Source organism: Rhododendron vialii, chromosome 6a (genome assembly GCF_030253575.1).
Source record: "Rhododendron vialii isolate Sample 1 chromosome 6a, ASM3025357v1".
Lineage (NCBI taxonomy): Eukaryota > Viridiplantae > Streptophyta > Magnoliopsida > Ericales > Ericaceae > Rhododendron > Rhododendron vialii.
Genome location: NC_080562.1, coordinates 8385310 through 8447262, shown reverse-complemented (window position 1 = coordinate 8447262; position 61953 = coordinate 8385310). Strand labels below are relative to the sequence as shown.

At 37.7% G+C, this 61953-nt stretch overlaps 4 protein-coding genes across 9 annotated transcripts; 1 reads left to right on the top strand and 3 right to left on the bottom strand.

Moving 5' to 3' along the window:
• Positions 1-9248: 9248 nt before the first annotated feature.
• LOC131330143 (AP2-like ethylene-responsive transcription factor ANT) lies at positions 9249-13927 on the bottom strand. Of its 2 annotated transcripts, XM_058363636.1 has the most exons (10): positions 13706-13927; positions 13214-13567; positions 12256-12850; positions 11597-11679; positions 11433-11441; positions 11249-11337; positions 11079-11152; positions 10941-10991; positions 10737-10813; positions 9249-10060 (listed from the first exon to the last, which is right to left on the bottom strand). In XM_058363636.1, the coding sequence occupies exons 2-10, from the start codon at positions 13500-13502 to the stop codon at positions 9507-9509; spliced, it is 1821 nt and encodes a 606-aa protein (XP_058219619.1). In that variant the 5' UTR covers positions 13503-13567; positions 13706-13927; the 3' UTR covers positions 9249-9506. The 2 variants fall into 2 exon arrangements, with proteins under 2 accessions (XP_058219619.1, XP_058219618.1); XM_058363635.1 differs by having other exon boundaries at positions 13214-13927.
• An 18828-nt stretch (positions 13928-32755) lies between these two features.
• On the bottom strand, positions 32756-38532 carry LOC131329418 (uncharacterized). Its single transcript, XM_058362518.1, has 5 exons — positions 37951-38532; positions 37146-37273; positions 36232-36344; positions 33133-33321; positions 32756-32973 (listed from the first exon to the last, which is right to left on the bottom strand). The coding sequence occupies exons 1-5, from the start codon at positions 38328-38330 to the stop codon at positions 32944-32946; spliced, it is 840 nt and encodes a 279-aa protein (XP_058218501.1). The 5' UTR covers positions 38331-38532; the 3' UTR covers positions 32756-32943.
• A 7622-nt stretch (positions 38533-46154) lies between these two features.
• Positions 46155-47462, top strand: LOC131328353 (protein FAR1-RELATED SEQUENCE 4-like). The gene is made up of 3 exons (XM_058361302.1): positions 46155-46966; positions 47062-47248; positions 47394-47462. Exons 1-3 carry the CDS (start codon positions 46155-46157, stop codon positions 47460-47462), a joined length of 1068 nt encoding a protein of 355 aa, XP_058217285.1.
• A 6931-nt stretch (positions 47463-54393) lies between these two features.
• LOC131329545 (RNA-binding protein 1-like) lies at positions 54394-59131 on the bottom strand. 5 transcript variants are annotated; one of them, XM_058362718.1, is made up of 3 exons: positions 58547-59125; positions 56543-57525; positions 54394-55114 (listed from the first exon to the last, which is right to left on the bottom strand). In XM_058362718.1, exons 1-2 carry the CDS (start codon positions 58769-58771, stop codon positions 56575-56577), a joined length of 1176 nt encoding a protein of 391 aa, XP_058218701.1. In that variant the 5' UTR covers positions 58772-59125; the 3' UTR covers positions 54394-55114; positions 56543-56574. The 5 variants fall into 5 exon arrangements, with proteins under 5 accessions (XP_058218701.1, XP_058218700.1, XP_058218699.1 ...); XM_058362717.1 differs by lacking the exon at positions 54394-55114 and adding an exon at positions 56040-56318 and having other exon boundaries at positions 58547-59056; XM_058362716.1 differs by lacking the exon at positions 54394-55114 and having other exon boundaries at positions 56356-57525; positions 58547-58793; positions 59076-59131.
• Positions 59132-61953: the final 2822 nt, after the last annotated feature.

Sequence of the window (61953 nt, the reverse complement as noted above, 5' to 3'; positions counted from 1 at the left end):
GAGCTTGTTTGGTTGGGGATTTTGATTTTGGATTTTTTTCTCTGCGCACGGTCTTCAATAATTTTTTTCTCTATTATTACTCTAATTTCTCTCTCTATCTTTCTCCACGGCTCCGTTTCACTTTCTCAAATAAGTACTTAAAAAATAATGATCAATTTTCAAACTTAAAAATAATAAACTTATGATTTTTATATTATTTTTTTACAGAATTTGATAGATCTCATCTATCAAGCAAAATCTTTATTGCAATGAATGGACGGCGAGGTTCAGTTTTCCTGTGAACACACTATGATTGTATGGAGTATATATCTGCAAGGAACTGACTACAATAATCATCTCCACAGGAACTGCAATGAATGGATTCTGATTAATTAGCTGGTGAGGTTGGGTAGGCCAGGATACTACTACTCCTATATAACTCAAAAACTATTGGTCCCATGGGAACTGGATGGGAGCAGAGACGAGAAGGATGTGAGAGGACGGAAACAAGGTTGGGACCCCCGGTACCGCAGGAGAGAGAGAGAGAGAGAGAGAGAGAGAGAGAGAGGAGGGGGGGAGGGGTTATAGTGGCGTTCAAATTAGTGATTAATTTATGCAACATAATTTTTTGATTTTGTTTTTATTCAAAAAAAAATTTTTGTATTTGTTAGTTTTATGCCATTTTTTTTTTGATTTTGTCCTTATTCAAAATTATTCTGTATAAGTTAATCACTAGCATAAACACCTCACACTGATACCATAAATGTCACAAACAATCAAATTCTCAAACGCTCACATAAATGCATGGGCATCACATACACTGATACCATAAATGTCAAAAACAGTCACATAAATATATGGCACCACACACAATGATACCATAGATGTGTGGCACTGGGACGCGGGGGCTCTGCTGCCCAGGGTGGGCAGCAGCCCCTGCCCACACTCACACACACTCACACACGGCACCGTTTCACACTCACACACGGCACCGTTTCGTTAAAGAAAAAAAAAAAACTCTTCCGCTTGCAATCCTAAGAAGCAGAAACGTGATTATGAGAGCCTTAGAGTTAAAATTTAATTATGTCTCTTTAGAATAATATAATCAGAATAATAAGATCTTCACGTCAATTCAAACGGATTGAAAATTGGAGCACTTAATTTTTTAATCATATTTTTTAATATATAAACGGTCTAAAAAATTAAGTGTGCCACTTTTTAATTCGTTTTTAATTCGTTTGAACAAGTACGAATATCTTATTATTCTAATCATATTATTTTAAAGAGATATAATTAACTTTTGTTTATAGGACTCTCATAATCACGTTTCTGATCTACAGGATTCTAAATAAAGAGCAGATACTTAATTATGAGAGTCCTAGAGACAAAAATTAATTATATCTCTTTAAAATAATATGATTAGAATAATAAGATATTCGTACTTGTTCAAACGAATTAAAAAGTGGCACACTTAATTTTTTAGACAGTTTATATATTAAAAAATATGATTAAAAAATTAAGTGCTCCAATTTTCAATCCGTTTGAATTGACGTGAAGATCTTATTATTCTGATCATATTATTCTAAAGAGACATAATTAAATTTTAACTCTAAGGCTCTCATAATCACGTTTCTGCTCCTTAGGATTGCAAGCGGAAGAGTTTTTTTTTTTGCTTTAACGAAACGGTGCCGTGTGTGAGTGTGTGTGAGTGAGGGCAGGGGCTGCTGCCCACCCCTGGGCAGCAGAGCCCCCGCGTCCGTGGCACTGATACCATCAATGTGTGTGGTAACAAGTAGTAGTAGGAGTCATCAAATATGTACGTAGTGAGTGTTCGTTTAGGTTTTGAGAAAGGTTTTAAAGTGTAATAAGTACATAAAAATAGATAAAAAAAATTTATTGAAAATCGTGCGCAAAGATTTTAAGAACCCTAAACGAACAAGTCATAGGAACTCAATTTTGGGAGTTGATCGGACTGGAGGGAGGATGGATCGGATATCTCCATCTTTAGAATAACACTAGGAGTAGGATTTAGTACTACCATTTAGCCCTAGCTGTCTCATCTTTATCGAAAACTATATTGGTACATTATGTACTTCCTCCGTCCCATAATATTTATCCGGTCCGCAAAACGGAAACGTAAAAATAATATTATTTTTGTAAGAAAAATTGAAAAAAAATTCAACAATTTACTAGATCTCAACGAGTTATTTTAACTTATGAAAAAATTTTAAATTTTTTCTCGAAAGAAATGCATTATTTGTAGTCCTCGTTTTGCGGACCGGCCAAATATTATGAGACGGAGGGAGTATAAGTTCGTTTAATAAATTACAATGAAAAATGCTAACCTCTATCCATTATGCAGTATGATAATGGGTAAAAAGCATATCGATATTTTGAAAAATTGTACTAATATTCGTAAGATATATATTAATATTCAAACTTATTTATCAATATATACTATTATCTTTTACCTAATAGGCGGAAGTTAACATACAAGACAGAATTGCAAATAATGTTTGTGAGAAGCCAAAAAAAGCACGCCTGTTTGGGGAGGATAGCCAATTGTCACCTTCAGTACTGCTACTGTGTCGAGTAGGACGCTTACGCTTTATGCATGCAAAAAACCCAGAGAGAGAGAGAGAGAGAGAGGGAGCCCAGATTCGGAAGATATATATTATATAGATTTGGTTCCTATAGATTTACCAAGGGAAATGTTTGACAGTACGTAGGCTAGAAGCAGTGTATCTTTTGACTCTTGCGCTCCTCGCGATCTCTCTCGCACGCCGTACAGACTGTAGACTGTGTGTAATGAGACAACCTATTTGTCAGCTGCTCCAAATTAGTAGTCGTCGTCCTCCTAGATGGAGAACTTTTGGGTGTAAATAGGGTTCACCTGACGTGATACCCATCCGTGTAGCACATTTGGACCGTTCAAAAATACAACCGACGGCTCAGGTTAAAAGGTATACCAAACGAATTTAAAAAGAATGAAAAAGAAAAAGAAAAGAGTATTTCGATCCAAGCCGTCAATTGCATTATTTGGACAGCCTAGATGTGTTGCACGGAAATGAGACCAGGACTCCTTTAAACGCGCAGGTATCAAGAAAATGTTTTCAACAAGAACATTTCCAGGTAATTTGTTTACCTCGGACAGATTTACAGAAAATTGATTGAAGAACTAAACAAAGCCTTACGGATATCTTATTGAACTGATTATTTAAATGGTATTATTTTGAAAAAAAATTTAAATAAAATAAGCAGGTTCGATCATTTGTATGAGATATGAGGTGAGTTCCACATCACACGGTGTGCATTCAGTGCACAACATTCGGTGTACACTAAATCGTACCCATAGTTTTATTGTTTTGAGAAATAATTACGTATGCTAAACATCCTAGTTCTAATTCAAGTTGTACTATAGGGGGAAAAAAAAAAACTGGAGTATGAACAAGATCAAAATTTCTTAAATTCCGTTTCCGAAACCTAAGTCATACGACGTGTGAGCTTGAGCCGAAATGAGAATGTGAAAATGTTTTTACGAAATATCTCTCTCAAAAGAATGTTGAAGTGGAGACAGTCTTACTTTCGATACAGATTTAAGGTTTTCAATTTAAGAACGTTGAATTAAGATTTCGCCATGATTCCTTTCATCAAAAAACTAAAAATACACTTCAAACTTACGTAATCCAACCATTTTTGCTTTTGAAATCAAAACGAGGGGATCGGAAGGTCATTTGAGAGAGAGACCACTGTTTACCCAATTTGAATATTAGGGGAGGTTTTGTGAAACAGGCTTCCTCTGCAGGGAACAACGCATTCTTTGTTCTCTCTCGTAAACGACAATGATGAAGCCATTATGAATTTTATGAAATGAGGACCCTCCTGCAACTGCAACTGCAACTGCAACTGAGACTGACTTTGACATGGAAGGCACCCCAAGTATAGGCATGCACTTGTCGGGAGCCCTTTGGACCAACGGTAGATCTTTTTACGAACAGTTGCAGGTTAAGACTTTTGATAGTCACGTAGAGAGAATGTGAGTGAAATGCATGGCAGCATGATTTTGAGTCTAAATGAGAGATTGTTAGAAATTATATTTAAAGTCATGGTTTTATGTGATGGATTGATATTTAATTACTAATTAGATTCATTCTTTTTTTATGAGAATCTTTTATGGACAATATTTATATGATATTGTTGTATATTGTGCATGTATATCTTTTATTTTATATAATAGATGATCCAGTGTGTAGAGTATGGCTTACACACAAAAGATTGAATTATCAGTTCTTATAAAATATAAGTTATGGTTCATAGTCTTAGATGAAATTTAACACACCATCGGTAGGACTGTAGCACAATGTTTAGTAGATCTATCTTGATTACAGGGAATGGTACTAGTTTCAACTCATTGTGTTAGTAAACTTTGTGTGTATTGAAAAATGAGACTGTTTTGAGGTAATTATCTTTGTACTGACTTCATAAGACGATTAAGACTTCATGGTTATTATGAATATTTATGTTCTTAATCTAAAGATAATTATTAGAGATATAGATTTAATATTGTTGACTTTGATTCATTAAAGGGTGAGATCTTTCAAACGGTTAATAGTCTCGGTGAGTTGGATCGCAATATTATGTATATGACAGCTATTAATTATTGATGAAATCCACGTCCCAGTAGGAATTGATGACAATCCTTGAGTAAACTTATAAGTTTCGATTATGTCAAACCTTGCAGGTAGATATTTGTATATGACATATCGAATAAGTTAAACAAATAGTCGTCTTTATAAGATGTTGATTAAGTGAGAGATTGTCAGTAATTTATTTTAATTAACAGGTATCTGTAATCTTAACGTAGGGAGATTAATAAGTATTTAATAACATGAAGCTCGAAATATAATTGAGATAAAGATGTGAGTGTAATTATAATTCTGTAGTGAGATGAATTATAATTAGTGAAATAAGAAAAAGAATCCCGGTGGAATTAAATTTTCTTATTTGCACTGAGAGTCCGAACTTATTACTCCTTAGGTCCCCAACGTAGCCCTGTATATATGTCATTACGTTCTCTAGTTTCGAACAGAATTTCAATATATACGAAATTAAGCTGTGAGAAAGAGAACACAGAGGTTGCGTTTAGAGTCCACGGTCAGTAACGCAATCGAGACGTAGGGGAGTAAACTAGAAGATCGTAAGGTATGATTGAGCAGAATTCATGGTATATAGCAATGTATGCTGTAACAAGTTCAACCAGCGTTCGTGTCGCGAGAGTTGAGGTAAAATCCTAGTTTCACCTTGTAAGATTTTGCAGGTTTTTTTTGTTGTCTAATCTATACGCGTTATTATTGGGTTCTGAAAATCGTTTCCCAATAGGTACAACTCCTACCGTCTCCCCATTAAATTACGGTACAATCCCTTTTTCGGATTTTTTTCCCGCTTTATACAAGACCTGTCCCCACAACAAATTTTCATGATGTGTATTGACTAAAATCAAAAAGTATGGTAAAAGATTTCAAATTACATGAGATATTTACAACTTTATGTTCTAAATCAGCAAGTAAATAATTCAGGCCTTCTTCCACTAAGCTTTTTGAGGCTTTTTCTTATTTTGTTCTTATTGACTTTTTTTTCATTTGTTAGTTTTCCTCCTAACTTTTGTGGATTATTGATTCGATGAAAAGAGGAATCGGAATAGTAAAAAAAATTCTTTAACCCATATATTTTTTAAAATATGGCTTTTTGGGCCTTTTCTTTGATATTTCCAAAAATATCTTGGTAAAAGTGATTTTTTTTCCTTTTCCGATTCCTCTCTTCGATGAATCAATAATCCATAAAAATTATTAGCAAAACTATGAAACGCGAAAAAAATTTAAATAAAGAGAAAACAAGAAAAAGCCCAAAGAAAAAACTTGGTGGAAGAAGACCTCAATTTGATTTGCAATATTTACCGCAAGAGTTGTAAATTTTTTGACCGCCACACTCTTCAGTCTGTACTGTGGCTGGTAGTCAAATTCCCCTTTTCCCTTTGTTCATCCATCTTTATTCCTCATAATCTTAGATAGTAAAAGTTTCATTAAAAAATAGTACTGTTTTCTATAGTGTAAAGATTTTCAAAAACTTGATATTCATTTTTTATAACGCAAAATAGCTATGGTGGTAGGCTACTAAATGTGTCTATTCACTAAGAAACATCGACTTCAACACCATATATGTTTCTATGTGGAACGAACGTACGTTCCATATATAGTACATATGTCGGGTCTGAGGCATCCTTGTGTCTGACGTGTCACCACGTCCTCTTAACTCCAAAGGGTAAAAAAGTAGGTTTAACCGTATCAAGCCGGCTACGGGAGATTTGAACTGCATTGGACAAAAGAATCTAAGGCTACTATTCACTTCATCCAATTAACCTTATATCCTCCCCTCTGTATTCCAATTGTCTCTGTGTTTTCAATAGTATATACTTCAGCAGGTGAATAAAGATGCATAGAAACAAGAGGAAGACAGTGTATTGAATTGTCTATTCTGCTATGAAATGGCAATTTTTGAATCAGCTTTTGACTAGTCCCTCAAAGGACATCACAATGTTTGCCTTTTTTGACTTCTTTTTTTTTTCAGTTTTTTTTTTTTTTTTTGGGTGTATATGTGAGTGAGTTTTTTTTTTTATTGACTAGTGAATCCAGTGATTAAGACCCTTGTTTTCTGCAATTATTCCAGCCACTTACTGAACTTTTTGAAATAAAATGGAACCATTATATGTGTTCAATAGAAGATTGTTAATGTTTTCCAGTTGCATGTCAATGAGATCACATATAATAACCTCCATCTTGGGTTGGGTTGGGCCACATTTGTAATTGTAGCAGGCTACCAGCTCTGCATTTCAATCACCATTGCCTAATCTGATACTTACAGTCAACTATGCTACTTTTTGACAGTTAATTAAGGAGAAATTTTTCATTGCATCCGGTCCGTCCAAAATTGTGTTGGACGGCCCAGGTTAAAACCATCTCTCTCCTCTCTGCCAATCACTTTCTCTCTCCTTTTTTTCTCTCTCCAAATCCGAGCCGTTCAAAACCGGAATGGACGGCTAGGATGCACTACTCAGGCACCACGTGGTGCCCGTTCCGCACTGAAAAATTTCTCGTTAGTTAAGACTCAATGGGTGATTCCTACTATCATATATAAACATTAATTTCTATTAATTCTAGTGTATTAGGTACAGTTCCTCCTGCTTTTACGGCATTTTTAGTTGTTCTTGTCTCCCAATTTGCAAATGTTAAATGGACAAGCCTGAAATTCCTCTAGATAGGGATGTAGGAATCCGTAGTTGCCTCCATCGTGACATCTTATAAGACTCTTCGCATGTCACCTGTACATATGGCATAACGACATGCAAAGTTGTTTCCCGAAAAAACAAGAATTCACGGCCATGTACTATTTCCAAAACTCTTAACCACCACACAATAAATGAGGTGCTTGATATGTGATCGTGTCCTAGTAGCTCTGGATTATTGCTATAGGGCATTGGGAGATTTCTGCATGGTTGGATGCCCACATCTATGTTAAGAGAAAAACTTTTTTACGGAAAAAAGTTTTACAGAGGTGAATCGTGCGCGTCCGATCCATATTTTAAAATAATTTTTTCGTGGAAGAAAGTTTTTTTTTTAAATTTGGACAGTTTGATTGCCGAAAAGGACGGGTGAAATTTGCCGCCTCCGTGAATAAGTATCTCTCCTATGTTAATATTCAAGATTACTTGCAAGCAGTACTTAAGTGTGCAAGATTTCTAACAAGTCTGCCTGCCATTATGCAATTGCTAGTAGGAGTAATTTCAAGATTGCAATTGAGTTTACACGTGTGAAAAGAGTACACAATTAAGTGAGAGTTCTCACAATCATCAATAGCAATTGATTAATTTCTACCCTTTTCAAATGTGCACACCAGGACATAGAAGTGCTTTTAGGTGTGAAATATTTTGCTTGTGGAGCTTGAAAAAGATAAAGCCGAGGAAGATTTTAACCTGAAAGACTTTATAAACAGACAAAGTCTTAACTTTAGTAATTATGAGCCATTTAAATCCTAAAATAATTAAGCACCTAAAGTGAACTCATGTGAGAATCTCCCTCACCCACTTTTTTGAATAATGAGAGGGAATGTCTGTTGCCTTTGGGGAAAGCTCAAAAAAGAGGGGATTTGGCAATGATGGTGTTTAGGCAGATTGTGGAGCAGATTGAGGGGTGAAAATGATATTATTAGTGCTGGTCAAACAAAGAACCCCTTTTTTGCATTATTGGGACTCAATGGGAGACACTTTGAGCTGTTTTTTTTGTAGTTCTTATCAGCAGTTAAAAGGAGTACGAAAAGCACATCCAAATATACCAGAAGCAATGAGCCACCTCAGTTACTCCCATGTTCAAGCATCAAGAGTTCCGGTTAAAATATCGAACTAAAAATCAATTGACAATGAGTGAAAAAGTCATCCAAGCTCGTACTAACCCAACTATTGAAGGAATTGGCAAACTGTGATGAGTAAGAAGACGCGATGGTCGCTGCAAAACCTTAGGTCTGGGTTGAGCTGTCATGGGGGCAGATCTTGGTGGCAGTTGAAAATATTAAAATAAGAACTTTGAAGGCCAAAGAGGGAAAAAGTCCCGGACAAGTAGGACATGATACCAATTCTTGTTAGAGTTTGTGCAGTAAGGTGTTGGGGCATAACATCGCCAAAATTTGAATCAAGTGGCTGGGAGGTAAGATACTACGGTGCATCTCAAATCCTAATCCTGGCTTGGGTGTGCTCATATTGGTGCAGAATGCGGGCCGAGTAATAGAAACCACTTTATGGATGCCGATCATTGCCGCTCTGCATGTGCGACTTCTGATTCGTATATGAAAGCGATAAATGAATCAGAAACCAAGGCACACTTAAGGCGCCAATAAAGGATAATCACTTACGCTTTCGTTCCTAACGAGCAGAGAAAAGTTCGTCTACTAGTTTGAGAGAGAGTAAATAATCGCTATGAAACAAACTCTCACGCTTTCGCTCTCAATCCGCTGTTTTAAGAATGAAATGATTAAAAAAAAACTCTCGGAATAATTACCTGACATACATGCATGAAATATAAAGACTACAAGTACTATCAGAGAATTACTAGTAGAAACAAAGCCATAAAATCCCAGTCAAACAAAATAAAGGAACCAAATATGCAGATATGATGACATTCCACTGAACACCATCATTAACCCATCTAAAGCATTTCCCTCCATTTTGCAAAAACTTGATTCCAATATGATCCAAAAGGGTCCAGAAAAAAGTTTCCAACACTTGGGTTACAGACAGATAACTGGGTCCCCAAACCTGTCTTCCATTAGTTCCAACCCCCACTTTCTTTAAATAAACTTAGGTAAAAATCCTACTTCTAACTTTTTCACCCCTCCAAACACCAATTTTCTTTTCTTTTCCTTTCTTGTTCATGCAAAAACTTTATGTGACAAACACATAGGATAGAGAGCCTTTAGGGAATTCATTCATTCCAAGCAGCAAAAACAGGAAACTGAGCCATGGAGTTGATTGGAGCAGCCCTAATCAGAGGTGCTGATGGAAATGGAATCCAAGAACTGACAGTGGGAGAGCTAGTACTAGTACTTGGGCTTATGAACTTTGTCTTGTTCTCTGGACTAGCTTCTCTTGAGCTACTCAGGCTAGTGACCAAGGAAGATGGATTGTCGTTGACCGAGTCGATCCCAATCAGATCTTGCAACGCCATTGCGTACGAGTTGGGGGTCCGGTAATTCCCAATACCCACGCGGGCATTTTGTTGTTGTTGCTGGTGTGGGGATTCGCACATCACCATTTTCCAATCCGAACCGATGTTTGCTGCTTGGACAAGCTCCAAGTTGTTGTGGCTTCTCGGTTCCCTGTCTTTGCTTCGCTTGGCGAGGTCTCCAGCAAGTAGAGTGTCGCTTGCCATGATCTTTTCCACGTCGTACCGTGATATGTCGAAGTTTGTGACTGCGTTTGCACCGCGGAACTTGATGGCTGCCACATCGTATGCTTCGGCTGCTTCCTCTTGAGTGCCTGAAATTTGAGTTCAATGAGGAGGAGGAGTACATGGATTATATAAAGTTGACACTACTTTAGCCTTTCTATCAAGCATTTTAAGTTTGGAAAAATCCTTCCTTTTCTCCCTGCGGTATGACTAGGAAAAAAACAGCCTTAAAAAAGTCACAGCACAGTACTAAAGAGAAACAGCAGCTGTGCATTTACAACAGCACGAAAAAGAGAAAAAAACGGGCGCAAAGAGATTCTGGGATGTTGTTGTGTGGAGGTGCCCTACAACGGTGTAGTGTGGCAAAACCATTACTTTTACACCTATTCAAAGGGGTTTAAAGCTGATTTCGGTTTTCAAAAGCAAAGGCTTCAAAAGTTTTTGGAGGATGCAAGGGCCTAATGGAGACAGATATATCAGTATTGAATTTGATCTGTAGAAAAGGTAATGGTGTAATAGCAGAAATGTAGCAATGCATGCACTCCTATACAAAATGATAGCATCTTATAGTATCGTTCGATTTCGAGCTAAAAAACACATATCAATGTGGCTCATAATTTTCAAAAAAGTAATTATTGTCACAGCACTCTCTAGTCTCTAGCTAGTAGGTAATTTTGTTCTAAAGTTTTGTTTGTAAATAATTTTCCTGGAAAAATGATGATGAGAAACTGCATCCAAAATTAATGTCTGGTTCACAGAACTTACTGAATGTTCCAAGATAAAGATCCTTGTTTCCTGCGACTCTACCGATCCGAGCTTGCCATCTTCCATGTTGATGATGCCTGCAGAAAAGTACATCATGAGTTCAAATTGAATTAACGACAAACGACTAGATTAAGCTAGCACTTCTTTCCGAACAACACGGTGGAAAAACAGATTTGAACAATTCAAATGCACTGTGAATCGAACCTCGTCACTCCTCTGTACATCGAAGCCCCCCTCGAGAATCCACTGCTTTTCCTGCAATTATTTTCTAATTATCAGAAACCAAACTTGAAACCTAAGAACCACAGACATAGTTTTAGAATGGTCAAATTAAAATTTAACCTTCTTAAGTGAGCTACGAATTCTTGGCGGGTCATGTTCTTCATGTCCTCAAGTTCTTGATGGTAATTCTCCACCTGCCAAAAGGGTTCAGCATTTTCATTTCGAGGAACGAAAAATGGCATCAACTGAATGACATGAATATCGACAACAAGAATATGATTAAATCGTACCGGGAAATTGATATGAGTTGAGGATCCCCAGTATTTCAGCGCGGCAAGATCATAAGCCCTGGCAGCTTTCTCTTCCATATCATAACCCCCTAAAGTCCCATTAATTCAAAAAATTTAATGAAAATGAAGAAGAAACCTTTCTTTGAGCTTAGTATCTCATTTTTGAGAGAACAAATATGCTTACCCAGATAGACTGGAAAAGAATCCCCAAGAGGCATGAAAATGACAATCCAGAACAAATTAACAACAGTCAGATCAAAGAATCCAAAGGGGCCAAGAAAAAAACTGCAGTCAAAAGTAATACTTCCAAGAACTAGGAGTGCAAAGAAATGATTTTATGGGACTAACCTTGCCTCCCTTTCCTGGTCTGTCCTTCCTTCTTGCAGCTATTGTCCCATAAATGGGCTTCATATCTACCTGTCCACCTGTGCCTGTAAATTTGGCACAAGGGTTTTACCACTTCATGTCATGACACAACACAGCTATGTAAATACCAAAAACCAGAATGGAAAATTAAAACAATCCTATGAGAACTAAAATATTTTACGCGTTCCGGCTTACTGTCTTTTTCTTGGATCAATTTAAGCCTTAAAGTCTACTTGGAAAGATAAAAAATAACAGTGGGGAAAAGCCAAGAACATGGTTAACTCTCATATCAAAAACCATAATGGAAAATAGAAACGGTTGTAAAAGAGCACAAATATTTTTACTTGGTTCGGCTTACAGTCTTTTTCTTGGATCGTTTTCTTTGGCTTAAACTCAATATTTTGATAACATACTCTTTGCTCTCGCTCTCACCGATTTTAGTCGTTTAAAATATCTTGAAATATTTCCAAAAAAATGCACCGGTCCTGCTTTCGCTCGCACACGCATTGTCACTTAGCTCGAAACTACCCACAACAAAAACAAACATGAAAATAGAAAACCAAGAAACTTCACTCTTCTAAAAAGAGAAAGAAAGAAAAGGGAAAAAAAAAACAATCACAGAGATGGGCAATGTAACTGACCTTGTGACACCCCTATACTGAGAAGTCCTCTGCCCAAATGTATCAATAGACTTCCTATGGACAGGTTGCTTTTGAGCAGCTGCCACAATACCACCACACCCTCTCTTCTTTGTTTCCAAACCCACACATTCATTTCCACCACTGGGTGAAATCTGTCTACAAGCTGTAACGCAACTTGACTGAGAACCCGGACTCATAGACAGGCTCAAAGACTGTAAATCCCCACAACCCACTACGCCGCCGCCGCCGCCGCCAGACCCAGAACCCCCGCCGCCGTCCGCCGTGCCATGGTGGTCGGAATACTGGCCGGAAAACCAGTTGGGGATCTGGGCATCACAGTTTTCAAGGTGGGACCCCTTGGTTTGTTCTATTAATGGAGTATTGTACATTCCATTGAACGTCAGTCCATTGTAATAGGGGTTGTTGGGTTGAACTTGAGCTTCAATTTCTTGGCCTGCATTTTGGTGGTAAGAGTCGTACATGCTGTCTAGTGTGAGAGCCATTGCTTCTCTCTCCTGGGTGTTGTACTGGTGTGCTGCCATTGTTGCATTACCTAAGAAATCTTCAAGCTTTGGGGAGGAATTTGGCAGTATCCCTGCAAACCAAAAAAGATTAGTACCAAAAGGATTTCATTTTTTTTGTAATACAGAGTGTCCCGGGCCAGCTCACGTGCGTTTCGGACTAATTCCTACGGTTCCTCCCACAGCTATTTCACATGCCTAAGTGTAGGTGAGGTGGCTCAAAAAGTTATTGACAGTAAAAATTGAACACAAAAACTTAGGATGGAGCAAACACCTAACTCCCGGTCAAGATTACCAGGCCAATCCTTTGGCCGAACTTCGTGTTTGGACAACTTTCAAATCCACAAGTCAGTGTGCGATTAAAAAGAAAGATTTCATTTTTCAAAACAGAAAGCAGAAACAGTGGGAGATAGTAGTGACAGAAAACAGAGCAAAACCTTGTTGGTGGGATCTACGGAGAGCTTCCATTAAACAGAGAGAACCATCTGACTTGAGCGGCATGACAGACAAGGGCGTGTTGAAAGTACTGTTTTGTCCAACACCATAGCAGATTTGGGAAGGATTTAGGTGTGGAGGGGTTGAAAGGTAGAAGGAGGTTGGATTGTTGGCAGAAGCAGGGGAAGTGGTAGCTTCCATTTTCATGTGGGGTGAGAGTGAGAAACCCAACCAGTTGTGGTTATTGTTGCTGTTGCTTCCACTGTTGTTGTTTTCGTTCATAGACTTCATCTTCTCTCTCTCTCTCTCTCTCTCTCTCTCTCTCTCTTGCTTTATTTTTTTCTTTCAGGAGTTCCCTGTATTTCAAGGCAAGTCAATGATTGGGGAGAAATTAAAAATGGAGTAGTAATCATTTCGAAAATTAGGAGTAGTTTGGTTTTTTTTTTTTTTTTTTTTAAGTGTAGCAGTAGAGCAGTGATGGAAGAAATACATACCCACAAGCCAAGAGCTCTTCAATCTATGCGCATCCCCCACAAAATCTCTCTCTCTCTCTCTCTCTCTCTCTCCTAGTTGTAATGAGAGAAGAAAACTGGACCCTTTAAACTACTACTGGTAAAACAAAAAGAACGAATTTGAGGATGCGATGCTGGGGAGCACCCCTGCACTCCATAGGGATCTGTGTGTGGTTTTTTAGTTCTAATAAGAGCATTTCGAATGAGAAAATCAATAATTCCAGTACAGTATATAAATACATATGCGTATGCAGTATTTTTTCACTGTAAACAGTTAAAAAAAAAAATCAACAAAAAAATGACAATAAAAATCATTTTTTCCCGAATGTATCTAACTACAAGGAAAATTCATGCTAATGTAATAGATATGACAAATACTTTAGCAAAATGGAGAAACTTTAACAACAATTCAGTAGGCCGTAGACCAAATGCATTGACGCTGGCCTAGTAGTCTAGGTCTAAGACTTAGCGGTTTCCTTTCTCCTGAGATCTTAGGTTTGATTTCCCTTGTCAACAAATATGTGAGTTGTGTCACGCCCATGTGCAAACATGTGAAAAAATTGTGGGAGGGACTATAGGTATTGGTCCGAGGTGTGTGTAATTTGACCCATGACATCCTACATTTAGAAAAAAGAATTAAGTTGCAAGATTTTTTAACAGCTAAGGAAGTAGGAGTATTTCATTAGTGAATTAGCATAGCTGCAAGTTTACTGATTTTTTAAGCTAATAGTAGTACTCTTTTCGTCCTATTTTCATTGTCCATTATTCTGTTTGTATCTTTTATCTCCTTTACCTATATCTTTTAGTGTGGATTTCGAAAAATATGCAATATAAATCTTGTTTGATAGATTTCGATTAATTTTATAATACAAAGTTTTCAAAATTATGAAAAACATTATAGATTGAAAGATATAAACAATTAAAAAATGACACGTAATCCAAAAACGGACAATGAAAATGGGACTGATGGAGTAATATTTTACGTATTATTTCCACTAATATATAACCTAATATATAACCGTTGGTTAAACTCGACTGGAATAACAGGTTTGTTACTTGCATAGATACCCCGTTCTGCTAAGAGAATTCAAATAAGTACTTATTTTTTTGAATTAAAAATGATATATTGTGAAAGAATGACTTGTTTCGTAAAGTGAAAAATAAGAGCCTTAGCGAAATAGGGTACATATTTTTTGAATTAAATATAATGCATTATGAAAGAATGACTTGTTTCGTAAAACGAAAAATAAACACTTAAAAAGTAAGAACCTTAGCGAAAGTGATTGACGCATCGTCATACAAAGCCTACCCAAGGCAGTTAGGCATAGAGGAAATTAGGAAAATGCAACTAAACTTTGTTGTTCCATAACTAAACTAGCTGGTAAAATCAGCGCAAACATTAGGAGAGTTTTTCACTCGACTCCCGAGCCTCAATAGCATTGACCTGCAGTCACAGATTATGTTGGTGAGCTCATCAATAATCCCAAGATTTTGGAGTATCATTTAATACTTTCTCCGTTCCAATTTAATTGTCCCTCGTTCTATTCTAACCGGCTAAAAAAGTAGTTATATCTTTAAATCCGTAATGAATTTCATATCAAACATAAATATTGTTTAATAGATCTCGATTAGTTCTATAATACAATATTTTCGAAATCATATAAAACATTATAAATCACAAGATATAATCAATTGAAAAGTGGCACAAATTTCCAAAAAGAACAATTAAATTGGAACGGAAGAAGTAATTGATGAGTGACAGGCAAAGAATCGGATTCCAGGATAATTTTTTCCCGTCAGATTTCTGTCCAATGCTAATTTTAGCCCTTCACGGAGGAATCGAAAGCGCCGTCTGCATTGAGTTCACACGGAGTGCAAGTGTTACTTGTGTAATCGTCTGTAGTTCACACGGAGTGCAAGTTAACCCCTTGTTCATGGTTGAGCTAGAATTAAAGTAGTCTATATTTTTTAACATGTGAAAAATAATGCTTAAGCCTTTAGGTCCCGTTACGCTAACTTTGTCCTTGGGTAAGGTGGCAACTTTGTTGAGATGCTATTTTTGCGTTTGTGATATTTTTTTCTCGTCCTTTTTCTTGTACTTTTTTTTCTTTATCTATTAATAAAATATTTTTCACAATTCAAAAAAAAAAAAAAGGTCCTGTTTCACTGAGGAAAGTATTTATTTTTTGAATTAAATATAATATATTATGAAAGAATAACCTATCTCACAAAGCGAAAAATAAGTACTTAAAAAAAAAAAAGCTTAGTGGGATGGGACTTTAGTCCTGAGGCTTATGTGACTTGAATATGGGGTGTTAGAGCATCTCCAGGCTAACCAAAATCTCCCTTCGGACAAAATGGCCGGAAAAAGAAGACCCAGCAGCCCCAATAGGATCCTCGCCAGTTTATCCGCCGCCAAAATGCCTCACCTGGTGTGGCGAGGTTTCCAGCCTCGCTTGCGTCGTCTCTCTCTCTCTCTCCCCCCTTGCCTTTCATTGGACCAGTGCCGGAAAACAAAATCGAAATCGTAAAGCCTCGTTCTTTTCCATTTTCAAAAAGAATTTTTCAAAAAGAATTTTTCAAAAAATACCCCATAGATTCTCCTTACTTTCAATATTTCTCTCTCCACTTATTATCTCTATTATTTTTCAAAAAAAATTTCAAAATACAAACCAAACAAAGCAAATTAGTGTTTGATTTGTTTCTCGTCCCGATGTCGTCCTCATTGCCTGCAGATCTGGTGTGAGAGAGATAGGTATTGCTGGTGAGAGAGAGAGAGAGATGTCTATAGTTGTTCGTATTGCTGGTGGTGAAGTCGTGGATGATGGGTATTACTTTCTGATCAAGAATACTTTTTTTTAATCAAAATGCGTTTTGGGATTTGAATTGGCATTTGCCTAGGCTGTTGGGTAGTAAAATTATTTGGTGACTACACAAAATAAAATTTGCACATTTTGTAGCCATTTTGCATAGGATCTATTGAGGTTGTTGGAGATGCTCTTAGAGGCCATTAGAGCACCGCGTCCTTCCTACATAATGACTCATTACCTGAAAAACCCAGCAATTATAGGAAGTAGTTAAACTCTGTTGATTAGCAAGGATGGAACCAGGATTTTACCCTAGCAGTGGCGAAATATATACTAAAAAAATTTAGTGGTGGCGAAACTATATAAGTTGGACATAATTTTTTTTTTTACATATAATAATTGCATTTTTTAAAATTTTTGTCGTGGCAGTTGCCGCTACTAGACCCCCCGATCCCATCCTTGTTGATTAGATTCATTCATTTTCAATGCTTCAATCTAGTAGGTGCGAATGACCAATAGGGAGAGAGGGTGCATGGCCAGAGATAAATACTACTGTACTCCAGTAGGAGTACTCTCACAAACAAAGCTTGCTTTAACTTTTGAGGTCAGAGGAGCCTTTGGATTTTGAAGGGTATTCCAGGACATCTCTACTGCACCATTTTGTCACTTCATTTCATTAGTAGTACATGCTGTGTTAAGCTTTCTGCATCTCCCCCAGTCTGCATCCGTCAAATACTATTGGGTACTGTACACCATTTACATATAACTTGGACTCCAACGTAAATAATCTGACAACTTTGCTATGCCCACCGACCGGTACTCATGAGTCCACCGACGGGGTCACGCGGGGTACAATAGTTTTAAAAAAAATCCTGAAATCTAAATGAAAAATGAGAAGATTGAATCGAACACTCACACATATTGAATTAAGCTGATTTTTCACAACCTCACTCGGTTATTTTTTTCAAAAGAATTATTGAACGGCTCGAATTTTCCGTGCAGGATCCAGAGTGGGCCTCGCCTGGCCGTGGGTGGACCGTCGGTACCGTTTGGGTTTTTTGTTTTTTGCTGTAGGTTTTTCGATAATCTGACACATGCAATTTTAAACCTTTTTTGATCAGCTTATCCGGATACCAATAAAGGCTTATCAATTATATCCCTAAATTCGCAAAGACAAAAATTGTATGAATTGTTTAAACCCTTTTCGATCTCCAAATGGGTTTATTTTTTGCAAATTAATACTCTTACAATAAAAAAATTAAACGACTCCAAAGTTATGATTACCGCCTTGGCTAGAGTATCGATTTTTTACTAGTACAGTACATACCAGTATTGGAGAAATACCAGATACCATTTCAGATTTGGCGATATTAGTGTTATTTACCCACATGTATAGTATATTTATTTATTAAAAATAAATTTAAAATATTCCAGTACCGTCTGGTATTAACCGGTACAATTCGGTATTTTACCGGTATCGTCCGGTAGTGGAAGAAAAATAAATAAATTTAGACATAGTCCGGTAATGTCGGAAATTGACTGGAACCGATATTGATCGGTACGGATGGTACCAATTGGTATTTGAGCCGGAACAAAATTCAAGGCATAGGGTATCGAATTTAGTCAATAACGATACTTACTGGCCGATACGGTACAAGATTCAAAATCTTGGAAGGATCCAGAAATAAATCTCACTCAATTTGATGTACCTTTGGTGTATACCAAATGATGTACCCTTTGGACTTGAAACAGTACTCCCACTACTTTCCTCCATCTTGGCTCCACTTCCCATTCAAATCCCACTTGGATATACTTGATTTTCACAATCTTTTTGTTTATATTTAGTTTTTGTGATTTTGTTATGTTATTCAAAAAATAACACAATAAATTCAGAGTAAGAATAAGAAAAAGCAAGTGTGAATGTATAAAAGAAGAAAAGCGTAAAAATCAATATGGCACATAAAGTAATCTATGTGACCAAAGATTGTGATTGTTACAGCCTAGAAGTATTTTTTGACCCAACAGTATCAAGGGATCGAGCACTTACGTGCGAAGAGAAAGGAGGTTTAAGAATTCAATTCACTTAATAATTAATGAGTATAAAAAGAGTACCTTTGTGAAGGCAAGAGCATGAAAGTTAGGTTTCATGCGAACACACATATCACATGGCAGTCTTATCTTAATTTTCTTGTTAGTTCGATTGAATCAGCATTAATCTCAAACTCATGAATGAGCTAAATATAATTAGTGCATTTGACTATTTTTTTGTTTATCGGCAGTGCATTTGACTAATTAAGGGCTTTATAATTAATCTGTTAGAGCATCCATAGTGGAATAATCAAAACCATAAAGTTGCTAAAGTTAGCAATGTTTTCTCAAAAAAGTGCTCACAGTGGCATAACTAAACTTAACAACCTCTTAGAGCATCCACATTGTAATAAGCAAATTGATATGGATAAGCAAACTTAACAATAATGCTAAAAAAACACCTCACATTGTAATAATCAAAGTTACAAATCTTTTAGCAAATAACCAAATTTCACTCATTCCATAACCAAACTTAACAACTTTTACCAATAACCAAAACTCAATAATCAAACCCAATAACCAAATTCAAAACTAAAAAAATAAAAAACACCCCACATTAGAATCGTCTCGTCGAGAAGAATAATTTAGAGTGGTCGGGTGCGTGATTAGAACTCGTTTGTAATTGGACATAGGTGCATTGCGTATTATGGGGGTTTTTTTTCTAGGGATGCAAAAATAACCAATGTGGAGGTAAAGTTTGTTAAGTTTGATTATGCATTAAATGGATAATCAAATACTGACGTGACACATTTTGGTTATTGATTTTGATTATTCCCATTGCGGATGCTCTTAGCTCATCAAATTTTAGCCCTTCAATAATCAAAACTAACAACCTTTTGCGAATAACCAAAACCTTCTCTCTCTCTCTCTCTCTCTCTCTCTCTCTCAACAATGTTTCTAAGAAAAACATTTTTAAAAGAAGTCTTTTTTTTTTTTTTGCAAAAACAATTAAACTGTTTTTCAAAAACTGTTATTTAAAAAAAAACTGTCTATTTTGAAAAACTGTTTTTTTTAACTTTTACGGAAAAGTATTTTTTCAAAATAAAAGTTTTCAAAAAATTATTTTCTATTTCTAATAACCTGTTTTTATTAATTTGAAAACTATTTTTAAAAAACTATTTTATATGGTAACAATTTTTAGATTTTCACAGGTTGAAAATATGATGTGACAAATTTTGATTATTCAATATTGATTATGCCACTGTGGACATCTACATTGCTTATTTTAACACCCTTTAAATAGATAATCAAAAGGTAATGTGATAACTTTTGATTAGTCTACTCTAGATGCTCTTATAGCATAGCATCAGCTAATGACTTTCCTTAAAATAATGAAAAATGTAGAAACAAACAAATTAACAACATCCGGGAATCTAGAGATGCAAAAATCTTTGTCCCACTCAATGGGTGAGTTACACGCGCCACCCCTCCATTAGGGGATGAAGCGGTGGAATCTCGGGATTGGCTGGACAAAGCCTATGTTCCAATTCTCAAATTTCTCATAGCCTTTTATTAAGGCTAAACATACCGCAAACAACACTCAGACGTGGCAGGACCTTAGTTTCAATGCCAACATAGGTGCATCCCCTATAAATGATGGTGTGGTGTGAGAGACATTATTCCCTAACAGAAGTGACAAAAGATACCATACATGCACTTCCATAGTTTCACAATTTTTGCAATTCACATGAATTATTTAGCTCTAGAAATTGGACTCAAATACTTTTTGTACAGCTTCTTCCTCCTGTATATGGGTAAAACAACTTTAAAATCTCTGGAAAAAATCAGTTTTGAGACATTTTGAAAATGTTTGGTGACTCTTCTCTCTCTCTCTCTCTCTCTCTCTCTCTCAGGGTTATTGGATGTTTATATGGTCATCAAATTCGGAATTCTCAAATTAATACATAAAGCTAGCCCGAATATCTAATTATCATAAAAGAAACTTTGACGAGAAAAGACAAAACCGATTTCGGCGGAACACGCGCTTCTAAAAGTTTGAGAAAATTTTGAAAAGCAAAAAAAAAAAGTAAACTAAAATGACAAAATTCTTTCTATTCTTCCCAAAAAGAAGTTTGCAGTCAACACCTGCTTCCAGACAAAAAGTGCTTGGTGGGGTATGTGATATTGCATGAAATATTCCAGGAATGATGAGTAAAGGTCCCCCAAAAAAAAAGGCTTTCTCTTAAAAAATTGTTCACTTTTATTTCCCATCCCATAACGACCTTTGGAATGCTAATAAACAGGTTATGCATATACAACAATGTCCCTCTCTATAAACATCATGTTTGGCCACATGGTTTTTGCAAGAGAATGTCTTAGGGCTTGTTTAGTAATATATTTATTTGGAAGGTATTCTAAAGAATAAAGATTAGTTTCGTACCTCTCTATCTTACACCGCTGCTAAACTGACCGTTAGATTAGGAGTGACATATGATTGTCGTTTGGTCGTCGGATGCTGACCATTTTGGACTTACTTCCATTCGTTGTGACTTGCTCCTTTACATCTTGATCTTTGTATCTTCTTCAAAGAGTAATAAAAGCATCTTTTTTCGCCGTTCAAAAAATAATGTTTACATTTATCTCAAGATATATGTATTAATGAACTGACACCAATCTTGTGCTATCTGTAATGGTATTTTGGCACCCATATGAGTCATCTGAAGTACCATGGAACTAAATTGACAACAAAGTTGGCCTTTTTGCTCGATAAATATTTTCGACAACATGACTCATAAGCTCTCCCTATGAATGAAATTTCTGGATTCGTCACCACACCCATGCCATGTTTTTACTAGTGCAGTTTGCAGTTTTTTTAAAAAGTAATACTCTTTATCATCAATATAATCTCACTTCAACACAGGATTATTTGGAGTTATGAAACCCATTTAGACATCTCACCAACATTACAGCAATCCTAATCAATACTGCTGATAATGGGATATTTATGTAGGTAATCTATGTCCACGTTGTTCAGTTCTTTGATTTAGTGTGCCTTTCGTAGTGATGGTCGTTGGGTTGTGTAATCAAAGGTCAGGCTCATTGGAATTTTCCCCCCACTATATACATGGGAGGATGATTTTTCTCTTTCGTTGGAGTTCTAGGTTCCTGTCTCTGTCCTATGTTTAATGTCCTAGCTAGGGTTTTTTTAGTTCTTTTGTTTCTTGCGATTCCTGCTCCGTGATCCTTTGTGGGTGTTTGCGGGTTTTGTTAGGTTTTGGTGGGGTTGTTTTTTGGCCCTTCATTTTTTCTTTCTTTCTGGATTTTCTATATTAGGTTTGGTTTTGGTTTGCAGCTGTGGGCTTTGTGTTTGTGTTTGGGTTTGAGATTACATTCTGGTCAAATACAATCTTTTACATCATATTTTTTTCGAAAGCCTACAAGCTGAACAGTTCGAATTATTACTGTGGGTCGACCGAAATGAGAGAAAAAAAATCAAGAGTTTATTTGGAGTAGCTTGGAGGATTAAGCATGGAGGGGAGGTAACCCATGTATGTTTATATTTATATAATCATATATTGGAGTATCTGTTTCTTTACAACATAATAGAGTAGTTCGTACAGAATTTTGCTATGGCTTTAATTGGGATCCCTACAAATTGGCGGCGTGATTGATCCTCCAAAATTTGTCAAGATGAACGTAAACTAGCCCGGACATTTGAGTTATAAATAAAACTCGTTTGTTTCTTTAATTTGGCCTGTGAGTGTGTTTGCATGGGTGGAGATATGCATGAAAGGCCTTCTTCATGGAGACAGATTTTCAAATGCAAATGATTTGGTCTGAATCATGAGAGGACTTCCAGTTTGGGAGGGAAAGCAAAAGCACTACAACTATGGCTATTGAGTACTTGAGTGTGCATGTGGGAGTGGTGGGAGCTTGTTTTTGATTATATGGTAATGATGAGTGAATCCACCAGCCCGAGAGAGAGAGAGAGAGCGCGCACTGTGAGGGGTTTTTTTGGCACCAAAGACTGCATGATATGCATGGCTCTTGGTCAAGGAATTTCCGGACAAACTCTTATCTCACTTTCACTCTTTTATTTCACGGAAAAGATATCTGCACCGACGGTTTCCGTAGGGAAACCGTACCGACGGCCACGCGTGGCTGTCTCCGGCCACCGGACGGCCGATCCGAGCCGTCCAAAAATTTAAAAAAAAAAAACGAGGGGGCCAACACGGGAATCAACGGCATTCGAGTTGTGTAAGGTGCTTGATCCGAGCACCATTTTTTCGTGTATATATTGTATATTCACGGGAAATATACATATATACACGAAAAAATGGTGCTCGGATCAAGCACCTTACACAACTCGGATGCCGTTGATTCCCGCGTGCGCCTCCTCGTTTTTTTTTTTTTAAATTTTTGGACGGCTCAGATCGGCCGTCTGGTGGCCGTCGGTACGGTTTCCCTACGGAAACCGTCGGTGCAAATAGTAGTACTCTTTATTTCACCAGCCTTTTGGTGGGAAAGAAATGGTGTGTGAGAATTAAATGGATGAAAGTGAAACTTTATTTCACGATATGGCCAAAAATTAGGATTTAGGTTCCGTTTGTTTGGGCGTAAAATGTTTTTCCTATTTTTCAGTGTTTGGTAATATTTTACATGTAAAATATTTTTCATCAATTGAATGAAAATGACTTACTTTTAAATTTTCTGTAAGTTATTTTTCGAAATGAACCCGATGCCTTCTAATGCAATTCTCACTCCTCAGTTTTCTCAATCGTCAGTCATAACTCACATTCAATTCCAATATTTTCATATCTCTCCATCGTTTAGGCCCCCCCCCCCCCCCCCACACTGTTTTGTTGATTTCTGAAAATATTTTTAAGTGCCAACTAAACATCGAAAAATAAAAGTACAAAGTTTATTTTCTAAAAAAATATTTTACATGGAAAATATTTTACATTGAAATAAACGGAGCCTTAGTCTCTGTCTTTTTCTAGAGTTCTGTCTTTTTCTAGAGTTGATATTTATATATCCATGTAGGAGCTAATAGATACTATCGTGCGGCCGAAATTTGTTTCAAGATCAGAAAGGTAGAATGTACAAGAAACTTAGTTTACAAGAACGTTGTGCCTCTGTAGGATTTAAAAGAGCACTTTTCATGAAGGAAATTGAAATTTTGCTTTGCTTCATATTAGATACCTCAAAAGGCCTTCACACTATAGTTTCATGCATTTGGAATATTTAGAAAGATCATTTTTTTAAGATTTTATTTGTGTTTTTAATGCCATTTCTTTTAGGTTATGATAAAAAGAATTACTTAAAATTTTCTTTTGGGTTCCACGGATGTGGTAATTTTCTCGCAACTTATCGTCCTCTGAATCCCTATAGTTTATTATTTTGTTATTAATCTTTGAAGAAGATAACAAAGATTAGCCGGAATCCCTATAATTTCTAACTACCGAGTGTTGAGACTTGAGAAAGCTTTAAAGCTTTCTTTTTTTCTTTTTCCCGGTTTGAATCTAATTTGTTTGTGGGAGAAACTGTAAGAGAATCTCCATAATAAGCCCTCCAACGATAATCTACCATATCCAATCAGCAATTGTTGTCACCTCAACATTTGCTATGGCAAACACAAAATAGAATTAAGAACAAACAATCAAAGCAAACCACACCAAAACACAAAGATTTACGTGGCTTCGCTTAAACACAAAGCAAGAACGTATTCCACGGACGAGAGATTCACTGTAAATGAAAGAGATTACAAATAACCAACAATATCTGTAACCAACTCGGATCCGGAGGTGCTGTAGTGCATCCGCGTGTAGTGCAGCATGTAGGGGGTAGGGCACCATCCTAATTAACCGTCCAAAAGTGTTCTTAATGGATCCGAAATTAAAATAAACTCTTCTATGGAAGAGTAGCGCGCATTGATTGATAAGATCGACAGTTGCTGTAGTGCACTACAGCCGCACAACACGGGGATGCAAGACATGCAGCATCCCCGGATCCAACTCCTGAGGGTGGCCATAACATCCAAGAATGGCCAAAAGAATGAAACCCTAAAATCCCCTATGTTTCTTATTTATTGGGAAACACAAAATAAGGTTTTAATTCTGAAAATACTTGCATAAACTGCCTTTCTCTCCTTGTCTGAACGTTCGGACGAAAACAATCGCCGACCAGACTTTGTAATCAGCAATTCCCGTCCGGACGGAAAGTACAAAATTGAAGGCGCACACACACACAAAAAAAAAAACTATTGCAAGTAATCAAATGGCTATGACGAGGAAAGGTAAAAATGACTTTGGCACCATTGAATCAACTGTAGATTTTTTACCAAAAAGACTACTACAAAAAGATTTTTTACCAAAAAGACTACTCCTACAAAAAGATTAAAAAATGACTTTGTCATTTTTGTTTTTTTACCGCCAACTTTTTCTCAGTAATTACAAAAAAAAAAAAAAAAAAAACAATAAAGATACTGTAACAAAATTAAAATGTCCTTTGCAATTAATGTACGTTCTGGCCTGGTAGCGAAGCCTTAAATCCGTACTGTCTGGTCCAGTTTGGCTTATGCTGTCCAACCTGGTCAGGCCCAGTCCACAGACAGATAATTAAAGAGGAGAACAAATGTAATGAACAGACCAAAACACAAGTTAAAAATCTAATCTAAAGAGAAAGAACCCTTCAACGAGAGAAGAGAAAAAAATAAGTTCGATAAAGAATCCGACTTCTCAGCAGTTGTACAGTAGCAAAATCTCTGCAGTTAAAATCTCGATCATCTATCCTGATAATTAATAGTTCAGATTAAAAAGATTTTTCCCGGTCCCAGCTAAAAAAAGAATTTCCTTTAACGAATTTAAACCATTGAAAATAATTTTCAACTGCCAAAATAAAATGGACTGTTGCCTGTTGTTCAATTTAAAATCGTACATAAGCATGATTCATCAGGATTCGACTTTTGGGGCTAGCTTGTAAGTAAACAATTGCTTGTAAATCTCCAAGTCGCGGTGTGAATGTAATCGAAGTGCATGTAAGCTGATCTAGACACGTTAACCTTCAGAGGGGGAAAAAGGACGAGTAATGGAGGGTTCACGTGAGAGAGAGAGAGAGAGAGAGGGAGAGAGAGAGACAAGAAGAAAATCCAAAACAAAATCTAAGGGAGATCACTGCAAATAGGGGGCAATAAAGGATGGGGGGCCAAAAGCAAAAAGACAGTGGATTAGTATGTGATATCACCATGCATGTAGAGTAGAGACGTTTCTCTGATGAGAGAGAGAGAGAGAGAGAGAGAGAGAGAGACAACAGCTGTTAAAGGGCTAGCTGTGTCCACTTCTACCCCCAACACATCCCCTTTTTTGTTTCATGTTTCCCTTTCCATAAAGCTTCTCACGCCTCTCTGCTTGCCTTCTTTTTTTTGAAAATAAAAAAAAGGGAGAAATTTGATTTTTTTTTTTTTTTCTTGATGGAGGAAATTACTTCTTCCGTCCATACTTTTTGATGGAGAAAGTATGGGTGGAAGAAATTTTTTAAAGGGTCGAGCAGGCATAGGTAGCAAACGATTGTATAATGTTTGGTTAAGGTAGCTAGGTGGTGTCGGTTCCTGTAGCAAAGCGTGTGTATGGTGGAGGTATAAACAGGAGAGAGCACGTATGTTTGGTAGTAGCGGTAGAGGGTAGTTTGCGGGATAGGTTGTCCCATATGGCTTTGAAGAGAAAACAGTCAAATGAGTAATATTTGCATGAGTTAGAAGACAAAAAGCAGAGTGTGTTTATTTATATATATATATATATATATATATACAGTCAGGTTCCGGTGAGGAATTCCTTATTTTTTTTAAATGCGGGACTTTCCTTCCCGATTGAATTTCGATGATCCGAGCCGCTCAAAGTGATCAGAACGTGATTTTAAGGGTCCTCGCGAGAAATCAGCAAAAAAAATGACCGGGAAGGGCTTCATCCGAGCAGTTTTCATTGAACGGTTCAAAAAAAACTGCTCGGATGAAGCCCTTCCCGGTCATTTTTTTTGCTGATTTCTCGCGGGGACCCTTAAAATCACGTTCTGCACACATTGAACGGTTCGGATTTTCAAAATTTGATCGGGAAATGAAAGTCCCGCATTTTAAAAAAGTGAGGGATCCCTTACTTGATAATTTGTGTATATATATATATATATATATATATATATATATATATATATATATATATATATATATATATATATATATCAGTCCAGATCTCTTAAGGGATCCCGCACGGCCTTACCGTGCGGGACTCTCCTTTTTCCGATCGAATTGCGACGATCCGAGCCGCTCAAAGTGATCAGAACGTGATTTTAAGGGTAATCGCGAGAAATCAGCAAAAAAAATGATCGGGAAGGGCTTGATCCGAATAGTTTTTTATTGAACGGTTCAGTAAAAAACTACTCGGATCAAGCCCTTCCCGATAATTTTTTTTGCTGATTTCTCGCGGATACCTTTAAAATCACGTTCTGCACACTTTGAGCGGCTCGGACCGTTGCAATTTGATCGGAAAAAGGGAGTCCCGCACGGTAAGACCGTGCGGGATCCCTCATTAGATCCTAAGTGTGTGTATATATATATAAAGAGCGGTGTGAAAATATATATATATAAAGAGCGGTGTGAAAATCATTGTCCTATATATTGTAGGAGGGGTACCCTAATGGCAAGAAGCTAGCCTAATTATGTGGTCGCAATCACCTTAGATTCTCTCTTCCACGAGGTGTGTTGCAACTTCTCAAAGTCAACTTTCGTTTAGGGTTTTCGTTGGAAATAGGGTCAATAGATGCAAGTATCTGTGGTGCATTTTTTATTGGAAAATTTTAAAATCAGTTTAATGGGCAAACAATAATGAATATGTAAATGTGTATTTAAAGAATATAAAAAGTACAAAAAATACGTATTTTTTTTTGTATTCTAGTGTGCTTATCGTCAGCCCAATAGACTGGCTATTAGCAAGACCGTTTTTTGTTTGCACCAAATCTATGTATCATAGATTCACAGTCACCTGGCAATCATTTGCTCTTAATTTTGGTTTTACAACTTCGGCTTTTGGGTCGAATTAACTTTATCCGATTTTTCTTTATCAGAATTAAGCGGCAACAAAGTTCGTTTTTATCCTCAGTCCTAGATACAAGATGGCCGGGGCAGGTGGAAACCAATGGTGATTTTGGTTCGGTTCGGTTCGGTTCAGTTCAGTTCGAGATGAAATTTTCGAAGACCGATTCCGACCAGAGTTGAGTTTAGTTCGGTTCGGGGCGGGGTGGGGTCCGGTCGGGGATTTCGGTTCGCCCAAAATATAAAATTTCCATTTAATTTAAAGTATATATATGTAAAATATATAAATATATATATAATATATAGTCATTCGGTCCAGCAAAAATTCAGGGAAATTGAGACCGATCCGATTTCAATTTGGTTCGGTCCGGAAAAATTCCGCCGTCACCCCGATCGAAAACCGAACCACAGTCGATTTTTTCGAATTTTTTCGATCCGTCAATTTTTGTAACACCCCTAGAAACCACAACCTTAACCTTCCCAAGTTTGACCAATTAGTGAACTACTCTTAATAAATTTTGGTGTATATTTGGAGAAATAGTATTTCGGTTCATGTAGAGTTTTAAAAATATTACCATGGCATTTACCCCCTAAATAAGTAATAATCTCACCTTAAGCATTTGACTTTCAAACAAATCTTGACAAATTCATGAAAGCCCTGAGTTCACCACTACCTCGGGAGAACATTCAACAAGACAAAACCCAAGGGCTCCCCCAAGAGGTCGCAAGGTTTGAACCAGGAAAGTAATACGTTCCAAACATCTTGGGATCTCTGGAGGTTTGTTCGATCGTCAATTTTAGAATTCCAAATTTTTTAATTTTTTTTGGTAACAGGGAAATAGTCATACAACCAGGTCATTAAATAGACCCAATTGTGCAACTCAAACCTCCGAGGAACTAGTGCAGCCACATCAGTCACAGACTCCCACTTACTTCAGGGTACTCATCCTGTGGAGAATCGAACTCCAAATCTCTTCAGGAATACTCCCAAAGCCTAAGCATTCGCCCGAACCACTGGGGCAACCCTTGGGTGTGTAGGACCCCAAAATTAGTCGAAATGCGCGCAAGCCGGCCCAGACATCCGGATATTAAATAAAAACACTCAGCACAGTGAGAGATTTTCAAAAAGCATCTGGATGTGGTTGGAAGAATTCAAAGAAAGTGGAGTAGTTGGGTAATGGATTTGCTCTCCAGAAATGTTGCTGGTACAGCAGAAGTGACACAGGCAGTGCGTACAGCGTGCATTTGGGCCCATTTCGGGTCCAATAAAAATAATCGAAACCGCTCATTTTGTTCAATATATTTTGCTTAAGGTCTCCGTAAAAAATCAGCCCCATCCGACATAGATAAGGGCGTTTACGAACCGTCAAAAATCGCTTTAGAAATTTTCATAAGCAATTTTGGATGCTTCGTAAACGCTTTTATCGATATCGGACAGAGCTGATTTTTTACGGAGACCTTAAGCAAAATATATTGAACAAAATGAGCGGCTCCAATTATTTTTGTTAGACGGGCCCAAACACGCGTTGTACGTACTGTCTGTGCCCACTTCTGCTGTACCAGTAGCATTGCTCTTTGCTCCCCCACACCACATGTATACAAGACTCATGCCTTCAATGTCTAATGGTCCTGGTCCGGTGGCCTGAACCTTGCAATTTAATTCCTTTGCTCTTTTCCTTCAACAACTGAAAATAGATACTATAAGAGCCAGTGAGACCACTTTTCCTATACGTGCAAGCCTGCAAGGGGGAATGGGATTCTTCAGAGCAAACATGTCTTCACTTGGCTGGCACTGGCAGGGATATGGTGAAAAAGAAACCCAGCCAAACTTCTTCAAATAGAAAATTTGGGGTTCTGTGCTTAAAAAGAGTGTTATTAGTCCTGAACTGGGTTTTCACCATGTTTGCTCTTCTTTGGGAGAACATTTCACCAAATCTACTCATCAAAAAAAAAAAAGAAGAAACATTTCACCAAATGAAATTACTTTTGGATCTAATAGGTGAAACAATTTTCGCAACCCACTTTTTACAAATGCACTTTTTAAAATTGTGTCTTCCACAGAAGAATATTACCACCAGCAGTGCCTTAATTAATGCACCACAAAAACTAATACTACTACTAAAGAAGAGTTCAAGCTATTGACTAAACTGTATTTTCGATATTTAGTCAAAAAAAAAAAAAACCTACTCACCATTTAAGATAACTCATTTCATTTAAATTGATGGACTAAATGATTTTTTTTGGTACGTTAATAAAAACAAGTGGTATTTTGACAAAAATATATCATGAACTCATCTTAAATCGATAATCTGTCGTGATGAATTAGTTATTTCTAAAATATTGAACCAACGCGAAGAACAAATTGAAAGACACAAATCAACGATCAATGATACTCGATCAGATACACTATCATCGGATCAAGCACCATAAAAGTCAAACTTGGATTTGATCCCATCAGAAATTAATCAAGGTTTATGATTTCCCAACTGGAAGGACCACAAGTGGGACCCACATCTCAATTTGTCTCTTACACAATTAAATTATGGAAAGTAATTTTGGCACTCCACGTTTAACTATTGACCCTCCACTTTTTATCTTTATCCTATATTAAATTACCATATTACCCTTTATTTTGTTAGTGTTCATCCACTTTCTCACACATAGAAGGTAGCATATTGAAATTTCAAATAAGAAAAAGACAAAAATTAAAGTACCAATGGCTAAAAGTGGGATGCCAAAATCAATTTTCTAAAAGGGTTGGCGCACTGTTGGTACGGATGTTATTGTAACGGATGTCATTGTCAAACAATTAACATCGTCTGAAAGACCCGATCAGTAGACAAAACTAACTATTCTCTAAAAACGCGAGACATATGTCCCACAAGCAAGATGATAAGTCATTGACATGAAGGGACAGGAGAAAGCCAAAACAAATACTACTAAAACATAAAAGAGGTTTAGAATTTCCCCTCCCACGGCCTTATGAGGGGATGAAACCCTAGGAGGAGAGGGGAAGGGAGAAGAAAAACACTTGTAACAGGTAGGGTTTCGAGAGAGATAGGACGGCTGGCAATAGGAAAAGGAAAATGCCACCCACAGTTATAGGTTGCTAGTGATTAATGTGAAAAAAAAATAGTATCAATAACGGTGAAAGATGCATAGATATTTTGCTAAAACTGCATTCAAATTGTACTCTTCCGTGGGCGACAGAGAAATCAAACCAGTCCCATTATTTTTTTTGAACAGAACCAGTCCCATTATTGACTCATTATATATTATTCTCAAGTTCCATAATTGACACGTTTCCCTTCACAAAAGAACAATAATTGTTGGCAACTTGGATCATTTAAGGAATCTGTAGCCTCAACCTAAAAGATTTCATTACCCCGCCTTATAGAGATCCAATCCTTCCCAACTATGCAACCTAAAAGATTTCATTACCCCGCCTTATAGAGATCCAATCCTTCTCAACTATGCAACGAAACCTACAAAGGCCAAACATTCCAAACCTAAGTGCCACTGGAATGTTTGCTCAGTCGTTAACTTCAGGACCCAGGAATTAGTCGAGGTGCACGCAAACAGACCCGAACATTTGGTTATAAAAAAAGTATGCAACGAAGCTTAACGCATGAAATGGATAAATCCAAAACCAAACAATCACCCTGTAAAAATGCAATTCAAACACCCCATATACTCCAGAATTTGTATGCTTTTTGAGCAAGTGAATTTGCCTGATAGTGGAACGAAAACCGGTCGACTCCAAAGGGGTAGCTCAAGTGCTAGAGAAAACGGAGACCAGAAAATATTTGTTGTTTTAGAAAGTACTTCCAGATAACATATGAGTGGATGATCACGTAAAAATAGAGGAAAAAAGCAGTATTGCAAACGTTTACAGCAACCCAATCTTTAACAATGCAAACAAAAGCCTAATCGGGGCAGACATAAGTAACTAAACATATCCGACACTCAACAAGGATCTCGGATGAGAAGTTCTGACAAATGGTCCGCAACTTAGAACCAAGACAAATTCCATCACTACTTGCATTCAGAAATACTACGCAAATAAAGGAATGAGTTTATATATATCACGGCACAAAATTTCACATTGAACCTCAACCACTCCACATCCGCGCATCGAACAAATTTATTAATGCACTGCAAGTGCTGCCTACAAGATATTCTCAACAGTTACAGTAATCGGACAAACAAGTGCCTAATGCAACTTTCAACATGCTTTCTCTTCTGTCATGGTCAGCCTAGAACCACAACCTGATCTGCCCCCAGTATCAAGGTTAACCATAATCAAATGATTTACCCTTTACCGCTTGTATACTATTTTTTTTTTGCCAAAGTTGTATACATCAGCGGGGGTTAGCGGGGGAAGTTGGTGAGTTAGTCCATAGAGGGTTCAGAGGCTACCCATAGCCCTAAGCCCACAAACCGCCCACAACGGGGCTCGAACCCTGGTCTCCCACAAGGGAGAGCCAAGAGTTACCAATTGGGCTACAAGCCCATTGGTACTTGTATACTAATTTGACTATTGCAAAATTTTTAGTCGTCTAGAAAATGTTCAATAATATAAATTGCAGATGACATATTAAGAAAAGGAATGTCATTGTAAAAGATTAATGGAGCAAAGTATGTGAACATGGCATGCTCAGTGAAAAGTTGGCAGAGACTAAGTTAATTCGAAAACTGTTCTGCGGCTTCTGCCTCTTAGGATGTATATTCTACCTTTGGCAAAATTTTCTTTTGCAATGCCTAGTGAAGACAGTCATCCGCATCCATCCAAATGCTGAGGATTTAGATTAAGTTTCACCATCACAAACATCACCCTTCTCAATCACAAAGGGTAACGGCTGGGAACTTTCTTTAACCTAATTACCTAACTCAATGACTGCACTAAATATCCATACAAAGTAAATATTCCACCATCTTATCACATGAAATAGGATTTTTTTTTTCTAATAAATTAAGCTTAATAGCAAGAAGAATTCAGAAAATTGGGTGCAAATAAGTTGGGCATAAAAAGGAATGCACCTAATTGAAAAAACATTTTGAGTTGTTCCTCTTCCATTAGCATATCAGTGCTAATATAGGATTTAATGAGTGAAAGAATTTCCAGCAACACAAAATTTTCATTCTTCCAAGGAAATGACGAATACGTCAAAGATTCTCCTCACCTGTTCGGGTGTTACATTTGTTGCTGGTAGACACAACGAGTAGTCGGGTATAGATTCTAGTAGCTTGGAAAGGAAGTGTGCAAAAAATAACATCACTGTAGAACAGGAAGGAACTGATTATCATCACCACCTTCGTACTAACGATGTGAGCAGCTGCACAAATATTAAATTACTAGAACATATTAGGTGCCATTATCAAGACATGATTGCAGATTTGCTAATGCTAAGCCCTAATCCACAGTCCATAACCATGAAAAGACATCAATCTGCTTCGAGTTTCAAAATGCAGGTCAAGCAGGAATATGATCATACCTCAAAGAGTTCAAATGGGCTTCCACGCCTGTACATATCACTCTTTTTGCTCTTATCATCATTAGGGATAAGGCTGAATAATAGTGCTCTCCACCCAATGAGTAACAAAGCAGTACTTCCCATGGTAACTAGGATAAAATTGGGTGGAGGAATATGACCTACCGACACTGCCCTTATGGCTATTCCGGCCTGCCAAAATACAGAAAATATGAGAAAGTGGCATTTAATTTTAATTAAACAGCGATACTATTTGAGGTATCAAAGGTCTAGGAGGAATACTGTGCATGTGTCTACACATATGGAAAGTGGAAGCTGATGTGCTTTCACAGGTAGATTTCACAAAACTTTATGAACTCCATTAGTGATTTTCGATCCTTGTATTACAACAATGTCCTTGAGACATAAAACGGAACAATGAGGAGTGCCTGTAGTGGGGTGGATCGAACACCTCTTGGGCCCGCCGGAATGGGCAGCCCAGACTGCACAAGGCTTGTTGGGCCAAACATTAGTGGGCTGACGACCTGCCCTTCCACATAAGCCCAACATGTAGGCCCAGAGTTTGAACCTGTTGGAGTCTTGCCGGGCCGAAGGACACCCAACCCATGGAACAACCCGATGTCAGTTGGGGTATATTCACTGCCGCACACGTGGGTCCAGCCATGTGTCTGCCGGGCGTCATTACATCACTAACCGAAACGGTTACGCGTGACGTCAAGTACTTGTGCTGGGCACGAGATACACGGAGAGCAAGGACCAACCATCTATAAAACCCCAGGGATAAAACCTAGGGGGGTAAGCTATTTCTAGGTCTCAAATCTGCTGTACTCTCTCCTCTTCTCCTCCAAGTAAAAAACTTAGGCATCAGAGTGTCTTCAGCTGGCTTCAGTCGGGTGGCACCAACAGTTGTTCCTCTTGTAGGTTTGCTTGGGAGGAGGTGAGGACCATTCGGATCTATCCATCTTGCTATCCAAAACCACCACACCACAGTGCCAATGCTCCAAACAATCAAAACATGCCCTACATGGAACCTTTGAAACAAAATGACCTAGAAAGATCTCATTACACTGGGAGATAAATAGCTTTGTGATTCCATTGTTAAGGGGAAAAAAACACCACTGAAATGTTTGATGTGGATTTCTTGAAAGAGAAATCTAGTTTATTTAGTGTGGAATTGGAGCCTTTGGTATAAATATGCTTTGATATCATTGGGACCACCAATTTTAAGCTATGTTCCATGGATCTTTCATTTTGGCTCAAGTACCCATGTCGATGTGTCCGACACCCATATCCTTTTGGACGCTCGGATCCTCTAATTGTTAAGATACTTCCAGAAAAAGAATACCAAATTAGCTAGAAAAGTGATATTCTGAGTATTTCACATAGACAGGAAATAGCAAAAACATAATTTTCTTAACCCTTTATTGTTTAAATCCATTTGTAAACATAGTTTACGGTACATAATCTGAGAAAATTATGCAATATATAATACAAACAAAAGTTCAAGGCGTGTCCCCATACCCGTACCCAAGTTGGGGACACATCCACGTATCCTAAAATTAAGTTTAGGAAGGTCCGACGCTTGGACTCGCACCTGCACCCAATACTCGCACCCAAGTCCATGTAACATAGATTTTAAGACGAAAATAAGTTTTTGACAACTCCAGTGGAGTTCTGATGAGGTGATTGTGCACCATCATTGTAAATCTATGACTCAGATTTGAATCCGACCAATAAAAGTTGCCAGAGGTTCATAAGAACTTCTAGAGACCCCGACATTTAGAACAGAAGATGCAAATGCCAGGATCGATGAAGTACTGGATGATGCTCCCAAATTCATTCCCATTGCTTGATATGCCTGGCCATACTACTCTTGTCAGATGCTGTGTCTATGTGCCGCTGTGAATACTCTTCAATGGTTCTATTAATTTTCAGATTCCAGTGAACAAGCACCTTTTGACATTGATTCCTTTATATACCAATTTTCAAAAAGATTGCCTCACTATAAAGTGTAAACTAAGTGACTTCTATCCTCCTTGTCAACCATTTCTTTCCACTCCCTTTCTCAGCAAGTTAGTAGTGCTATTTTACTTATCAAAAAAAAAAAAAAAAGTTGGTAGTGCTATTTTCTTTTGCAATTCCACTGATTGACTCAGATGTAAATGGTCGGTAGCACAATTACCATTGTCAAATTAGCACGCCAGAGGGCATATCAGATGCCAACTTTGAAGCCTGGTTTTCCTAGGTTTGGGATATCATTAAAAGAACGGGGACATCAATCTGGTATCCTTCTTTTGTAACCCCATAAACATTCAGAAACTGTACTAGATTAAGTCTCAAAGGAACAGGGTCCTCAAAGTAAAGCAAATCTCTTTAACTCAGTGACACAAAATCCGCGACAGATACACTTTGGAACCACTAGATATCATCCTATCAAGCAAAAAACAGAAAAAGAAAAAAAAACAGAAAAAGAAAAAAAAAAAAAAAAAAAAAAAAAAAAAAAAAAAAAAACAACTACATACAAGCACGTGTTCAGAAGGCCTTCACTCGAAATACATACATACATTCAGAGAGAGAGAGAGAGATGGTCTCGTCATGCGACACGTGCAACCAAGGCCAAGAAAAATGGATAGTGTTTGTAAAGAAACTTAAGTACTGAAGAATCTGCAAGCCAAGAACAAAACTTGTGCTAATGAACCATTCAAGAGCAAGGATGCAAGGAGGGGTGGCCACCAGATTACAAAAAGGCCCTAGATTATGCTAGTATTTCAATTGAACATGCAACGTCCCTCCAAAGATTAGACTCAAACAAATTGTACCAATGATGAACTAAATAATTAGCTTGACTCAACTAGGCACAATTAGTTAATCCCAACAAAAAGTGGTATTCTACAATCTACACGGATCTATTTCATTCAGTTGTGTCAATTCACAGAATCTTGGTCAATTCATCAAATATAATTTTACACATGCATCATGCGAAATGATAACATTGTATTTAACACGTCTTGCATCATTTGATTCCACTACAAACATATTAAGAGAAGGACTACATAAAATTGAAGAAAAAAAGGAATACCGAGTTAAAGATTATGAACATACTGGGATACCCAAAGACCATGACTTGGCCGCAGCAATTACAGCCTTAGACTGACCATTCACTCCTCGTCCATCCTCCCCATAACCCCCAAGAAAGTAAGCGCACAAAAACCATCCTGCAGAGACTCAAAAATTCTACAACAATTAGAATTATACATCTAAAGCTATCTCAAATTTACCTCCCTTAGTCCTTTATCTGTAAAAAGATTTCAAAAGCACGATTTGATAGGGTGTGTTCCAATTCTCTCTTTCACCCTTATCTTTTCAAATAAAATCCCAACAACATCGCCCAACCTCTTTTAGCTATTTTTACGAAAGAAAGCTCACTCCAATCCTTGCTATTATAAAATTTCAACACTTTTGAGTAAAAATTATGGCCAGGTCAATTTGATGAAGATGTTCAAAGATGAATGATTCCGTTCTCCCTTAGTTTCATACAAGTTCAATGGAATGATGGGAGCTCACTTTCAGCCCTTTTTCATCAAAATTAAGTTTGGTGAAGGATTGAAGATGTGCATCTCCAAGCCACTCTTAAAACTTTTTAACCAAAAATAAAGCTTTTGGTGACCTACATGGCATTTTGAGGACTCATATTTGTAGCTTTTGAAATTGTGACTCCAACCCACACTTCAAACTTGATTAATTTAGTATTACTAAATGAAGGAAACCACCATTTAAAGAGTGATGTTCAAATTTAAATAAGTAATTAGTTTTTTAATGTTTGTAGAGTCACTATATCTGATGAGAGGGAAAGATTCATCAATTTTGACATACCATTTCGATATGTGGGTTGGAGGAGTTTTTTTCAACATTACTCCTCCAAAGATTTGAAAATTAGTATTTGAACATCAAATAAACAAAACTGAATTCAACTCACACACATTTACACAAAGAAAGATGAAGTTAAAACCATATACCAGCAATAAAAGGATCAGCTGTGCGTAATGTTTCTGTGTCGAAAACAGAGAACCCATGGCTGAATCTTCCAATCGCAGCAAATATAAGTAACGCCAACACATCCCCCCCAGCAAGCAAAGCCACACGACTGCAAATTCAAAATAAAAAAACACAACAGTTACAAAGAAAATAAAAACAACCTTCCACATTGCAGAAACAAACATTTATGCAAACAAGTGTTGCATCATTTGACTTCCACGTTTAGATCATAGCAGAATTACCAAACAAAAACACTTTTTATAAAGCATATACAAACATTTATGCATAAAACACAGCAAAAGACAACAAAGAAGATACACATGCACAGCAGAAATTACCAAATAAAATTACTTTTTTGTGGTGCATGCACGCTGCATAGGGGTGCAAACTAGCTGATCTTCATATTGTTGGGGCTTGGCTCGATTACTAAATGAGCCTAAAACTTGAGCTCGATTGCTAAACGAGCCGAGCCCTTAACAAGCCGAGCTTGGTTAATCTACTAACGAGCCTCTTTAAAAGAGGCAAGCCTATAAAAACGAGCTGAACTTTTGAGTGTCGACCTCAGCTCGATCACTAAACGGCGAGCCACGAGCTGCTCGATTCGTTTGCAGCAAATACACGAATATATATACTGGGACTAAATGAAACATTAACACATATTGCACCATTAAACTTCCACATAAAAAGATACTACTACATCAAATCACAATTACCAAAAAAAATAACTTTTATACTGCATATTGATGAAGCCTTAATGAGTACAAACAACAGGGAATGAAGTAATACCCCCACTTGGTGATAAGAGAAGAAGAATCAGGTTTGTCCAACTGAATGACTCCCTCAAGGGGAACGCCCTCCTCACCGACGAAAGACACAGACGCGTCGTCGGTGCTCGTGGAAGGGGGCGGGGGAGACAAATTAGAGGCCGGACCTCCTCCGCTGGTCGTGGCTTCGGCGTTGGCGGCGGTGAGTGGGTTGCGGAGTTTGTTACCGGATTTGTTAGGGTTGGTTTTCGAGGGAAATCTGGTGGCGCGGTGGGAGAAAAGGGAGGAGCGGTGGAGGTGAGTTAAACGCGGCGGGGAGGGGAGGGAACAGCGGCAGGTGGCGGAGGGAATGGGCGCTCCGGTGATTGGAGTTCGGGTCGGTATCATCCTCATCGTCGTCATCTGGCCGTTGGGTTTTCTTCTGTGAAGTTTTGAGGGGACGCAACTAGTGGCTGTGGCCGTGGCTGTGGCTGTTCTTCGCCTTGATAATATCAATCGCTCGTATCTAGATTCAAAAGATGAGGAGATTTCCCAGGAGTAGATGCCACGCGCGGAGCGTGTTCATTGGTTGCGTGGCGAGTAGTATTATTTCCAAAACAGAAATGCTAGATTAGCAAAGAACGGTGCAAGGAAGACAACAAAAACCTACGTGGAAAGTTGGTGGGTCCCACTTGCCCCTTCTCCCAGCTTCACAAACGCAGGCTCGCGGTATAAAAAGAAAAAGGGGAAATCAACTTCAAAATTCAAAAATTGGAAATTTTGAAATTTGAGGGCCCAAACCATCCAGAAATTTCACTCTCTTCCCTCTCTCTCTCACACTCAAATATTTCTCTCTCCCGCAGAATCTTCTGTTTCTCATCTTCATCACCACCACCGACACCCACCACCATTGAACGCACACCCCCACATTACCGAAGCAATCATTGCCGCCGTATACCGGAGTCCTCAACGACGCTGCCCCACCACCACCATCAACAACCACTTTATGAGTTTCACTGTTAGGTCCGTGTCTGCTCTGTTCTCTCTCTCTCTCTCTCTCTCTCTCTGTCTTCTAAGGCTCCGTTCTAGAACACTTTCTTAAAAAATAAGTACTTATTTTATATTTTTAAATTCAAAAATAATTTTTTAATTTTTTTTACACCGTATAAAAGATCTCAATGAGATCTATCAAACAAGATTCATATTGATAGAAAAATTATTTATGTAAGCACATGATTTTTGAGCTTGAAATTGCCTTCTTAAAAAATAAGTACTTATTTCCATTTCCGGAACGGAGCCTAAATTTCGAACTTACAAGTTTTCTATTTACCCAAAACCACTTTGGTTCGATTTATTCTTCGTGATTTGTTGATCTAATCTCGTCAAATAATGAAAAACCAAATTCAAAATTTTGGCAAAACGGGCGCACGATTCAAAAATTTTAGTTTTAAACCACATCTCTCTGTCTCTCTCGCTAACATTTGACCCCAGAGTCCCAGACCACTGATAAGCATCCGATAATGCAATGTAGGGTGCGCTAGTTAGCTAATTTTAATTAATTTAATCGTTAATTTAATAGCTTTCAATTGCTTTTACTCGTAATATAGTTTAATTTTGCTTTGCAGAGAAATCGTCTAAAAATAGGAATTTCAAAGCTCAAAGCTTGTCACGGATATTCAAAGTTCAAAATTGACCAAGAACAAAGTAATCGGAATCCAAGCCAAAGAATTCAAGGACCCGAAGGTGACCCGTCGACTCGAGGAGGGCAAGTCAAGGATCAAGAAGCAAGGGGCTGGACTTAAAGATCTCGACATCGGTAGACAAGAATTTATTCAATCGGTACCGAGCAAATCAACAGAAATCCTTGAAGCAAGCTCAGCATCGATAGAACCCAAATTGTCCAATCGGTACTGAGCCCTTATCACAGCAACGTAAGGCCTTCACAATCGATACCGAGGGCTTCAAAGGGCATCTTTTGAGCATCTTGGAGAATATTCTGTGCGCTTACCTTAGAGAATATAAAAGGGGTGATGTCACTTTGTACAAACATAGATTGTATTGCATAATTTAAATCTAGCCTAGATTTGTTTGATTTTTGAATTGTTCTTGATTGTTCTTCATTTTCAACACTTTAATTTTAATTTCCTGCTTTAGTTAATTAGTTTTTGCTACTTTTGTCTTCATTAAAGTTGTAGCCGCTACTCCGATCTATCGTTTAATTTAATTTTTTTAAGTGTTGTTATTTCATTATGCTTAGTAGATTTTTGCTTGCTCTTATCTTTATAGATATGTGTGAATAGTTTTTTAGAGTTGAGTCGTAAGGTGATTAGCATCTCATGGCTCGAGTAAAAATTGTATTTTTCATCAATAAAATTTAAATATTTGGTTCAAAAATCGATGTGTAGTTCGGGTTTGTTTGTCAAATTGCCAATGTGTTAACCTCTTTTATCATGTGTAGGTAAGAGCATCGCATACTTACCACACATGATACTTGGAGCTTTGTCGCTCGAGGTGTTTGCTAAATAAATTCTAGAGCTCGCTTGATAATTGAACCATCTTATCTTCCGGTTTAGAAACCTTAATTGAGTATCTTAAACCGCGTAATTGGGTAAAAATGTGATATAACTCGAGTGGGTGTTAGGATCTCCTAGACCTAACCTGCCTTTTATCCTAGTTTATTCGCCTTTTAATTTAGCCTTTTTACTTTCCACCGCAAACGTAAAACAAAATTGGCTGACTAAAAACCGAAAACCTGTGCTTACTTCTACAAATCCAACCAAGCCGTACTAATTATTCCCCTGGGTACAATCCTGGTCTTCCGGATTATTATGCTTCAATTGGACGCTTATACCCTACCCTTGGGGTGATCTTATTTAATATATCGATGAACAAAGCAACCACTTCATTGCCCGTAATGTGTTTCCTTCTCTCTCTGTGCAATTATCCATGGACTAGCCGAGTAACAAGAAACGAATTCGAGATGACTCCACGAGTCCAAGTTGGACTCGCCCGATGTGGACAGACTCAAGGACAACCTCATCGGTAACCTTGACGATTCAAATCTGTGCACGACTTTCTAGAAGCCTTCGACGACGCCACGACGGTCTCCCAGCGAGGTAACGGAGTTAATCCGTGTTTCAGCTGACGGGTTTGGTGAACTCAGTGAGTTGGAGGGTTGATGATCAAATCCTGAGTTACGACTCGTTCAAGTTTGAAATTGGTGTCGACGAAGTTAGCTTCAACGGCGAGTATGTGGCTCTAGACGGGCTGTTCGACTGCTTAGATCTGGGTTTCCGGTCAAACGATACGGCAGTGCCTTTGTGGCCGCCCGAAACGACGTCGGTGGAGTAGTTATGACGATGAACTTGTGTTATTTAATTGTGTTACTTGTGTCAAGGAGCATATTATAAAGATCTTTGTTTCTTTTCTTTTCTTTTCTTTTTTATTAGAACCAAAATCTCTAGATATATGTAGGAGTGGAAGATCAGGAGCCAAGGAATTACCGAGATATTTGTCCATTTTCCTCTTAATTGGTATATAGGATGATTTTGTTTGGTCCCATGTTAAAATGGGTTGTCTGATCTAGAGGTTCTTGATCCCAAAACTTGAGTCACCGTTGAAAGTGCCTAGACTTGGTGGAAGTTTACCAAAAGGCAGCAAAAGTTGCATTCAATGGCCTGTAATGAATTTTATTAGAGCATCTCCAACAATCACACCAAATTTTTAGCCATTTAAGCAAGAAAAAGTACAATTTCTCTCAATTGGCTAGTTATTCAATACATGTGTACCCAGTAGCCTAAGCAAAACCATTAACCATTTGTACCAAATCAATCCTCTCCCCTCTCTCGCCCTTTCCCTCTCTCTGAAACTTGCAACAGTAGCAACAGAAACCAGCAACACAACACCACGGCTATTTCCAATTACAAACCCAGAACCTATGTTTCAGTTGACAACCTCAAACCCACAAATACAAAATCAATCCTCAAAAAAGTTACAAATCAAACCTCAAGATCAAACCACAAATTAATTCTAGTCAAAAAAACATAAATTGAAACCCACAAATTCAAATCCAGCCGACATACACACATATATACGCCTCTATATATACACACAGTATTAAAAATTCCAAAAACCTACCGAAAAACTCGCCGGAGAGTGGAAGCAAAGCGACAGAGGAGTCGGAATCCGATCCACGGGCAACGGCAGACGATGACGGATGACGGCGGGCAAGGCATAGTAGCGTGAGTTTTGATTCTGAAATCCGCCGTCATCGATTTACCAGATCCACGTCTGGGTTTGCTTCGAAGGCGAGAGAGAGAGAGGCAAGCGAGGGTTTAAAACCTCGCCACAGCAGGCGAGTGGTTTTGGCGACGGGTTAACTGGCGAGGCCGGAGCGAGGCTGTTGTGTCTGGGTTTGGGAGCTTTTCGTCGCCAATTAACCGGAAATCTCCAGCAGCCGAGGCTGCTGGAGATGCTCTTAGTAACATTTACATCGCTACAAATATGCTATCTAATCGTATGCTTTTCAAGCTCTCGTACAAGGTTTCTAATCTGTTGGGCACATATTTTTTGTACCATTGATCAATTTCATCCAATAATTGTCAATTTGAATGCTTCTAATGTACCAATAATCTGCCCTAATTGAGTCTGATAAACTAAGCTCTGTTTGGAACTTAGGAAAAATAAAGGAAAATTAAAAACCCTCCTATTGTTTGATTGAAAGAGAAAGAGTGAAAAAAATAAAGATTTCAAGTTCAGTAAATAGTAAATTTTACCTCTTATTTTCCTCTCATTTGCAGCACAATTAAAACCAATTACTCCATCATAACCTAACGTTCATAGTCATCAGTTGACTTGGGTGCAAAATTCATATTGTAAATGCACAAAAACCAACTTTCATTCACTCTGTCAATGGAACAAATAGAATAGCTAAAGTTACAAAAAGAAAGAGAGAGAGAATGGAGTTCCGCTCCATGACAACAACTCCTCCACCAAATAAAGACATCGTCTATCTAGTCTGCTTAATAAATGAACTTCAGAAGCAACAAAATGGAATCATCATATCCTTCTAAGCACGTTCGCCACAAATTTGCCTAGCGAGCTGGATGTCTTTGGGCATGATAGTAACCCTATTGGCATGAATGGCTCACAACTTAGTGTCCTCAAATAGACCCACCAGATAGGACTGACAAGATCAGATCAACGAATTAATCCTAAAAATTCACAAAAACCATTGACGAGATCAGATCAACTAATCACGAAGAACAAATCAAATCGAAGTGGTTTTGGGTAAATAGTAAACTTGTAAGTTCGAAATTTTGAAAACAGATAGAGAGAGAAGCAGACACAAACCTAACACTGAAACTCAGAAGTGGTTGTCGATGGTGGTGGTGGGGCGGCGATAGTGAAGGCTCCAGCGGTATACGGCAGCAATGATTGCTTCAATGATGTGGGGGTGTGCGTTCGATGGTGGCGGGTGTCGGTGGTGGTGATGGAGATGAGAAGCAGATGATTCGGTGGGGAGAGAGAAATATTTGAGAGAGAGAGAGAGAAAAGAATGAAACTTCTGGGTGGTGAATTACTAATCCCCCCCCCCCCGGTGTCAGACACCCCCCTGACACGGGTTACCTCTTCTCCCTTTTACCCCCGACCCCATCACCCCTTAAACCGAAAATGGCCCAAATATATCCGAACTCATTTTCTGTTATTTTTTTTATTTAATTAATAATGTTTATAATCTGTATCCTTTTTCTTTTTTATTTACTTAAAATTATTTTAGTGTTCCGATTTTCTATCCGGTTGAATCGGAGAAAAGAACTTTTTTTTTATCATTTTATCTTTAATGGTCATAATAAATTTTTGATCTCGTAGAATCAAATATCTCTTAGGGCTAACCAACAAGAGCCCTAGAGTCAAAATTTAATTATGGCCATTTAGAATAAAATGATCAGAAAACTAAAATCTTTCCACATGTTCAAACAAATTGAAATTTGGAACACTTTTAACTTTTTAACTATATTTTTAAATATATAAACTGTCTAAGAAGGTTAAAAAAATTAAGTATTTCAAATTTCAATCCATTTGAATTGATGGAAAGATTTTAGTTTTTTATTTTATTTTATCCTAAATGGTTATAATTAAATTTTGACTCTAAGGCTCTCGTTAATTAGGCCTAAGAAAGTCGTAGAATCAAATATCTCTTAGGATTAATCAACGAGAGCCTTAAAGTCAAAATTTAATTATGGCCATTTAGGATAAAATGATCAGAAAACTAAAATCTATCTTCCGGTTCAAACAGATTGAAATTTGGAACACTTAATTTTTAACTACATTTTTAATATATAAACTGTTTAAAAAGGTTAAAAAAATTAAGTGTTCCAAATTTCAATTCGTTTGAACCGGTGGAAAGATTTTAGTTTTCTTATCATTTTATCCTAAATAGCAATAATTAAATTTTAACTCTAAGGCTCTCGTTGATTAGCCCTAAGAGATATTTGATTCTGTGAAGCCAAAAATTCATTATGACCATTGAAGATAAAATGATAAAAAAAATAAGATCTTTCTACCGATTCAACCGGATTGAAAATCGAAACATTTAAATAATTTTATATAAATAAAAAAGAAAAAAATAAAGAGTATAGACATTATTAATTAAATAAAGCAAAAAAAAAAAAGCTCGGATAATTGGTTCTGCAACTTAAGTTGCAGGTAATTGCTTCAACGTTTCTTGCAGGTGATTGCTTCAAGGTTGCAGGTAATTGATTCTGCAACTTAAGCAGGTGATTGCTTCAACGTTGCTTGCAGGTGATTGCTTCAAAGTTGCAGGTACTTGATTCAAAGTTGAACTTGCAACATTGATAGGATTGTTGCATATTGCAACAATTCGACTGAACGTTGACCTATATATTCAATTGCCTATATATTTACTTCTATATGCCTTGGTCTATATATTCATACTTACTCTCATTCACCACATCATCACAATTTTCCTCTATTTTGATTTCATTTTCGTAATTCATAAAAGAACATTATGAATCAGTACAATTTTTCATTTTCGGAAAGTTGGTCAGTTGGGAACGATGTTGCGAATGATGTTCCTTGTGGGGAGAGCAGCTCCTACGTTGGGCGTGATTACACAGCAGAATTTACGACTGATCAGGTTAGTTATTAATGTTGTTATTGTACATATTTGTTACTTATTTTTGTTAATGTTCTATGCATCTCGATAGAAAACATCGATCGGAAGCCCACAAGCTAAGTAGCACGCAGAACAGGAATAAACTTGGAATTATTAGGTCCATAAATAAAATACTAGGAATTAGGTCCGTAAATAAAATACTCCAGTAATCAAGCAATTCTTACTTTTTTTGAAGCAAACAGATATAATATGTGTTGAAATGAAATGCGAGACTTTGGTGACACGTGGGAGCTGATTTGTGTAGCAAGTGTGAAATGTGAGACTTTCTTTTTTTCGATCAGATACAAGGGCAGTATGAGTGTTTTTGAAAGTGTATCCACCACAATGAATTGAAATCTTTAAACCAAGCCATATTGTAGTAGTATTGGAACGTTTTTGAAAGTGTATAAGAAATGTTGCTGTTCTACACAACACACATCCTCTTTGGAAGTGTGTTTTTTTTCCTGTAAATTAACTTCTATACCAAAACAGTAAAATAGCATACGGACAGGCCCCTATGAGCCGAAGAAAATCCCCCCGCCAAACGGAACAATCAATTCTTAATCATGTTTCAAGCATACCAGCTTCCCACGTGCACACACCTTCACTTATATGCCACCTAAAGCTTACATGCAAGAATCCATATTTTTAATATACGGGATATTACATTGTGCTTATACGTATTAATTTTTTTTGTTATAGATATTTGAAACTAGAGCTGTCATGGTAGATTGGGCGCGGAGAGTTGGCAAGGAAAATGATTTTGTGATTGTTATAAGTAAATCTGCTAGTATAAAGGGTAACAAGATGCCAAAGTGCATTATTATTTGTGAAAGGGGAGGATTGTATAGACCGCCATTGGAAGGGCATTCAATGCAAAGGATTACCGAAACTAAGAAATGTGATTGCCCGTTTAAGCTGCGAGGTATACCACAACCTCCAGACGGTGTCATGTGGAGTTTGAAGGTTGTTAAAGGTTTTCATAACCATGAACCAGCGGAAAGTTTTGAGGGACATGAGTACCCGTCAAGGTTGACCCCAGGCCAATCCAGCAACAATTAGTTCGTGACATGTTTAGCAGCACCGCGCCTCGAGAAATTTTTAATTTGCTGAGACAACAAGACTCGTCAATTAGTACAGGAATTAAGAATATATACAATGTGAAGGCACAGTATAAGAAAGAGCAACTGGGGGGTCTATCTCCTATTGGGTACATCTTGAATGAATTAAACGAGAAACATTACATTTACAACTATCTTACAAATGAACACACCAACGAAATCATAGATATTCTTTGGGTTCATCCTACAAGCCTAGAGCTATCTGTCAATTTTCCGTCCGCGTTGATTATTGATGCGACATATAAGAGTAATGAGTATCGAATTCCACTCTTGGAAGTTGTGGGTATCACATCCACAATAAAAACTTACTCTCTTATGTTTGCATATTTGAATAATGAGACAAAAGAGCGACTGATATGGGCATTGGATACTTTAAAGAGATGGATGGTTGGAAAAGGGGCAGCGTTGCCATCGGTGGTTGTTTCAGATAGGTATCTGGCACTTCTTAGCGCCATTGAAATATGTTTCCCCTTGGCACATCACATCCTTTGTATTTGGCACATAAACCAGTGTGTAATGAAGAAGTGCAGCCCTATGCTTGGTACGAGGTGGGACGAGTTTTTCGAGGCATGGCAGTTGCTTATTCATTCATCGACACCAATGTCTTTGCAACAGAGGTGGAATGCCATGTGTGGAAACTTTGAGCAATACTCTAATGCCATACAATACCTTTGGGATATATGGTTCGGTCCTTACAAAGAGCGATTTGTTGCAGCATATATAAACCAGTTTATGCACCTCGGGAGCAATTCAAGCCAAAGGTAACTTTCCTATAGTCATTGAATGTTTACTGTTCTGCACTAACGAATACGTTATGTAACTTTCCTATTTATCACAGTGTATTATTAAATTGCAGGGCGGAGTTTGCGCATGCGAGGCTCAAACGATACTTGGGAGATACCATGTCCTCTCTTCAAACATCTTTTCAGAAAATAGAAAAGATGTTGACCGGTCAGTTCGGGGATATTCAGGAGTTGTCCAGAAATCTCTCAACATTTCACGACACATACATCTACATGAAAACATTTATAGTGAAATCAGAGGTCGCATTTCATTACAGGCAATGGACTTGATCCATAAGCAGGCACAACGTACTGATAACGAAGCCGGCCTTTGCTTTTGTAAAATCAAAAGGACACACGGATTGCCATGCTTTCATGATATTGCACTTTACCGTTCTGTGGACAGACCAATTCCGCTAAGCTCTATCCACCCTCATTGGAGTACGTTGTCCATGCACGCCCAGAGGCGTACTGACGAGGGAGCATGATCATGATCCGATAGGGCAGCTCAGCTTATTGAAAGATTAAATGAAATGGATTCCGACAGTCGAGAGTCTATGATGGACAGGTTTCTCGATATGGCAGATCCATCTCGTTGCACAGTTCGACCCCCATCATACAACACAGAACATAGGGGTCGACCTACAGGCAGAGATGAGCAAAATAGAGGTCACATACCTTCCTTCACAGTATCCACTTCAGAATCTCGGGCCTCACGTATTCCAACATCGCGAAGGAGCAATGAGAGGGATCACCTCGTTGAGAAATTTCCTCAGCAGTATCAGCGTTATATTTCCCACTGTGTTGACGTTCGACCCAACGGTCATTGTGGCTTCAGGGCGTTAGCTGCGCAACTCTAAGGTTCTGAAGATGAATGGGCTCAAGTACGACATGACCTTATCCAAGAGATTGAACAAAATTGGGTCCTGTACAATCAGCTTTATCCAGAACGTAATTATGTATCTCAGGTGCTACAAAGACTTCATTGCTTTTAGCCATCGGCACCAGAGGATCATTGGATGGATTCTATATCATTAGGACTTGTTATCGCATCAAGGTACAACGTTAAACTGCATACATTCGATATGATTGCTTCGAGTTGTTTCACTCACTTGTCGTTGAGCTCACATCCAGTTCCATTCGTAGCGCGCACACGTATAGCTATTGGCCATATTAATGGCAATCACTTCGTGCAAATTTTCCTATACCGTTATTACCCTGTACCCCCCATCATGATATGGTAGAGGCCAAATGCATCAAATGAAGTACATAGATGGGATCATCCTTATGAAGCACGTCTCCAATTGTGGTACGAAGTAATGCAAATAGATCTACCGAGACAACGACCACAATTTGGCGGAAATATTAACTAAATTTGTGTACTTATTTATGTTCATGTATTGGTTCTATATACTCAATTATAATTAAATGAAGTTTGATTTTAGTTTGCATTTATGACTGTTCACAGAAATATAAAGTAAATTTAAGTGGATTCAACATACATAATTTACTTGAAAACTCAAATATAGAGGTTTTAAAAAAATGACGAATAAAAAATAAAAACAAGTAGTTAATATATTGGGCCCAAAAAATTATTTAATTTAAACACATTATTTCATATTCAATATTAGACTTGTTTGATAGGTTTCGTTGAATAGATTTCAAATATATAAAATTTATTTAAAAAAATACGTGATTTCAACATCTTCGAACAGTTTATATATTAAAAAGTATGGTTAAAAAATTAAGTGTTTCAAATTTCAATCCGTTTGAACCGATGGACAGATTTTATTTTTCTGATCATTTTATCCTAAATAGTCATAATTAAATTTTGACTCTAGAACTCTCGTTGATTAACCCTAAGAGATATTTAATTCTACAACTTTCTTAGGGTTAATCAACGAGAGCACTATAGTCAAAATTTAATTATGACCATCTAAGATAAAATGATCAGAAAACTAAAAATTTTCCACCGGTTCAAACGGATTGAAATTTGCAATACTTAATTTTTCAACCTTTTTAGACTGTTTAAACTATCACAAAAATATAGTTTTTCCGTTTTACATTATTTCACCATCAATATTAGGCTCGTTTGATAGGTTTCGTTGAGTATATTTCAAAAATATAAAATTTATTAAAAAAAATAGGTGAAAAAAAAGTTATTAATATTTACAATTTTATACAAAAATAAAATAAGTGAGATAGAGAAATGAGTGAGAGAGAGAGAGAGCGCGCAAGTGGATGGGGGTAAAACGGGGAATTCCCCGTGCCCGGTGTCAGACCCCCCCTGACACGGGGGGTGATTAACAGCTCTCTTCTGGGTGGTTTGGGCCCTTAAAAATTTCAAAATTCCCAATTTTTGAATTTTGAAGTGGGTTTTCCCTCTTTATCCCGCGTGTTTGCGTTTGTGAAACTGGGAGAAGGGCCAAGTGGGACCCACCAACTTTCCACATAGGTATTTGTTGTCTTCCTCACACCGTTCCTTGCTAATAGCATTTCTGTTTCCAAAAGGTGAAATTACATAGAGACCCCATCATCTATACTTATTTCCCATGGACGCACCCTAATGTTTAAAACTGCTCACACTGAATCCCCTATTTATAAACGTTACACAAATGTTCCCCTTTTGTTAAATGTCCGTTAAAACATTACCCGAACGGATTCCAGGTTCAAGGACGAGCCACCGCTACTCGAAGAAAATGGAATCAACATGCCATAGATTGAACCCAATTGGTAAGAGAGAAGGGTAAATGACTATATGGGTTATGTTTATGTTTGTATATAGGGTAGTGATTTTCACACTCCATTTTTTACCATTTACACTCCATTTTTTCCTCTTTATTCATGTGAATTTACTTTGTTACCTTTAGTAAGTTCACTTTTCCACACATGAAGGGGCAATATAGTCAATTTGAATCAAATAAAGACAAAAAAGCAGTGTAGATGATAAAAGAGGAAATGTTAAAATCAATTCCCTTGTTTATAATGTGAATATGTATATACATATGGCTAAATCCTATGGATACCTGGTATTGTGGCAATCTAAACAAAGAAGTTGTGGGTAACAGTGGCATAGTGGGCAAATTCGACGACGGTGAAACCGAGGGAAGCATAGAATCGTAGATATAGTCCAGGTTTGGGTTGGGTTTGAGGTTATAAGTTTAGGTTCGGTTTGAGGTTTAAAAATGGAAAATCAAAATTGGGATGAGGGAATTGAAACATGAGTTTTGAATTGGTTGAATTATGTCACGCCCTCAATTTTCAATATAGATAATAATCATTTTCAATAAATAAAATGACAACTAAAGTATCAATAATACCCAAATGACATATCTTTCCTCGTTCTCAAAGTTTAATTCAAAAGCTACAGTCCTGGCTCGAGGCCCAAGTTATAAAAAGTACCAAAATAATATTACAATTTACATTAATCATTCTTTCAAACACTTCTTCTTCTTTTTTTTAAAAAAGAAACTAATGCAGAAGATCTCCTCTTTTATACCTTCGAAAACAGGATCAACATGCACGCCATGCCAACTTCTTTGCTTTGTACCTGAAAATGATAGGTTGAGCTACACTAGCCCAGTAGAGAAATCTATACTCAAATTATATGAAAATGCAATGAAACATGCAATAAGGGTGAATGAGTTTCAATGAACGGACACGAGATACAAAGGAGTTACCAACATGAACAAACAAATAGCCTTCGGGATTTCGAACATCTTAGAGATCACCCTAACCATCAACACGTCGACTAAAAGCAGCATTTAAAACTCACATCAATCAAACAAATAACAACAATAGTTCAACCATCTCAGAACTTTTCGAATGAATGCCACTAACCACATTCTCATTTCATACCATTCACCATAGAACCTTATTTCAAAAAAAAACTTTACTTTTTGATTTCCAAAACAATTTAGAGAAAGTTCAAAACCATCATAGGTCAAGCTCCGTTGATTCGAGCTTGAATGCCGGAGTCCGTTGATTTGTGCCCCAATACCGGATCCGTTGATTCGCTCAAGAATACCAGAGGATTTTTAGTAAAAATCCTCTTTTCAAAATCCAAAATCCTTTCTTTAATAAAACCTTAATAGAATCAACCGTTCATTCTCTTTTTCAACAGCCATGATCCCAAGCTGCAAACAATCCAAACGTCAACATAAACTTCTAAAATCAATCAAAATTCTCTTCATCCCGGAGAGACATTCAATTGTGTTGCCACCCCTTGCGTGACAGAGAATTCTCTTCACCTGGGTTTCCGCATTACCACACCTTGCGTTGCGGGCCCTTTATTCAAATTCTCAATTCAAGCATACGCACATATAAGCCATCGTTCAATGTACAAATAAGCAACATTTTCCAAATTCACATTGTAATACAAACTCGTAAACATGTCACATCGTACATTGATAATTACCTTAAGTCCACATTATTCCTTTAAGTCTATTACGACGCCCTACGTCACTTACCAAACCCACAACGACTCCCCGACACACCACCCGTCAGGTTCTAAACGAGAATCTTATAGAACGAATGCCAAAGGACCTTAAGAAGATCAACTAGATGAAGCACGAGGATACGAGTCATAATCTTATCCATCGGATCACTAAACAAGCTCGTATCTACCCATAATTCTCACCACATTACCCCTTATAGTCCACGATACTCCTATCAACCTTACGGTACGTTTCCTATCCAATGATACTAATATTATACTCCAAGGAGTACCAAGATACAAGATCGAACGAGTCATTAGGATACAATTAATCATGCTCGAGAGTGACTTAAACATGTTCTAATTATATAGGGAATCATAACATGGAAAGAGAACAACCTTAGGTATAGCCACAAACATCGGCAAACCGACACATCTCTACTCAAATGGTCATAACTTTCTGTGTATTAAGAGTTTTAAGGTGATTTTGGTGGCAAATGAAAGCTCACTTCAATGCCTTCGATTCGATATAAAGTTTGCATGAATCGGACATCGGACGAGAAAGTTACGGCTGTTTGAAGTTGGGCTGAAACCCAGAAAGCGAGCAGAATTTCCAAAGAGGAGAGGGATCGATCCCTCATGATTGGGGATCGATCCCTAGGCGATTTTGGGCGATTTTCTGCAGATTTCGACAGCTTTTTTGAAGACACAATAGTTGACGATTCTAAGTCGATTGAAGCACAAAATCAACTCATAAACACATAAAGAGAGTAAGAAATCCCTACCTCGAAGCATATATGCGAAGATCCAACCCAAACGAGCGAGCCCTAGCTTTTGAATTCGAAATCTTCCATGAATACTCCTCTCCGAGCTCTATCCAACCCACCACAAGCTTGAAATCACGTCTAGAGGGTGGAATGGAGGTTGATCTTCGTGGGTTTTGAGCTTTGGGGTGAAGTTTTGTGAGATGGAGCAAGAGAGAGAGAGAGGAAGCCGAGAGAGAGAGGGAGAGTCGGCTAGAGAGAGAGAGAGGGATGGGAGACTTATGTTCTCCTACAACACACACACACCCTTTATATACTAGCACACAAACTAATTGCACTCACACTCCCTCAACTAACAATCTTATCTCAATGACCCCAAGTCCAATAAGTTCAAAAAAAGACACATCTTCCTCATTTCTTTTTAATAATAAACCTTTAAACAATTTACGAAAAAAATATGGGTCTCTACAAATTATCATAGATGAGAGGGTCAGTATGGACGATTTTAAGGGGTAGAATTGTCAATTCTATCATTTCGTTAATAAAAATAGTGATTTTTTTTTTAAAGTTAGGGGGTATTCGCGAAAAACATGTATCGATGAGGGCATATTCATCTAATTTCACCTTTCTAAATTTCACTAGAATCACTGAAAAGAGTTTTTTTGTTCCTTTCCTCTTTTAAAATATCTATATTTGGTATAATTCGCCACTAAACTACTAATTTGAAAAATTTATTCTCTCATGTTTCTGATTGTTTCCTATTTTGCCAATTGTTAACAGTAGTTAACATTTTGGACAGGAAAAAAGACATGCACGTAACACGCGCATAACAATAGCTCCAACAGATTTCTGTCATATACATAAATAAATTACGGGGTTCTTAAATATTGTCCAAAATTCTTGTTTCTCTCTTAAAATATCCATATTTGGTATACTTCGCCACTAAACTACTAATTTGACAAATTTATTCCCTCAAGTTTCTGATTGTTTCCTATTTTGTCCAATTGTTAACGGTAGTTAACATTTTGTACAAGGAAAAAAGACATGCGCGTAACAAGAGCTCTAATAGATTTCTGTCATATACATAAATAAATTACTGGGTTCTTAGATATTGTCCAAAATTCTTGTTTCTATTGTAAAGATAGAAAACAAACAATGGAAAAGAAAAGCAGAAACATTACCTGTTATTAGAGGTGGTAAATTGGCGGATCGAAACGAGTCATGGGTCAAATATGGGCAAGTCCAATACGGATGCGAGTCCAGTACAGGTCAATAATATGTAGGTTAAAACAGGTCATGTGATGATAACTTTTTCCAAACAGATGATTCAGACAATAGAGGATCCAACCCGTTTATTGGCAGATTTGGACACTTTTCTGATAATACCCAGATTTGCGCCTAACCCCTATGTATACATCTGTATTTTCTCATTCGATTTGTGAGGTTTATGGAAGTTTGATTGGTGTGAAAAAAATTGTGGGCTGAATTCTTTAAAATTTCCTAATTGAGTGATTGGTCATTTGCAGGAACTAGGTTCTCCTTTCTATTTCGATAGCAGAAACGGGGCCTTAAATAAACAAAATGAAAACCGAAAAAGAAGCGATCGTTTTGTCAATCATCTGTTTTAATTTCTAATAGTTATTACCGCAAATGGTTATATTTTGGCGACAAGACATAAAAGCTATACATCAGTACAGACTTTAAAGCCACAAAATGATACAGTATTATTTAAAAAATAGAGCAAATATTTGAATTTTGCTTGATTTGTGTAAAAAACCTCGATTTGTTGAGGCTTGAATCAAGAATTGAACGGAATATAAAAGAGTTTTTTTAAACTCAACTCCGCCTGAATCTCAAAGGCATGTTTTTCCAATTGTTTTCTTTCCCAACCTTTTTCTCAAAAGCATGGAATCATCTCTCCTTTGAACACAAATCAAAACACCACAAGAATTGGTTGCCTGGAGATGATTTGGGAGCTTCTACTATTTACCATAGGGCTGTCCACGGGTCAGATTTGGTCGGATTCGGGTCGGGTTGGACCCGACCCGATTTTTGTCGGATTGTTCAAAGGGTCACCCGAGTCCGACCGAAACCCTAGTTGGGTTCAAACCGAACCGAGTGTTGATTGGTTCGGTCAGGTTCGGTCGGGTTGTAAATCAAAAACACAAATTCACAGTAAAATACTAAAATCCCTCAAAATCGCAGATCTGGAGTAAACTATCGCAAAAAAACAAATTTCCATTTACAAAATCACATCACAGCTGAGAGAGAGGATTACAAGATCTGGAGGAATTTCAATACAAGAATCCGGAGTGATTTCCCACGGGCCATGGTTGCTTAACTTGCTTTGGTCACTGGGAGACGAACTCTTTGGAGTCTCCACACAAGGATCTGCATCTATTTCCCTTGAAACCTTGATCTCCGTACAAGCACCCACATTCAAGGTCAGAGAGAGAGAGACAGAGAGAGAGGTGTTCGATTTGGGAGAAGAGGAGGCGTGATCGATTTGGAGGAGGCGGCGGCGTCGTGAGGAATTTGGAGGACCGGAGGAGTGTGGAACTGGAAGTCTGGACGGGTAGGGGTTTAATTACGTTGTATATATGTATTTGCCGGTCGGGTCGGGTTGGTAGAAAAATTATTAGATGAACCCGACACCCGACTGACAACAGGGAAAATTTCAGATTTCAAACCCGAATCCGACCCGAACACCCGATCAGAACCGTCCGCTGCCTTCATTTTTCGGTCAGGTCGGGTTGTCGGGTGGATCGGATCGGTGGACAGCCCTAATTTACCACAAGAGTTTCCAACTCATGGAAAGTTCAGAGACAGTAAATTCAACCGCCAAAGATCCCCGTGTTTGTCAAGCAATCACCACATTCAAATAAGGTCATGCGCACGCACTGGCTCGGAAGTTCCAACTATTCGTCACTGAGATGGTAACTCCATCAGCTAGAAATGGTTACAAACTCGAACAGCAGTGAATAAGAGTCCACTTGTTACTGTGGCTGCATTTTTCTATAAAAGTTGGATAGAAAATAGGCGCACATTTTACGAAAAAAGAAGAGTATTGCCATATGGAAAGTAGAAATCCAGCAAACAAGTGGTGGCATCTCAAAAGAAAAATAATTATAATCCAGCCACATGTCTCTTAACATTACTATCAAACCATTTATCCCGATCACAGGCAATATGGAGGAATGTACCTCAGCATAGTAGTATTTCCAATCATTTACCTAATAGGCTGGAGGGAAAAAAACGTAGGAAAGGTCCAAATGCAAACTAAACAACTAGACAACCATGCTAAGAGTGAATTTTCACCTTAAATGAAGCACAAATACTTTATCCTAGTCTGCCTCTAGTGTCGACATTCACAAGCCTGAATACTTGTTGGACATGCAAGGTGGAAACTTTCTTTATTAACGGGAACGTCATTGGATACGTTAGGGACACGGTTCAGAAAAACAAGCCTTATGTCCAGACACATATCGGGACAGTAAGGGACTAACCTTGTTACATATTTGTTTCTTCCATAATTACATCTCCATAATTGAGTGCTAAACTACAGTTAGTGAGCTAGTAAATTACTTTCCTTCTGATTCATCAGCATTACTATTTTAGCAAGTAGCTCTAGCATAGGCATGCATGATCAATGATGCTTAAGCTATCAGGGCCTAAATTTTACATAGATCAAAACATGTCCGGTGAACTATATCAATACGGTTTGAATCCTAATCAACATTTTCCTGATATTGTCTAGGTCACTCTATGGAACAGAAACAAAAAGTGTTAATAACTCCAAACTAAACTACTCATCACATAATAGGCCTAAATTTTGCTCCGCCTATCTTACATAGATCAAAACACGTCCAGTGAACTGTTTCCATAAGGTTTGAATCTTAGTCAACATGTCCCTGATATTTTCTAGGTCACATCTATGGAACAGAAACAAAAACTGTTAATAACTCCAAACTAAACCACTCATCACCTAATAGGCCTAAATTTTGGAGGAGCAATGGAAGTTAGGAGGGTTGATGGGCTGTCACATGCACGATGCACTCTGTATGAGTCAAGTTTTTTCCAGGGTAAGTAGGAATATTTTTACCCCCCGACTGTCGATGGGCTGCAACATGCACTGCAAACAAACCATATTCTGTCTTGGTACCATACCAAAAGAAAAGCAAGCTGAAAAATAACACACACTTGTACACAGAAGTCTGAATCCTGTACCATGAATGATAACAACTAAAATAGTCACAGAAAGCAATTTCCTACAGTTAAGAGAAACATTAAAAGAAAAGGACATTTGCAAAGTCAGAGTAAACCAGAGCTAACCCATTAGTGTAAGAATCTACAAACCTGTCAATGCCCCACAAAGAGATGCAAAGTAGTCACCTAGGCCCTATTTGCCCATCAATACCTTCCTCGTTTCCATTGCTAGACGTATCACCATCACTTCCAGCCGTATCCAAGGACTTCACATTTACAGTTTCCCCATTCATCGTCGCATCCGCTGTCACTTGTGCATCATCACTGTCGCTTCCGCCCATATCCAAAGAGTCCACTTCTACAATACTACAGCTTCCAACTTGACTTAATTGTCCATTCATTCCCGTCTGCCCAATTCCATCGTAACCGTTGGTACCTATTCCCGTTACTCCAACCCCACCATTCATGTAGGCAGGATAGGCGACAGGAAAATTGACATATGGCAATATACCTCCCCTAATCCAAGGACTCCGAGGTGCCAGAGGAGTAACCCCGTAACCAATTCCATTGCATCCCCCAAAAGGAAACCTAACACCGAAAAAGTTTGTTCCATACGGATACCCAACAGATCCACCATACCCTGGAAAAGGTCCATAACCAGGGAGAATGCCGCATTGAGGAGAATAAGGAGGGTAATTCCCATGTTGATAGTTATTAAAACTATCTCTTCCACCTCCCACTCTGGCATTATAATCATTGTGACAATTACCATTATTTCCTTCTTTCGGAACAGCCCTCTTGACCTCCACAAGCTTTCCAGACAATTCATGGAAGCTCTTCTTTGTAACGTTGTCAACAGCTTCCTCCGAATCAAATGTGATAAACCCAAAACCCCTAGGTCGGTTTGTGGCGTTGTCGTGCATCACAACTACATCTGTAATCAGACCAAACCTCTCAAAGTACCCCCTGAACTCCCTTTCAGTTACACTAGGCGCTAAACCCCCTACGAAAATTTTCTTGGTCCTCAACACGTCGGTTCTCCCACAACTTCCTCCACTATTCCTATATGAGCGCCTACTTTGTTGCTGATTTTGGTGTTGTTCACTCCTGGGTATAGCTTTACTCACTTCTACCTATCAAACATGGGAAAATCAAATAAAACAACCATACAGAGACAGTTTCTTTCCAGCAGAACATGGGCGGAAATGGAGAACAGATAACACAATGTTACAAATGACCTAGAAACCCTAGAAAAGACTCCTGGGTATGGCTTTTCTCACTTCTAACATGGGAAAATCAAATAAGACAATCTACAGAGACAATTTTCTTTCCTGCAAAACAAGGGGGGAAGTGGAAAATAGATACAACATAACAACACAAACGACTTAGAAAACCCCAGAAAACACTCCTGGGTATGGCTTTTCTCACTTTTACCTATCAAAGCTGGGAAAATCAAATAAAACAACCACAGAGAGATAATTTTCTTTCCAGCAAAACAGGGGCAGAAATGGAGAACAGATAACATGAACATAATGTCCTGAACGATTTAGAAACTGTATAAAACACTCCAGGGTACCGGTTTTCTCACTTCTACCTATCAAAGATGGGAAAGTCAAATAAAACAACCATACAGAGACAATTTTCTTTCCTGTAAAACAAGGGGGAAACGGAAAATAGATACAACATAGCAATATGAACAACTTAGAAACCCTAGAAAACACTCCTGGGCATGGCTTTACCACTCCTAACAATAAAAACACAAGTAAAATCAAATAAACCACAATCACCCAAAGACCACAAATTTCCCTACAAAGTTAGAGAACATATTTGGGAAACGGAGTAAAAATTAGGGCTTCCTGCAAACACCTACATAAGGTGATAAGGGTATGAAAGAAACAAAAACCCTAGAAAAATAAAATAGGTTTTTTTTTTAACCCAATAGGTTGGCCAAGTGGCCTTGGCTTGGCACTTTGGGTTTGCTCCTCTTAAGATCTCATGTTCAATTTTACTCGCCAACAACTCTTGGGGTCATCTCAGCCGACGCGTAAGCGCGTGAAACAGCTGCGGAAGGGGCTGAAGGGTTTAGCCAGGGTGCACGCAAGCTGGCCTGAGACACCCTGCATTACCAAAAAAAATTAGGGTTTTTGCACATACCATCCTTTCGAGAATGCAGTGGGTGTCTCCAAGGGCTCGATCCACTGCAGAAGAATCTTCCAAGGAAACAAACCCGAACCCCCTAGGGTTTCCCGTTTCTCGGTCTTTGGCAACAACGGCGGCGACAACGGCTCCATACTTGACGAAGTGAGCCTTCAAAGCGTCCTCAGTCGTGCCCCTTGAGATTCCTCCCACGTATAACTTGTTCTGGTCGCTGTCCGCCATAGCTTCTCAGAAGCCAAAAACCCTAGAAAAAGAACAGATTTTTTTGAAAAAAAGCCTAAACCCTAGTACAGCAGAAACGCTCTGTTAAAGAAACCCAGAAGCCCTAAAACCCCAACTCCACAAAACCCAGAAATTCGTTACGGATTGTTCAGAAAACCCAGAAAATAAGTCATGAATCATGAAATTAAAAACATGATAATTTTACATGGGGAGGGGATTTTTGAAGAGAAAATTTTGCAGGGAAACTTTTGAAGTTCAAAGAGATTCAGAAGGAAACTACTCTACAAGTACTTGCAAAATCTACCGGAGTACTACTACCGGAAGGACTCGTGAATTTCGTCCAAATTATTTCCTGTAATTAATATAGTATTAATTACTACTCGTAGAAGTTATCCATTGAGTCGTGGGCTCAGTATAACAGGCCGGGCCCAGTTCATTTCATTCCCTTCTAAGGAAGCCCACTTAAATTCGACATACATTTGTATTATGAGAAAATCTTTTTAAAGGTGCCGTGAATAGTTGTTTAAAGAGCCAATCGCGATCGTCCAAAGGTGTTTTAAAAGGTCCGGATTCTCATTAACAATCGGACCGTCTAAAATTGTTTAGACAGTTGCAATTGGTTGTTGCTGTAAAGAACTTGTTCACGGCAGAACTGTGAATAAGTTTCTGTTGTATTATATTTTTTTTCTTTTGTAAAGGACCAATTTTCTTCTAAAAAAAAGAAAGAAAGTAGACGTTTAGTATGAATAATTTAAGATTGCATGGCAATATGGCATGCATATAATTTTATGTTTTTTAGACCAAAGTTATATAAGCCATTGGCATTACATAGTAGATCCAAAGAATTAAATTACAGAGATCCGAACATCAAGAACATGGGAACAAATCCTCGAAAATAACTTTTGAATCTCCAAAAAAGTTAACCCTGGACTACAATGAGCATAATACACACAACAACCATATAATGACTTTCACATGCGATTAGAGGACGTTGTCATTTTTTATCGTTAACATTCTCATAAAACACAGACGTGGGAGAGATCATAAAAAAGGCAGTCGTTTGAATACACCACCGGGTACGCAACATCGGCTGGTGAAATCCATAACCAACACGGACAACGAAAAACAAACAGAACTCTTTGATCCACATTTGGTAGGAGGAATTGTAATCAGAAGTCTTAACAAAAACTGGAAATATTTTTATCCCAAAATATAGCTTAAATATATTTTGGGATGTTCCCAGAGACCAAATTAAGTGCAGAAGTGTCACGACAGAACTTCGTTAGTTGTATTTTTCAATCTTTTTCGCGCTTGTCCTGGTTTTATTTGTCCCTTGTTAGTGGATTGTAGAATTAATCTCTGAAATAGTAGGTATAGGAATCGGATACTGAGTTGTTAAAGAAATTAAATCTTTCTGAACCTCATGGGATTGGCCAGATGTTTAAGACTTAAAATTTAGAAATTTGTTCTCTTCTAATGCATCATGCTCGAAATATCAAAGGTGTTATCAACTGTTATGGGTTGGAGTCAGTCCATACACAACTCTGTCTCGTGTTATTCAGAGTCCCTATTAATGGGCAGTAGAATTGGATTTTTTAGGGATTAGTAGATGTGCATATAAGATTGCTCGGACATCGTTATAAAAAAATACTAAATCTATTTCTTTCTTTCAACTTTACAAACAACATAATAGTAGTATTAATTATTGTTGGAGTAATTTCTAATTCCAAACACAGTGTGGAGGGAATTGATCCCAAGATCTGGTCACGTGCCAGGTTGCAACTTGCAATTAATATTGTAAGATAATCTTAAGTAGGATTCCGTAAACATAATTTGACCGGTCTAATGCGTGCGAATATTCGATTATTAGACCCAAATTATTACTACTAATGGATAAATTATCAAAATCACCCCAAGGTTTCTGCAAGTTATAATTGCCCCCTCATGTTTGGGGAAATTACATAATATCTCATGTCTCGTAACAAATTACTACTCGGAGTACTACTTTTTTGTCGTGATGTAGCCAGCCACTAGAAAATTAGATGAAATCTTTCTAACATCATCGAATCCTACTTTCAGTGGACCAACTGTCCTTTTTGACCAACTTTTATTTTTTAGCTTGCGAAAGGCTGCAGAAATGTGAAAATAGACTTTCAAAGGCTAAAAAAATAATAATTGATCCACTGTAAATGAGGATTTGATGATCTCAAACAAGTTTTATCGAATTTCCTTACAACTGCATCATGACAAGAGAGTAATTTGTTATAAGACATGGGGTATTTTATAATTTCTCAAACGTACACGGACAATCTATTATTTTTAGAAACTTCGGAGGCAATTTTGGTAATTTACCCATCATTATCTCCATATTTTTTTGAGAAAAGTCTCTGCACTAATCATTTAACTAATCAATCCATTTTTAAGTTTTCAATTCGTCGCATGTGATAAGAGATTGGAACAAGTCGTTTGGTTGCATGAGGGATCCATAAAACAATTGTGGAAAATCCTATGTGGTGGAGGGTGATGCACAAGCGGTGATCAATATGTTGCAAGGCAAGAGTCAGATTAAAGCATGCCTGGAAGTTATTGTTGAGGATACTTTATCATTTCTTTGTCGTTTTTCGTTTTGTTCTTTTCAATTTGTTCCCCGTAACGGTAATAGGGTGGCTAATGCTATAGCCAAATATGCCCTATCTTTAGATTCCCCGTTAACTTGGCAAGGGAATTTTCCGAGTTGGGTTCATAGGGAAGCTACTTTTGATGCTTCATCTTTGCATTAATAAAACTACCATTATCGATTGGAAAAAAAAAAAAGGGTAATGCCTTAGAATTTTTATTTTTTATTCTTAGTTGTTCGGGTCAGCTTGTGCACCTTAACTAATCTCAAATCCCTGAAGTGAACGATCGGGTCCCAAATAAGTTGATAACTCCTACGAAATTTCTAATCTAAAACCTGAGCAAACCCCCTAAGTTTTAGGGCTCAACTACCAAACCAACCCCTTCGTTGAAACCTTTATTATTAGGAAGTTATCCGGAAACATCTTAATTTTTTCTTCTATTCATAACCACTTTCGCCTTTGATTTGGAAGCTCAAGGGTGTATCCAAGAACAGGACCTGCTATGTCTTCAGGTCCTATGCCATTTTGTGGCATTCTATTCCAAACTGAAGATTGTGATCAGAA

Excerpts from the sequence above, each read along its gene's own strand:
- LOC131329418 (XM_058362518.1), bottom strand. The coding sequence starts at position 38,330 with ATGACGACGATGAGGATGATACCGACCCGAACTCCAATCACCGGAGCG. Across the intron at positions 33,322-36,231 it reads CATGGTCTTTGGGTATCCCA|GCCGGAATAGCCATAAGGGC; the intron begins GTATGTTCATAA and ends GTATTTTGGCAG. Across the intron at positions 32,974-33,132 it reads GCCCATTTGAACTCTTTGAG|CTGCTCACATCGTTAGTACG; the intron begins GTATGATCATAT and ends ATATTTGTGCAG.
- LOC131329545 (XM_058362716.1), bottom strand. The coding sequence starts at position 58,771 with ATGGCGGACAGCGACCAGAACAAGTTATACGTGGGAGGAATCTCAAGG. Across the intron at positions 57,526-58,546 it reads ACTGCATTCTCGAAAGGATG|GTAGAAGTGAGTAAAGCTAT; the intron begins GTATGTGCAAAA and ends CATGTTTGATAG.
- LOC131330143 (XM_058363635.1), bottom strand. The coding sequence starts at position 13,502 with ATGAAGTCTATGAACGAAAACAACAACAGTGGAAGCAACAGCAACAAT. Across the intron at positions 11,680-12,255 it reads CAGTATAGGGGTGTCACAAG|GCACAGGTGGACAGGTAGAT; the intron begins GTCAGTTACATT and ends CCAAATTTACAG. Across the intron at positions 10,992-11,078 it reads TTCGTAGCTCACTTAAGAAG|GAAAAGCAGTGGATTCTCGA; the intron begins GTTAAATTTTAA and ends AAATAATTGCAG.
- LOC131328353 (XM_058361302.1), top strand. The coding sequence starts at position 46,155 with ATGTTTAGCAGCACCGCGCCTCGAGAAATTTTTAATTTGCTGAGACAA. Across the intron at positions 46,967-47,061 it reads GGGAGCAATTCAAGCCAAAG|GGCGGAGTTTGCGCATGCGA; the intron begins GTAACTTTCCTA and ends ATTAAATTGCAG. Across the intron at positions 47,249-47,393 it reads CATTTATAGTGAAATCAGAG|ACCAATTCCGCTAAGCTCTA; the intron begins GTCGCATTTCAT and ends TTCTGTGGACAG.